The following is a 72,089-nucleotide window of genomic DNA, read 5'->3' as shown; positions in this document are numbered from 1 at the left end:
CTATTTCTTCCAATTGTATGAGAAGGCAATTTTTAGCATTAAATTGTTTTTACTCCCTCCCTCCTCTTTCCCTTTCCTAAAAAAGTGAGCAATTTGATATAGATTATTTACTTCCAGTCATATAAAGCCTATTTCCATTTTAGTCATATTTGTGAAAGAAAAAACAGATCAAATGGAAAAAACATGAAAAAGCATAAAGGAAGTGAAAATAGTATGCTTTTATTTGCCTTCAGAGTCCTTGAATTATTTTTCTGGATGTGGATAGCATTTTTCCTCATAAGTCCTTCATAATTGTTTTCGATCGTTATATTGCTGAAAAGGGCCAAGTCATTCATGGTTGATTATCATACAATTTTGCTATCACTATTCCCCTGATTCTGATCATTTCACTTTGCATCAGTTCACACAAGTCTTTCCAGGTTTTTCTGAAATCTACCTGCTCATTATTTCTTATTGCATAATCGTATTCTATTACATTCCCATACTGCAGCTCGTTCAGCATTCCCCAATTGATGGGTACTTCCCTCCATTTTTTGGACAGGCACATATTCTTTTTTTGTTTGTTTTTGCAAGGCAATTGGAGCTGTGACTTGCCCAAGATCACAGATCTAGTAAGTGTTAAGTATTTGAGGCTGCATTTGAACTCAGGTCCTCCTGACTCCAGGGCCAGTGCTGTATCCACTGCATCATCTAGCTGCCATCCCACTTAGGGGGGTTCTCAAGATCATCTCCTGAAGATCATTATATACCTCAACAACAATACTGTATGAGGATGTATTCTGATGGAAGTGGATCTCTTTGATAAAGAAAGCTAATTCAGTTTCAATTGATCAAGGATGGACAGAAGCAGCTACACCCAAAGAAAGAACACTGAGAAATGAATATAAACTGCTTGCATTTTTGTTTTTCTTCCCAGGTCATTTATGCCTTCTGAATCCAATTCTCCCTGTGCAACAAGAAAACTGTTCAGTTCTGCACACATATATTGTATCTACAATATACTGTAACCTATTCAACATGTAAAGGACTGCTTGTCATCTGGGGGATGGGAGGGAGGGGAAAAATCGGAACAGAAGTGAGTGCAAAGGATAATGCTGTAAAAAATTACCCTGGCATGGGCTCTGTCAATAAAAAGTTATTTAAAAAAAAAAAAAAAAAGATCACCTCCTGAAAGGAAGATACCGAACAATCCACTATCCAGGACATCCCTTCTCGGACCATAAGACCTATCTCCATCCTGTCCCAGGTCTTGCTGAGAGTAAATCCCAACCCCAGCCTGCTTTACTCTCTGGATGAATCTTTATTTCTATCCTGTGGTGTCTGAAATGTTGGTAGTATAGAACAGCTTCCCCCATCATTGACATTCCTCCCCCTGTCCACTTTTCCCAGCTAACAAGTTGTTTAGCACAGAAAGAAAGCTGATGAATTCTGAGAAGATCCCCAGTGAGCATACTTTAAGCACTTGCCTCTCATTTCTAGTTGTGCCTGAAGAAGAGAGAATGGGTTCAGTTATTCAGGAGCAATCCAATTGCTCCTGAAGAAATCAGATGGAATTGAGTTGGTTGTTGATTTCTTCAGGAGCAATTGAGTGGTGCCTGATGGAGTTAGAAACAACTCAATTGCATTTGAAAATTTCTGCTTGCTATTCAATTGAGCTTGAGAATTATTAATGGTCTGATCCTATTGCATGTAATAATTTTTCTATACTCGAAATCCAGGCCTGGAGGGAGAGACTTGATAAAAAATATCACCAATAATGTTAATCCAATTACTCCTCAGTATTTTCCAAAGCATCTGTATAGACTTTTTAAAACTCAAAAAAAGCATTTTTCTTTTCTTTATTGAAGTGTTAGAAAGGTGAGTCAATGGTAATGGAGGCCTAGAAGAAAAAAAAAGGAAAAAAGAGAAAGAAAAAAGAGAGAGACAGAGAAAGAAATTCAGAGAGAGACAGAGAAAGGGAGAATTTTTCAGATACAAATTAGTCCTAAATTCAGAAAAGGGCATCTGCATGACAAATTATGAAGGCTCTGGTTCTTATTTTTTTTTTAAATGTCTTGTTGATTATCCTTTTTTTCCACAAGGTGACACTTTCCAATAACCACTACCAAAAAAAAATAGAATGTTTATTTGTAACAAAAAGAAATAGTTCAGCAAAAATAACAACAACAACATATTAGCCACTCTGATAAGGTAAGTTTCATTATGCACCATGGTCTGACATTTTTCTTCTCAGGAGAAAGAGGTATGAAACATTATCAGTTCTGTGAAGTCAAAATTGTTTAGTGCTTGGATTAAAGTGCTCATGTCTTTCATCTTTCTTTTCCTTTATTCAGCTTCACTTGTTTTTTTTTTTTCCCTTTGTTCTCTGTGGAGATTCCACGTCCCTAAAATGAGAGAGACAGAAGGAGAAAGACAGAGCAGGACCAACAGAGACAGGAATTATTATTTCTCCTTTCTCATCAGAACCCTCTCTGACAAAAACCACACCAAAGGATAAAAGGATGTTATCTCTACTTAGTGCTCTCTTGCATATACTCTCTCTCTTTCTGAGCTTGCATTTAAGATGCTCAGAGCAATATGGCATTGGTAAAGTCTAAGACTAGGACAAGAGCAGAATTTGAGCAGAATGGAGGAATAGTCAGACTTAGTCAATCAGCCACCATCTGTGCTTCAAACAACATTACCTGGTATCATCATGGGTCTGGCAACCATAAGGACTCTCCTTCTTGCCCATAGGAGGATGGGCTTATGAATTGGATGCAAAAAAAACAGTTTGCTCATCGAGCAAACTGTTTTTTTGCATCCGATTCATAAGTTAAGGTGAGGGGTGAAGGGAAGTAGAGGAAATGTACCTACCTCTGTGGTCTTTATTTATTAGCCTTAAGTATGCACTTGGGGAGAGTTTCATCTTCTTCCCTGAAGATGTGGGAGGAAGGTATGTGCTATGGTTATGAACTATGTTCGTAGTTTATGTTTATAAACTAGGAAGTTTATACATTTCTTTTGCATAAATGTTATCAATGCATCAATGTTACATTTTTTTTAATGTGATCACATGTATCTGAATTTGTAGTTGCTGTGCAAAGTCTTACACCTGAGAGTGTAAGACATTTGTGGGGTGGGGGCTCTGAGTTAGTAAGATAATATGTTTCATTTTAAATGAATATTGAATTGGAAGTATGCTGTTAGGGAAAGCAGCCTAGGCTCAAGTACCCTCTAGTGGCCAGTGGGCACACTGCAGTCTATTAAAATTACTATTATTGTAACAAGAATTTATGTAATACTTTAAGATTTGCAAATCACTTCCCAAGTATTATCTCATTTTTTCCTCCCGACAATCCTTCAAGGTAAATGCTATTATTATCTCAATTTTACAGGTGAGTAAACCAAGGCAAACAGGAATTAAACAACTTGCCCAGAATCATATAGCTAGTAAATGTCTAGAATTAGATTTTAACTCAGTTCTTCCTGACTCAAAATCTAGCATTCAATGCACTTTACTACCTAGCATTCACCAAAGCCAATTTGGTAATCCAAGTATAGAACCACCTGGAGGCTCATTCAGATAATAAGATCATTATCTAAATAAAAACTCTTAAGGGTCTCCCTGCACAGCTAAGAAAAGCAATTCTGAGCCACCCAAAAAAGTTTCATTTACACTAATGTAAATAACTATGTAAACTGTTCTCTTGGTTTTGCTTGTATAGTGGAAGACTGTCCACTGATCCCAGAATGTTCCTGATATAATTTCCAGTGAAGAAGAAGCCGACTTTGGGGAGAGTCAGGATGACTTGTATTGGAAGTGCTGTGGAGAGACATTCTGTACTTAGTTCAGTCCAGTAAGCATGCAATGGGGAAGGATCTTTTAAATTGCCTAAGGATTCTTTCAAAAGGCACTGATACTTGGCCTCTTTCTCTCTCTCTGTTGGTTGCATGTTATCTTTTCCCATCACTTCTACTTAGCCAATAGCATCTGGTAAGAAGCAAAGTGGAGGGGAAAGGTCTCAGGTCCTCTTTCCTCTAAGACTAATATGTGACCATAATTAATATGGTACTGAATTCTTTAACTCAGCATTTGTTCTTTCATTTTAGGTGAAAGAAGTTAGAGGCTATAATCTTATAAGTTTGAAAGGTAGGGAGAATAAGACATTCAGAAGGCCAGCAGTCCAAGAACTCTGGGATGTAGGAATTGAGTTCCCAATAGCAACTGAGAAAAGAGCTCATAAAACATTTGGATATGAACTTGGTGGGACCAATGCCAGAGACTGGGTTAAGTTTTTGCCCATACTCCTTAGAGACCAAAGTTATATGGAGGAGAGTATTCCCCTGAGTTGGTTTATATTTCTGTTCTTGCTATGTCTTCAAAGTAAATATGCCTTTATAAGTACTTATTGATGTTGTTTGATTAAGTAGAACATGGACACTATTGAAGAGCAACAGTGTAGGGTGGGGGAAAACACATCCAATGGGAGCTCAAGTCAATGGAATTAAAGAAAAATATTTCAACCCTTCTGAGTACTTGTAGAACCCTGAGAAGATATAGCAGGCTTTGTTCTGGAATAGTGAGCTCCACATTTTTGCTCACTCTGAATTGCTTGATTTGTTCTCAAGTTTCTCTGAAGTCTTTTTATTCAGTATTTCTTATGGCATAATTATATTTCATTGCACATTGTGGCAAAGGGGAGCAACACACTGACTCTGGATTTAATCAATGAACATTTATAAAGTGCCTACTATGTGCCAAGCAATGTGATAAGTGGACTTATAAAAAGAGAAAAAAAACAGTTTTTGTCCTCAAAGAACTTACAATTTAATAGTAAAAACAACAAATAAATAAATATACTCAAAGTATGCTATCTATAAGATTTTTAACAAAGGGAGGATGCTAGAATTAAGAGAGATTGAGAACGGCTTCCTGTAATAGAAAAGAGTTTAGTTGGGAAGAAGAGAATATATTTTAGGTATAGAGGACAGTCAAGAGAAAATTTCCAGAGCTGAGAAATGGAAAATTCCAATGCTGGGGAATGACTAGTGGACAAAGGTATGTAGTAGAAAGGAAGGTGTAAAAAGACTGGAAATGTAGGAGGAGGCTAGATTATGAGAAGCTGGATTCAAATCCCATCTCTGATATTTACTACATGCATGACCTTGAGCCAGTGAACTTCACTGGGGTACTATTTTTTTGTCTATAAAACGAAGAGGTAGAATGAAATTTTTTTAAGCTTGAAATATATGATTTTGTAAGCCATAATTTGTTCGCCTTTTACAAATTTATGAATACAGTCACTTGGTTTCTAATTCTTGAGTATATAAAAAGTGTTGCTATAAATATTTCTGTATATAGAGGACTTTTCCCTATGCCCCCTGTCTTCTTTAGGATATATATTCAACAACAGAATTGTTAGGTTAAACACTACATTTCTAATAAATCAATAGATTGTAGGCAAAGATTCAATTATAACTGTTCATATGTGTATGTAGATGACCCTCATTAAATGATGACTCTAAATAGAGAATTGTGCTTTTCATGAAGCATAGAATGAAAGTTACATTAATGAAACTTTGATTCTGTAACTAGCTTATATTTCTACATTTCTATGCTTTTTACTGACTCTCTTTAGTTAGTAGGGGTGCTATCTATTCTTAGTAGTTCCAGGTAGGAAGTTCCACAGGGAACAACTGAGCATAGTAAGAAATGAAAGTTTCTAGGACTTTTGTTACCTAATATAATCTTAGTCTGAACTGGTTTTAGGATAACTCTCCAAAGGAAACTTGGAAAGGATCACTCCTAAGAATACAATAGAGCAGCATCATGAAAATGCACAGAGGAGAAAGTATTCAGAATGAGGAGTTGGGTAGTGTGAGAAGCCGAAGAGAGGTCAATCATGATGAGAACTGAGAAAGGGTTACTGGATTTAGCAACAAAGAGATCATTGGTGACCTAAGGGAGGGAATAGATTCAATATAGTGATTAGGATTAAAGCCAAAACATGGAATTGAAAAGAGGGAAGTGAGAAAATAGAAGCAATGAGAATAGGAGTCTTTAGATGTTTGGCTGAGAAAGGAAGAAAAGATATAGGATGATAGCTTAAAGGAACCATAGCATCAAGGGAAGACATTTTTTAAAGTATGGGGGATTGTGGACATATTTGCAAGCAGCAGAGAAGGAGCCAATAGATAAGAGGTTCAAAATTAAGGAGAGGAAGAGGAGATATTTGAAAAAGTTCCTAGAGAAGTCTGAAGGTTAGAGGTGTTAGGATCAAAGGCCCAAATAGAGGAGTTCTTCATCACCCATAGGTGACTTAGGGACTTTGTATGGACAAAAGTGACTTAATAACCAGGTAATAAATATGCATGGAAAACTGTGATGAAAAGTGTTTCAGAGAAGTTTTGTTTATTCTATGACAAACTCTATACCAGGAATTATGATGAGTGAAAAGGTGGACTCAAAAAGTGGATGTCTAAATAGCTCTTAATGCCTATCCATCTGGAAGTTTGTTATTGTTCAGTCATTTTTTTCATGTCTGACTCTTTGTGAGCTTGACATTTCCTTCTGTAACTCATTTTACATGAGGAATTTAGTCAAATAGAGTTAAGTGAATTGTCCAGGGTCACACAACTGAAAAGTATCTGAAACTGGATTTGAACTCATGAAGAAGAGTCTTCCTGATCTTAAACCCAGTGCTTTATCCATCAAGTCACCTAGCTGTTCCAGCTGGAAGAACACTTGTCATTATTCCTTTTTATGAATGTCAGAGTATCAGCCATCCCCTATACTTATCAACCAATATCCCAAGAATATTGCTAAGAAGCAACCTACTGTCTAAGGCAGTGAAGAAAGAATGATGAGATTTCTTCCTAGATTGGAAGGGTTACTTAAAAAAGGAAAAAGAACAATCGAGATGGGGGGTATAGGGGTGGGGGAGAGGTGGGAGGGGGGGTGGTAAATTAGTAACCAGTTTTAGGATCTGAATAGAGTGATACACCTAGACAGAGTGAATCTCAAAGTAAGAAAGGTTGTTGAGTGATGAAAGGGAAGGAGATCTAGTGCAGGGGAAATCTGGAAGTGACAGGGAAGAACAAGAACCATGACTATTTCTCCTTCTCTTGGCCCAGGGTATATGAGTGGGGAAGAGGGTGGAGCATGAAAGGTACATCCAGTACTGTAGATGGTAGCCAGGAATGAAATATCTTCCAAGGGGAGCCAAGTTTCCATGACAGCAAGAAAAGGAGGAACATGCTAAATGAAAGGACCAGAGGTACCTGGGAAAATTGTGTTTTTTTTTTTAATTAGGTAAAACATATCCCTCCATTATCTTTGCTGGAAAAATTTATCTTCTGATGAGTCTCATGAATTTCTTTACAGAGTGCAATGAATTAGAAGAACAGGAATTAACTTCTAAATGGGAAGTATTTTATTTGCTTGCAAGGGGCTCTGTGCCATTACAAATATAGAAACTAAATAGTTCTCAAACCACATGGGCAGATCTCTCCCTAATGACTGTGAGGAAATTTGGGATCACACCAGAACAATGATGATTATTCTAACTCTTGGCTGGCAAAAGAAAAAAAAGTTTAAGGAAGGTAGGTGATAGGGTGGAGGGAGAGGGGGAGGGCATCTTCTTACAAGTTAGATTGCGGCATACTCATTGCCAACTTTGTCCGGCATACTGGAAATGTAGACAGCCTGAGCCAAAAATGAGAATCCAAGGTGATGACCTCAGCTTTAATTTTTTGTTTGTAAAGTAAAAGGGCTAAAAGAGTGTTATTCATGGCCCAATGCGCCCCAAGTCTTGGGCTATCATGAACTAGATCTGGTGCAGTTGACTACTTTCCTTACACCACCATCCCCTAATCACCAACTCTTTGCTTCATATTTACTATACCCAGAGTTTACTGTGAGAAACTTCTGAACACTTAAATCACCAGAGATGAAAATAAATTCTCTCCCCAGATCCCATATAAGCACTCAAGATAATTTTTTATAGCACTCAAAATAACTTTTTATGGATAGGCAGACTAAGGATAAGGTAGACATTTAGGAAATGCTCTCTTTTAAGATAAAATGAATGGCAATAAGTAGGGTAGAAGTCAGTACCTTCTTTTAAAAAGAAAAAAGTAAAATCAATATAGAGGAAAGAGCATCGATATTGGGAGTAATAAGAAGATATGGGTGTCAGCATTAATTCTTTCATTTAATAGATCTGTAGCTGTGGGTAAGTCATTTAACCTAGGTTTGTCAAAATAGAAATCATAATTATTGTACAACTCACTTCATAGAGCTATTGTGAGGAAAAAAACTATAAAGTCCCACATAAATATGGACTAGTAGTAATTCTTATATGTATTATGTAATTTTGGTGTCTCCACATGAAACAGTGTGGCACAGTTTCACCATCACTCAGATTCTCAGCCTATCCCATTATAAGATGAGGCACAGGTTGAGAAAAGTATGGGTTTCTGGAGTTAGGAATGTATACTCTGTTCTAGCAGAAATAGTCAACTGTAATCTGCTTAGGGGAGGGAGAGGGATGAAAAGGGAAAAAAAGAATAAAGTAAAAAATACACAGCAGAGAACAAAAGAATAACCCTCATGGAAGCAAATAAAAGATGTACAGTCATGAATATGATTTTTTCTATTATTATATATGCTTTCTTGAAATGGAAATTTTGTTACATATTTTGAATTTTCCCATATGTTGTGCTGGACACATGGCAATGTTTTGTTTTGTTTTTGTTCTTTATTTTCCTTTTCCATTTTGTTTTTTTCTTATTTTGTATTTAGTTTTAAATAAATATTTTTAAAAGAATTTTTTAAAAAGAAATAGCCTCAGGAGTAAAAAAGGTGAAATTGGTAGAAAGGTAACAGGAAAGATGAAATATACAGCTCCTGAGAAGCTACAGGACAACATCCATCAATTGAGACAGGGACAAAATACATTCTGGATGCTGATAACATATTCACAGATCATAAGATGTTTTTCAAAAGGCTTGTAGACTTAATTTAATGCTTGGTTCTCTCCATGATAAGAACTAGGAACTGAAATAGTAGGGGCAGGGAGAGATAGCTACTAGACATAGTTACTTTTCCCTAGCAGTTGGTTTAAATTCCCTAAAGAAGGTAAACTCTGAGAGAAGCCTTGAAGGAAAAGAAGTGGCAAGACAAGTGAAAAGTAGGAAATAGAAGTGGGAGAAAAGAAAAAGAATGGGACCTAGAGAAATATTGAGTGACTAGGGGAGCTCATTAGGGAAGGGAAAGGAACGGCATTCCAACAGCAGGAGTGGCCAGAATGGGGGTGGGAATGTATGGACAAGGCTGATTCCCTTGGATTTGGAGGGAACCAGATCTTTGTAGGGTATGCATTCTTAATGCTTTGAGTGAGAAAGGAAGATTATCCATCCAGGCCAGTCAAAACTCTTCAGGTCTCTTAAGTCATTTGGATGTGTGCAGCCCATAGCTGCTCGTAAATGCTTTCTGAGAATTCAGCCTTGTCACAAGCGATATGAACCCATAACTTTGTAATGCATGAGGCAACGGAACAAATGAAAATCAAATGGGAAAAGGCAGGAGAACTTCATGCTGTGTGTCAAGAGACAGGGGAAGCAAAAACATAACCTTGTAATGAAGTGATTGAAAGATTGTTAAGACATCCCATGTACAAGATAAATCAGCAGCTCAACAACATGATTGCCTGGTTCCCTGGCAGACAGTTTCCACTAGGTGAACTCCTCCTCTGCAGAAGAAAGCAATCTTGCCCTGAGACAAGACCAATCTTCCTGTGAATTGCAGAGGAAGTGAGAAGTGCCACTCTGGATCAGGAATGGAAAGTACCTGTCAGGCATGTTCTCACAGCTTCCCATCTTTCCAACTGCCTGGATGCCAGCCCAGAGAACTGCTTCTTGCATTTATAGCTAATCTAGCTATTCAAGAAGAAAGTAGAATATGAGCAGGCAGACATCAGTCATTGGTGCTCTCTGCTCCAGAAAGACAATAACCCCACAAGCCATGTAAGCACTCAGTCACACTGTCACCAGCGGGAACAGGAGAGCTGTCACCAGAGGGTTCTTCCTAGGCACAAGCAAGCTGGACCACTGGCTAACTCTCAGAAAAATTCACTCTCTAAAATGCAAATGGTATTGTCTTGATACCTAAGTGGGGTTTGACTGATGATAAAATTGAGTATGAATTTCAAACAGACCATTTCCTTTGACTACTTCAGGGAATGGCTATAATGAGGAGTGTTTTTAGGACCAAAGAGAAGTAGAGACGATCATTAAGCCTAATGAGTTGCTGAATGTGGATAGTGTTTGGAGGTATTTGCAACAATTATATTATTATTTATACATTTTCATAATAAGGCCTTATATCCAAGGGAGCTCAAACTGCTTTACAAATATTATTTCCATGATCTTTAGAGCATCCCTGGGACAAAGATTGGGGGTTAATTTTATTTGTTCCTTTCAGAAACCTGCAGAAAACTATGGCAAAAGTTTCTTTCCATTATCACTCAGATAAATGAGATGGAGAAATAGGAATGGAACCTAAGTTCCTGACTGATGTTCCAGGTCTCTATACAATAGACCAAAGATGGTCTTCTTGAAGTAAAACAAAGATAATACAAAAGCTTGCTTATCAATCTGGCCATGGTAAAAATGTATCAGTATAAACCCACACTTTGACTTTTTCTAGTAGTGAATAATCAGAAACAAACTAGCTATCCATCAATCAGGGAATGGCTTCATAATTTGTGATACATGTGTGTCATATACTATGATTGTGTTATAAGAAACAATGTGCAGAAAAAAAGGAAAAACACCTGAACTAAAGCAAAATAAAATAATCAGAGCCAGGAAAATAATATTCACACACAAAAACATAAATGTAAAGCACTATAACAACAATTAAATCTAACCACTACAAAATTATAATGACCTAGCTTGGTCCCAAAGAAGAGAGATGAGGAGATATACCATTTCCTGCCCCTTTCCCAGAATCTTTAAGGAGATGGGGGGACCATCTTTCTCCAAAATGCATTTGAATCTCCTAAATCATGCTGAAGCATCACCATATTCCAGAAATTCATTCTGGGAGTTCACTCCAGCCCTGGAACTCATACACTGGAAGTACTTTTCTCTCGTGAAGCCTCTCCTTGGGTAGTTCTTCCCAGAACATCCATAAATGACATGTTCAGTCCAACCATATTTCTCATTTTTCTCCAAGCTGCAATCAGGACTTCCTCTACCATACTCTTTACCTGTCTCTCTACCTGCCTCACTCTCCCTTTCAGCTTCCTGTTCTGTGTCATCTTCACTCATTAGAATGTGAGCTCCTCCAGAGCAAGAACTGTCATTTATTCCACTTTTATTTGTATTTGCAGCATTTAGTTCAATGCTTGGCACATTGTAAGAGCATAATAAATGCTAGTTGATTGAAAATGACTAACTAACTGACCATAGGTGTAGAATATTACATAATCTCAAAATTGTTAATATGCAAATTTTGATGAACTTTTAAAACCTCTTTTAAAATAATATGTATTTTAATGGATTGTATTGTAAGGGATGGCTACATGGGAGAAAATGGGAGTGTGGGGTAAGCATGTAGAAGATAGAGATATAGATATTTTAAATCAACAGTTTGGGTCTAATTGATGGGGGTAGGGAAACACCACAGTTGGAGGGAGAGACCAGCACACTGACTACTTAACCACTTTGGGTTGGAGTTCTTTAAAATAATAAAATAAAATAATAATAAAGAACATTTATATAGTATTTTGGTATTTGCAGAGAACTTTGCTAATACTGGGTAAGGAAGACAGCACAACTTTTATTATCCTCTTTTACAGAGAAGAAAGCTGAAGTTCTAAAATATTAAATGCCTTACCCATGATTACTCAAGTCACTATCTGAAACAAAATTTGAACCTAGGTCTCTTGACTCCAAATCTAGGATTTTTGCTATATACTGGATGCCTCACAGATATCAGTTTTCTTTTTCTCAGCTCTGTAATATCTGTGGGTCAACATCTCTGCTCTCAGGAATGTAATGAAACAGGTGATTATCTTAAAAACTAGACTTGGAAAAATCAACACTACAAATCTCAACTATCAGGGTAAAGACTTACTCAACAAAAATGGGGAAAACTGGAAAGGAGTCTGGCAGAAAATAGGTTTAAACTAAGATCTCACCCAATATGCCACAATAGACTCCAAGTGGATCTTAATGAATGTGAAAAGTAAAAGAGCCAGGAAGAAAATACTTTTCATAAAAGAGACTAATAGATGATAAAACGGAAAGTGCTTGGATAAAATGGAAAATTTTGGTGACATAAAATTGAAAAGTTTTTGCATGACTGAAATCGATAGTCAAAATTAGAAGAGAAACAGTTAACTAGGAAAAATCAGTTTCTCTGATGGAGGAAGACATATAAAAAACTGATTCCAATATATGAGAATGGTAGCCATTATTTGTACATAAATAGTTGAATAATATGAACAAGTAGTTATCAAAAGAAAAAGTGTAAATGAAAAAATATTTTGTTTTCAACTCAGATCTATCATATTGACAAAGATGAAAAAAATGAAAATGACAATTGTTGGAAGGGCTACAGGAAGACGGTCACTATTGGCAGAGCTGTAAATTGATCCATCGATTCTGGAAAGCAATTTAGAATTATGTCCCCTGAGTCACTAAACTCATACCCTTTGTCCTTGTGATATCACTACTAAGCCAATGAAATTAAAGAAAAAAAAGGGAACCTAAATATATCAAAACATTTACAATAGCTTTTTTTGTCATAGCAAAATAAATGTAAACAAAGAGGATACTTATCAATTAGGGAATGGCTGGAAAAGAATTGGTATATGAGCAATGAATTATTATTGTATATTAAAAATTTACAGAAAGGAAAGTGTCAGAGAAACATAGAAAACCATGAATAAATTAATACAGGATTAGATGAGCAGAATCTGGGGGATGTTTTCTACAATAACAGCAACATTGCTAAGAAAAACATCTTTGAAAAAATTAACTCTCATCAATCCCCAACCACAACTAATGACAAAAGAATGGTGAATTCAAGATGCCAAATGAGAGGTACTTTTTTTTTAACATGACAAATATATGGATTTGTTTTGCTTGCCTGTGCTTATTTGAAAATGCTATACAATAAGTACTAGTCATTATTGTTATTATTACAACAATTTTCTTTTCCTTTTTTTTTCCATTTGGGGAGAGAGAACCTAGCAATAGCATTGCTCCTCCCTCCCAAAAAGTAAAGAAATAAAAGAAGGCTTTTGAAGTACTTTGTAAAATTTGCAGAAGAAAATGGAAGGAAGTTCAGAAGGAAATGAAAATGAGAAAGATAGCTTTGAAAGTTACATGTTGAATTTATTATATGCTTTTTAAAAAGCCAGGTATATGTAGTAGAGGTTTACATTTTCATTTGTAATCTCCTTTTTCAATTTTACCTTGTATAGAAATATTTGGAAGGAGTGCTGAAGTTCAATAAATTCATAATAAAAGCAGATAAAGATTTTTAAAAGTCCAGGCTATAGGCCATGGTGTCAAATAGAAAAATGGGCACTAAACCATACATAAGGATCTGTGTGAATTGCATGTTAACTTAAAAACACACACACAAAATTACCATTACTTATATTTAATGTGTTTTTATTTATTTTGTTAAGTATTTCCCAATTCTATTTTGACCTAGTTCAATTGGCACTGGGGAGTGTTGCCCACTTGTATGACCCCCATGTTAGAAATCTCTATTCTGGGCAATCATTCAGGAAAGACAGGCAAGGATGGGTGGAAGGGGCAATGATAAGGGAGGAAACTCCTCCAACTAGAAAGAACATTGAATTTGAAATCTGAAGACCTCAGTTCAAACCCCGACCTTGACTTACTCTCTGTGTGACCTCCAGCAAATAAGTCATTCACTTCTCTGAGCCCTGATTCCTCATATATATAATGAGAAATCTGAGCTCAGGCTCTAAATTGTACTGTCCTAAAAAACAGCAGAGGCTCATGTACAGACTGTCAGCCCATAAATCTCTATCACTATTACCAAGGTCCCTTAGAATTCTTTTTACCTCTTGGTCACTTCTTATCTCCTCCAAGGCTACTTTTGAAATTTATTTGAACATGATTTCACTCCTCAGTTCTGATGTTTGTAGTTCCAGCCTCTCATGTTAAACCAATGACAGAATTGAATAAATGAAAATTATTTGGGAGAGTATACACACTACCTTCACCAAGGTTTGGGTTTGAGGACCCCCTACCCTGGCTTTGAACTCCCCACAAGCCTTAAAATCATAGGTGCAAAGGACTTCTGATATCATTTGTTCTAAATTCTCCATTTTATAGAGGACAAATTAATATCATCACAGATTGGTATGGAATTTGTCCAATAGTACATAGATAATAAAGAGAAGAACTGGGTTTATTCTAATTTCCATGCCACTGAATGCTGAAGAAGCAGCCTGGGTTGACAGAATGATCCAAGATTCTCCCAAGAACTCCTGTCAGCTTATGCCCCATGCTTTACCTGCAGCCTCAGCCCACATACCCATATCTCTCTACGCTCCAGAATCCTGCCTTAGCTATTCAGGTGAGATGATGTCAATAGGACAATGTCTTCAGGACATCTACAATGCATTGGTATACTCAAGAAAGCATAGAATTTAAACTGGTTTGAAACAAGACAAGAACACAATGGGCAGAGACAGATTTTCTGCTGTTCTATTGACCTTTATTTGAAGTATTTTTATTATTTGGAGAGTTTTGCAGTAAAATACACACACACACACACACACACACACACACACACACACACACAGAGTCCAAAGCCAGAGTAGAGGTACTCATACCCATACCTTGGTGGGATGTGTGTGTGAGTGGTGTGTGTGTGGATATAGATGTAGATCTATATAGATATACAGTGTGAACTAGACTGAATTGGCCTCTATCCTGTGGATGGCCAAAGCTGAACAAAGCAGGCTAGAGACAGCAAAGTCAGGAATCGAATAGAAGTTTAATTTCAAAGTGAGGGAAATGGCTTTCAAGCAAGGACAGATGTGCTGGAGCCCCGTCCCCAGTGGGGACACCTGCTTTAGCATAGGCAGATCTCATACTTATACCTATACCTATACCCAGTGAACTGGGTTCCTGACGATAAAGGGTAACAGCAGCAATGAGACAGGTTTGATTCATAGCAGGACTTCATAACCAGAACATTGGTATCTGCCTGAGTTTGACTAGTACTTATCCAAGCTCAGAGAACACCTAGTGCTGGTCAAAGCAATACAATAATTGTATGATTTTGTCAGATTTTGCAAAGGTTTGTTATTATGCCAAAACCAAGGGCACAGCTTGCTTGCTGGGTCTTTCCTCTGGAAAATAGGGTGTCTTGTAATATCTTGACAATAGCTACCACCAGACCAAGTCTTGTTAGCCAGGTATAGGATAATATTCTTGGAAAAAAAAAACATTATTTCTACTCACTTACCAAGGAAAGAGCTAGAAGAATGTTTCTATTTTTAAGTTTGAGACTCTTAAGTAGTAGTACATGGTCGGGAATTTGATACCTAAGCAGGGTAAGAACAGTAGGTTTTCTAGATATCCCAGGGACCATTGGTATTCTGAAGCTTTAGATTCCAGCCAAAGCAAGTAAGGACAATTAAGATGTGAGATGAGAATGGAGACCAACATCTCATTGATCTTTTCCCAACATCTCTTCCCAAACAGAATCATACTTAAATCTGAATTCTCAATTAACCACAACCTGAAATTAGACCTCAATCAATGGGAGCCTACACATTTTATCCAAGGAATGACCACATCAAAGCATTGCCATCTTTTCTGGAAAGTAGAAAATTAGAGGTAAAATCTCCTAGTTTTATTTAAATGTTAAGTTCTCTTTCACTATGCTGACCAGGGGTATGCTGGCAAAATATTTAACAAGTGGCTCTGTGCTTGGATGTGGGGAGGACAGTAACCATTAAATACTTTTATATTTAATCTTCATTGTTGACATTTTATCCATTACTTTCTCAAGTCTAAACAATCAACAGAATAATAAATCAAGCCTGGATTTATAGCAGTAGCTGATTTCCCAGGTGTAAATGCTCACACTGAAAATTTAACAATCATCTTGCAAGATTCTGTTCCAGCAAACTCTTGACTCTAACCCTTTCTTTACTTTAGAGTCAAAGAAAAGAATAACAGACTTTCTAAGATGGAATAAGCAGTTAAGAAAATGTTAGAGCTGAAAAGGATCTTAATGGCCATTGACTTCAATCCACTTATTTTACAGGTGAAAAAAATGAGTCTAGGAGAAATTAAGAGACTTTCCCACAATAACAGCTATACATTTATGATATAGCTAACAGAAAGCTCTTGGCTCTCTCTCAGCAAGCTCCTTATTATAAGTTTAAGTAACTTTTAATATGTTTCTATAAGTTTGTTGTAAAACCACCTGAACATTTTCAAGAATAAAATCAATGACTAAGATGACAGGGAAAGATAATGATGAATGTTGCAGGGGATGTGGGAAAACTGGAACACTAATACATTGTTGGTGGAGTTGTGAACTGATTCAACCATTCTGGAGAGCAATTTGGAGCTATGCCTGAAGAACTATCAAACTGTGTTTTGAACCAGCAGTGGCTCTACTGGGCTTGTATCCCAAAGAGATCACAGAGGAGGGAAAGGGACCCACATGTGCAAAAATTTTTGTGGCAGCCCTTTTTTGTAGTGGCAAGAAACTGGAAACTGAGAATGCCCATCAGTTGAGCATGGCATTTTACATAGCAACAACAAGATTATACGATGATCAATTCTGATGGACATGGATCTTTTCAACAGTGAGTTGATTCAGGCCAGTTCCAATGGTCTTGTGATAAAGAGAACCATCTGTACCCAGAGAGAGGACTGTGAGAACTGAGTGTGGACCACAACATATTATAGTCACTCTTTTTGTTGTTGTTTGTTTACGTTTTGTTTTCTTCCTTATTTTTTTCCTTCTTGATATGATTTTTCTTGTGCAGCATGATAATTGTGGAAATCTGTTTAGATGAATTACTCATGTTTAACATATATTGTATTACTTGCCACCTAAGGGTGAGGATTGGGGGAAGAGAGGGAAAAAGTTTAGAATACAAGGTTTTGTAAGAGTGAATGTTGAAAATTATCTATGCATGTGTTTTGAAAATATAACACTTTTTAAAAAGCATAAAATCAAATGCCATATTCCAAAAATAAATAAATAACCAAGCTATAGTAAATGTCGGAGATGTTTGAACTCAAATTTTAAACCTATTGCTTTATCCACCAAATCACCTAGCAACCACAAATTGAAGAAATTAAGGTTTAGAGAATTATGTGACTTGCCCAAAGTCATACAAGTAGTAAGTATCTGAGACAAGTTTTGAATTCAAGTCTAGCAATATATCCACTGTATCACTTATCCAAACCCTCTTTTTAAAAAGAAGTAAATAGATTCAGAGATGAAAAGTAAATTTCTCAAGATCACACAGGTGGCTAGGGACAAAGCCAAGAAGAGAACCCCACAATCTCCTCCAAGGCTTTACCGAGTATAGCATACTACCCTTCATATCCAAAGAACAAAATACCTTATCCATTCTGGCTTCGATAGAGATAGAAATGCTGCCAACAACAGCAGGATGGGACCACATAATGTTACTAAGCAAAGTCCACTTATATTTTTGAATTCAGTCTTTCTTCATTCTTTTTTAGGCTTTTCTTGGAGTTAAACATCTCCTTAGCTTCCAAGTGCAGAAAATGCTTCTTGTCATTAGCAAACACATACCTCGTATTTCTTTTACATGTAAAAACAATTTTTAACGATTATTTTTTTAATTTTTGAATTCCAAAGTCTCTCCCATCTTCTTTCCTTTCCTTCCCTTTCCCCATTGGGAAGGCAAGCAATTTGATATAGGTTTGTACATACATTGTATTTCTAAAATGGGACTAGGGTATAGCAGGAAGAAATCAGCTTTCCCACTGGTCTATTGACATGTATTCAATTAGAGCGAGCTGGGTGCTTCTATCAAAGGAAAACAGCTGTCACAGACCCAGAGCCCACCATCAAGGAAAACAAACAAGGAGTCAGTATATTGGGAAGAATGATTTCCATGAAGATACTTGCTCAGTATGCCTCATGCAGGTACATGCATGAGGAGAGAAGTTGTTATTAAACATTTAATTTGTGAAGACCCAGTGATAACAGATATTAACCACGTGGGTATTGTTTGGCTAAGACTTTTTTAAGTGAGATTGAAGCCAGTAATCACTGCTCCGTTGACAGCACAGTAGCTAGAAATATGCACAAGCAGCTAATTCTGAGTCTCTGCGTGGTGCTTTTTTAAATTGAATTTATCTTGAGTGTGCTGGTACCTCCATTTCTATTTATGAAAAAACCTGAGTGCCAAAGGAAGCCAAACCTACTGAGCTTTACAATTCAACACCCTGTGGTGTGGAGGAGAGGGGTGAGAGGAGGAAAGAACCTTCCAACCAAACACTAAAGAGGCAACTTATAGAACAAGCTGGATCTTGAGAGTCTGGGAGGGGTTGGGCAAGGGGATGGGGCAGAGAGTGAAGTGAAGGGGAGAGGAAGCAGGGCCATCCTTAAGTCATCTCTGTTCCTAAATCCCCCAAGGAGTTGGATAGACAGACAGATGAATAGATGGATGGATAGATGGATGGACAATGGACAAATGGATAAATGAATAAAGGAATGAATGAAAAAGTATTAAGCATTTACTATGCTCTGCAAAGCACTGTGTTGAGAAGTTGGGATTCACATAGAAAAACAAGATTGTCCCTGTAGCTTATATGATAAAAGACATTCAAAAAATGAGGCAGCTGGGTGATGTGGTGGATAGATTATTGGACTTCCCTAAGTTTAAAACTTGCTTCAAACACGTATCTCAGTTGTATGATTCAGGTGAGCCAATTTCTCTTGGCCTCATTTTCTTATCTGCAAAATTGGGATAATAATAGCACATAGGAAGAAATGAGGTTATGTGAGTTCTAACACCTTCTATTCCCAAACTGAGGGTTGTACAATCAAAAAGCATTTATTAATCTCCTACAACATACAATACATCATACTCGGGACTGGGAATACAAAGACAAAAATGAAAGACTCTCTCCTTTTTTCTTCCAGGAGCAAATAGTAAATCCTCTGTTTGACTTTTAAAGCCCTTTACAACTTGACTCCTTCCTAAACAGCTGGTCTTCTTACATTTTACCACCTTCCACATACTAGAGTATGACATTAGATTTCTTGCTGCTCCTCTCAAATGATTCCACTGGCTGTCACACATGTTTGGAATGCTCTCTCCACATCTTAAAGTAGTCTCCTGGCTTCATATGCTTCCTTCAATTCAGCCCAGCTCTCATCTTCTGCAAAGGGTCCTTCCCCTCTCCCCATTAATCCTCTAGCCCAGTCCTGTGCCCCTGAGATAACCTGCCATTTATTTTGGGTATATTTTGTGTGTACAGAGCTGCTCATTATACTGTGACCTCTTTGAGGACAAGGAATTATTTTTTTTTGGTCTTTTTTTTTGTATCCCCATTGCTGAGCATGTTTGTGGTTCAGTCCTGTCTGATTCTTCGTGACTCCATGAACCATAGCATGTCAGTGCTGTTCGTAGGGTTTTTCTTAACAAAGGTACTGAAATGATTTGCAATTTCCTTCTTTAATTGATTTCACACATGAGGAAGTTGAGGCAGAAAGGTTAGTTAAGTGACTTATCCAGAGTCACACAGACAGTAAGTATCTGAGTGGGGATTTAAACTCAGGTCTTTACCTCAGGCCAGTTTTCTATCCACTGAGCCAAATAGCTATCTCCATTTGGCACATCCCAGGCATTTAATAAGAGTTTGTTGGCTGACTGCCCTCAAGGAGACTTTAAAAAAGGAGGAAGCAGAATTATGATGGCTGCTAAATATTCATATGATCTGTACCCACCATTATCTGAACAACCCCCACCCCCAAAAAATAAAAAGGTGAATATACAACTTATATTTATATAGAGCTAATTATGTTCCACGCATTGTGCTGAGTGCTAGCTACAATTATTACCTCATTTGATCTTCACAACTATTCTGAGAAGTAAGTGATACTATTATCCCCATTTTACAGATGAAGAAACTGAAGCAGACATAGATCAAGTGATTTGCTTAGAGTCACACAGCTAGGAAGTATCTGAGGATGGATTTGAATTCAAGTCTTCCTGACTCATGCCTGGAATTCTGTCTACTGCCCTCACATTTATCACTTCAGCCTTGGATAATTATGCACAAATCTGTATATACCCTCAGGCCTGTTGCTGACAGAAGGAAATAAAACAGGCAGGTCTATACTAGGTCAGAGCAGGACTTGAACCTAATAGCCAATCCCCAAGATTGTGTTTAGAATAAGACCGATCTTCTTCATCTCTAAATATGTCATTAAATTATTTTTGTCTGGAAAATGAGCTGGAAGAGGAAATGGCAACCCATTCCAGGATTTCTTTATGAAGAAAACCCCAAACGGGGTCACAAAGAGTTGGGTATGACATGACTGAACAACAATAATCAGGATTTCAGTGCAAAAGACTTTGTAGTACATAGGATGGTGTAAGGAAAATCAATCAATCAAGTAAGCATTTATTAGGCACTTTTTTATACCAGATACTTGGCAGTGGAGAAATAAAGACAAAAAGGAAATGATCTCTACCTCAAGCAATTTACATTCTATACTGAGAGACATGTGCACATCTGAGTTTATATAAGATACATACATGCAGTGTCCCAAAAGCTTTAGTGCAATTTTAAGCTTATTTAAGCAAATTTAAGCTTAAAACATTTTGAGTTAAGCTTTAACTTAAAATATATATATATATATATACTAAATATGAGAAAGAACCCAGGATAAGGAATTCAAAACATGAGATTAATAGAACAGTAGGAATCAAGCCAATTGAACTAGGTTTCCCTGACAACATGATGCTCAGAGATAGATTCTGTTCTAAGCCTTAGGGGTGTCTGGGTAATTTCACTGTTCTGTTTACACAGTTAGAAGCAGCTCTAGTTGCTAATTCTTAGCATCCAGAGTGGTGGGGGTGTTGGATGTCATCAAATTCATTAATTGTCAATTAGTGAAATTGTCTGTCATCTAATTGTCAATCTACTGATCCCATAAAAGACTTCAATCATATTCAACAAGCATTTGTTAAGCATTTTGCTGAATGTCAAAAAAAAAAAAAAAAAAAACTGAAACAGTCCCTGACCTCCAGAAGATTACTTTCTACAGGAATGTCCTCTACAATGTTCCTCACAAATAATCATCCAGTCTCTATTTGTATTCAAGTAGTCAGGATTAGGGGCTCACCTACTTTGCTGAAATTCTGATCTAAAATCTGCTTCCAGGGACTTCTACTTATAAAGCCTTGTATAACCTTCTACAGCAGCACTTATTTTTTTTTTTTTATCCCAGGACGACTTCACATTCTTAGAAATTATTGAAGATTTCTCCCTTCCTCCACCAAGGATCTTCTATTTACAGATATCCAGGAATGTGCTGGGGCCAGCTTCTACTGCTGGCTAAATTGTTAAATTTTCAATGTAGCAAATACTACAAGTGGCAAGTAGATGAAACAATGAGTGCCAAGCTGGAGTCAGGAAGACCCAAATGTAGTCTCAGACACTTACTGGCTACATAATCCTAAACAAGTCACCTAACCCTGTTTGCCTCAATGTTCTCATCTGGAAAATATGCTGAAGAAGGACATGGCAACCCACTCCAGTATCTTTGCCAAGAAAACTTCAAATGAAGTCATGAAGAGTCTGACATGACTGAAATGACTGAGCAACAATAATTCTCTAGACATTTTTCACCTAAACTCCTTTTAAATCAGGTCTCCCCTACTTGATTTCTTAAACTTAAATATAGGATAGTTTGTTTATCCCCCGTTAGATTCCATGCCATTGTTTTTGACCCTATCAAACGCAACTACTCGTTATCTTTTGCAGGGGGGGGGGGGGGGGGGGAAGACAGGGATATACTGTCATATGTGCATTAGGTAACTGTCATTTTATTTGTTTCAGCTCATTGTTCTGGACTGTCAAAATCTTTTTGAAACCCAACTGTCATTTAATATATTTCTTTTCCCTCTTCACAGCAGCTAGTTTTGGGCCACCCTTGAAGTTGTAAACATGCCTTCTTTGTTGTCACTCAAGTCAGGTTAAAAACTGTTGAACAGGGAAAGAAGCTGATAAAGCCCTGTGGCTCATCACTAGAGCCAACCCTGAAGACGGTCTATTCTATAGCTTAGAGAACTATTTGTGGCTTAGTACCCAGAGTACTTCTCTGCTGAGAATATGAAAGAGAAAAGAAGTTTATCATCCCAGGGAGTGCAATTCCATTAGGAACGGAAACAGAACAAGAGTTCATTTCCCTTCAAATTCAACATCTAACCAACATTTATGAAACTCCCACTATGTGTTGTAATCACTCTGAAAAAGCAGGGATCCATCCACCACGTGGCTGTCAGATCAGGGATCCACCATAAGTTTTCTGAGTCAAATATAATAAGGGGGTCACATAAAACAGCAGAGCTGGTAAAACTAAAATCTTTACTCTTTATTCTTACAATGAAGAGATAAGGCTGAGAATACCTCATTGTATGAGGTCTTAAATAACTGTTAGAACTTTAGGCAACAGGGAGCCATAGAGTATTTGTGAGGGGGTGTCATAACCAAATATATTTATGCTTATATGTTATTGCTGTTAAATCATTACAGTCATACCCAATTTTTTGCAACCTCATTTGGAAATTTCTTGATAAAGATACTGGATTGATTTGACCATTTCCTACTCCAATTCATTTTACAGATGAGGAAACTGAAGGGAACAGGGTTAAGTGACTTAAGCAGGTCACACAGCTAGTGCAGTGTACAAATCCAGATTTGAACTTGGTCTTTGAGCCTCCAGATCCAGGACTCTATTCACTGCACCACCTCACTACCCTTTATATGTTATAGAATACATATTTATTGGGGATGTCTTAAGTAGGATTCATGTTTTAGGTACAAGGTGGAATAGGTAACTTCTGAGCTCTCTTTCAAGTCAGAGATTCTAGGCATCCCCCTTGGATATTGATTCAAACCAATGCCACTAGGTATTTTGGACTCTTCAATCACAATGTTCCTGGTGATGCTCCTTTTTCTGACAAGGACACAGCCTGCATCCATAACATCAAAGTAAGCAGCTGAAAGGTAAAAAAAAAAAATGTAATCTACCACCTGGGTGTTTTGTCTATGGAAATACAGAGCAACAGGTTGGATTTCTGATTCTTTTTTATTCACTGCCTTGGCTTCATGTTTTGACATCCTGTAAACATGGACAGTATCTAGACATTATTAATATGTCAAACATAGGCATTTTAGGAAAAGCTAGAAGTAGGAAATGAAGGAATATTCTCTGAAATTTTCACCACCAACAACGAAGAGAGATGTCCCTTTTTCTCCGGGATAGTGGATAGAAAGTCTGCCTCTGGGTCAATAAAAAGGTTCAAGACCTGCTTTCACACTATATTGACTGTGTCATGTGACCTTTTCAGCATCTCAGGAAGCTCTCTTAAGACTGAATTTAAGAGAAGATACCTATCTGCCATGTAGTAGAGGATGATTTTAGGGAAGTTCTCTATGTGGATGAAACCCAAAGTCCAGTAGAAAATAAAATGACAGAAAAAACTAAGAAATTCTAATCAAATTAACATTACAATAGGCTTCAGTGTGGAGCTTTTTTTTTTTTTTTGAGTTAAAACAGTATGATATATTCAAGACTCACTTTTTATTGATTGGACAGAGATTTAAAGATTGCCCAGGGCAGACAATGTACCTTTCTCCATACCCCACCAACTCTCTCTCTATGGACAAATAGTACACATGTTTCCAATGCACAGTAATAATTACAGAGACAAAAGGAAAAAAGTCAACATCCCACTTACAGGGAGACTAAAGCTATCAATCTGGAATTATGAAAATAATATAAAATATAATATAAATTATAAAATATATAATATAAAATAGCTCTCCAGCAGCTAATCTATACCAGAAATCCAGTGTGCCTTCTTCTGACCAGTGGGGTTTGTCAGGAGCCACCTTTCAAAATGAACATTTTGCAGATGCTCAGATGTCAAGCCAATCATATTGTGAGGAGGTGTAGAGGCAGGCATGTGTTTTGGTTGGAAGAAGGGAATCATTCAAGCAATTAATACTGAAGTGTTTGCAGAAACAAATGATCAGCAAGAATAGGAACCCAACTTGAAGGGTGGTCGGGTAGGAGTTGCAAGTGGCTGTCAAAGGGGCTTTCTACCAGCCTGAGGGTCACAAAACAGAACTGTCATTCAGCAGGCCAAGCTGGCAAGGATGGGTGCCTGGATAATTATGAGTGAGCTGGACACATGGACAGTTTTCATTAAAATCAAGACAGAGTGGCAGATGAGAAGAGGCCTCTGGGGCCTGCTCCTGGGGGTAGGTGAATGGGAGAGGGTTGACTGCTGTGTATGTGTTTCCTGGGACTGGGCACCCAGAGCTCCCCCTTCAAAGGGGAGCCAGGACTGAAAGGGCCAAATGAAGCAAAGTCTGTGTGCCCTTCCTGAGCCACTTTCAAGCTGAAGAATACAGGAATGCAGTAATTAAGCCCCAGGAGGGGAGACCACAAGCTGGGCAGAGGGGAGTGCTTCCTCCTCACTCTACACCCACGATTCTCCTTCTGGGGGCTCCCTGCTTTGGGCCCATAGGGCACAGAACAGAACAGGCCGAGCTATTCTTTATTCTGAAAGCAACTCTCTCATTTTTAGGTGGGAAAAAGAGATAAATATTCACAAAATGCAATTAATGGCAGAGTACTAATCTATGCAAAATAAATTGGACTGGAGAGAGGCTTAGTTACTGTCACCGTGGTGATGTCGGTGTCATAAAATAACCATGCTCTTGATACCACACGTCTCAGTTAGAGGAAGATCATAGAGTGAGAATCTCCGAGTTCAGGATGTACTCAATTCCCCAAGGCATGACTTAATGATTTAATAAACCATAGAGTGAGTGGATGCATTTCTGGGTGTTGGAGAAGCCAGGATATGCTGTCAGATCCAAAGAGTAAATTGGAAATAGTTAGGAAATGAGGTCTGGAATTTCATTAATATTGGGGACTCCTGTGTGAGGAAATTCCATCTCCCAGTGAAGGTCTACAACTTCTCTAAAACTCTTGAAAACATTAGTCTGAGGAGCCTCACCAGATTGCCAAAGGGATCCTTGGGGGGGAAAAAAAGAATTCTAGAATTCTTAAAACCAAGAATTTTCAAGAATTGCCTAGAGGAAGAAAAGAATGGAGGGAAATTATTAAGAATTAACCTTGTGCCAGGCTCTGTGCTATGAGTTTTACAAATATTATCTCATTGTATCCTCACAACAACTGTGGAGGGTAGGTGCTATTATTATCCCCATTTTACAGCTGAGGAAATTAAATCAGACTTAATTGAGGTTATGTGACCTGTCTAGGGTCACACAACTAGTAAGTGTCTGAGAACAGAGATATGAAGTCAGAAAGATGACCCTTCCTGACTACAGGACTGATGCTCAATGGATACACCTAGCTGTCCTGGAAAAAAAAAGGGAAGGGGATTGCCTTCATGAAGGCAATGATATAAATCATCATTTGTTGTCATTTAGTCATCAGATTCTTTGTGACCCTTTTGGGTGTTTTCTTGGCATCTTATTGAATACTTCAGCTCCTTCCAGATCTGAATCCTTTCAGTATAGGGGACAGAGGAGGGGAAGGGAAATCCCTAACTAAATCATCAGAGGAGTTCACTGTATTGATTGATTTTTTTTGTACATGTAGGGCCTTTTCCTGTTTTGTTTTTTTTTAATCACTTTGGAATACAGCCTAGTAATGGTATTGCTGGGTCATCATCTGTGGGTTGAAAACTCCAAAAGTTGCTGTTACCATCACTGATTCAGTTACCCCTAAGGTCTGTCTGTTGCCAGTTTGCTAGGGCATAGCCCTCACTGACATAGCCTGTGACTGGAATGCATACTACTCTCACCTCAGTGTGACAAACTTTTACTGCTGAACTTTTAAGTTTTCTTACACTAGAAAATTGTTTCATTCTGTCCTTCTGTAGGTTTTACCTCTCCAGAATTCGTTTTGAGGCATTATTTTATTTTTTTTGCTGAGACAACTGGGGTTAAATGACTTGCCCAGGCTCACACAGCCAGGAAGTATCTGAGGTCAGTTTGAACTTAGGTTCTTCTGACTTCAAGGCTGGTACTCTATCCACTACACCAATTAGCAACCCCTTGTTGCATTATTTAAAATTATTTTGAGGGGACTTTGGGAGAGATTAACGGTTCTTAATCTTTTTGTTTTTTGCTATGGACCCCTTTGGCAATCTGGTGAGACTCTTCTTCAGACTAATGTTTTTAAAAGCATAAAACAAAGCAAAAAAATTACAGGATTATAAAGAAAATTAATTCTATTGAAATATCTTTATCAAATTTTTTGCCCATTCAAGTTCACTGAGTCTCCAAAATGTATCCACCAACTCTGCCTTTGACAGATTTCTTGGACTCAGATTTACTTTCTACATTCATGCTCCGGTATGTTGACTGAATCTCAGCATAATAGTTTCTTGATCACAATTTAGATTGCTGATCTCTACTGGATCCCATTGTTCTGAGTGATCAAGTCCTTCCTATCTGGGTCCATCCCATACCTATGTGGTCATAATTACTACTGCTGCTATCTTTCCTCAAGCCTCTCCTTCCTCCAAGTATTTTCCTGACTTGACAAAAAGTTGGTCTTAAACATAGACAGAATATGTAAATATTAACATGGATAAGCACAAGTGGCCTGAGACCTAAGCTCTTCCTTCCCAATCCTGTTCCTGACTTTCTGAACTATATCTACTGCTATCTTAGATCTTGGAAATTCAGTGCTTGAGGTCTCCTTGCTCTGAAACATGCTGTTATCTTCGCTCTCTACTCACCTACTTGTGGATATCCCTTCACAAGATCTACTCCACCCCTATCCCCTTCTTCCACAGTCAAGTGCCTTCTGGAGCCTCCATTTTGTGAATGGGCTTACTTAGGATGGCCTGATTTTATGGACTTCAAAATCATTCATCACTCCCCACAGCTGTGTACTCTCATTCCTCCATGCCCTTTCAATTCCCTTTTCAGTGTTGTCTTTCTCCATTAGAATATAAGCTCCTTGAGGGCAGGAAATAACATTTTGTATATATTTGTTTCTCTGGTGCTTAGTATAGTGTCTAGCACATAGTAAGCACTTAATAAATACTCATAGTGTGTGCGTGTGTGTGTGTGTGTGTGTGTGTGTGTGTGTGTGTTTTGATAATTGATAAGGGGGAAAAAATCACAAAGAGCCCTGAGCCTCTGAAGCAGAACTAGAAGACTGAAAATGCAAAAAATGAACTTCCCTTACTTCACGATTTTACTTAGGGCCTGACTGGAAGGTGTGGATTATGATGTCAGGGAAATTTGATAAATACTTGTAAGGCAAAATAGCACATATAAAATAATTTTGTAAAACATCATATATTACATAAATATCAGCTATTACTATCATAATTATTTTATTGTGTTTACTAAGAGAAATTATTTTGCTATTATTTTAATAACCTATTACTAAATTATAATCCAGGTTTTTCTTCTTTTATTTCTTCATTTAAGGCCCAATCTCTGTTTTTAAAAAATCTCTCTCTAAAGGACATGGCTGAGTGATAAGATTTCTTTCAGTTTGGGGAACATGATCTTCAATCTTGGGCACAACTTCATCCAATTAGGAGACCTTGCTTCTATTTAGAATATAAACATAATCTAATCTGGGCAAATTCTTGCCCCAAGGAAATAAGCCCCTATTCTTGCATTCCTCCACTGGAATTTAGGGTGATCCATTTAATGAAGAAAGCCAACTATAGTGATCTGGAGATGGATTTCTCTGTCTGAATTGCTGAAAATAGCTGAGTCTCACAATCAAGCCACATTTTTAACAGGAGCAGCTAAAGATGCCTGAACTTCTTCATTAAATGTCCACTAATAAAATTTGAATTTCACTTGTCAAGGACGTTCCCCCATTTCAAAAGTATATTAAAGCTTTCAGTCTCTCCATAATTTGGCTGTACTTTTCCGAGAGAAACCCTTGACAGTCAATTTATTGATGATTTACTAAATTTAATTAATAAATTGATCATCAATTACCCAAAACTCTTATCTCTCAAGCTTTTCCCTTGTCACATTATTATGTGCAAGATGGTTAGCAAAGAACTCTGAATTGGAGGATTTGGGTTCCAGTCATAGTTGTCAATAACTTTATATTTGACCTTGGTTAACACCCTTCGTGTGTCACTCAGATCTTTCTTTTGTAAAATGAGAATAATAATATTACCTATCCTCTGGTACCACTATGAGGCTGCTATATAGATCAAATAAGATAATGTGTAAAAAGTACTTAGAAAGGCATAAAGTTCTACACTAAGACAAGGTATTATTAAATCATTTTTCTCTTTGCCCATGGCCTGGCTTGTAGTTGTTGTTTTGGAAAGATTTGAAAGTAATTGAAAAAGATTCATTGGCAATTCTGGTTTGAATGGTACCTATGAGCTCTAAGGATTTGCCAAGTACCCTTGCAGAAGGATTTAATATAATGCTGGATTTCCATTCAAAGGAGCAAGGTTTGAATCTCAAACTATGTCTCTTAATATTTCTGGGAACTTGTTGAGTCATTTAATGCCTCAAAGCCTCAGTTTCCTCCTCTGTAAAATGAAGGTTAGACTAAATGGTCCAAGTTCCCTTCTACCTCTTAAGTCTAGGAACATGAAACTTTATTTCTAGGTAACTTTATTTCTCTTTGCACAGTTCATCATATACAGTTGTATCCTAGCTAGATACTTTTATCAGACTTCCAGTCAAGATGGTATAATGGTATTGGCCATAAGCCCAGTCCTTATGAGCATGTACAGAGTGCATCAGTTTACTTGGCTGTGGAAAGAGCTAGAGATTGTCATGATGATCTATAATGGAAGTACTTTAGAAGGGCTTAGAAGCATTCCCAGACATTCTGGTTTCAGTCTGCTGATCATGTGGCAAATGGCAGCTTCTTCAATTGCATTTGTAGAAGCAGAATACAAGGCACCCATATCCAACCTTCTCCCAGCAAACAGCCCCACAGAGATTTAGAAGGATACAGGATGAAACAATTACCTATAAGGCCAAAGGGAAATACCAGTAAGCTCTTCCACACTGTCCAGAAAGATTATACAAGAAGACAGAGAGAAGTGTATGGATACCGGGGATTCTGAAAATCAGCCTGATCTTGAGTAAATGGGAATCTAAAGCCATTACTCTTTCATCCTTGGCCTACTGAGTCAATAGAGGATGGACAGAAAAAGTAGGCCACCAAGTTTCTGACAAAGAATGACATAGACCTGGGGATAGAGTCTTATCTTTTACAAACATTCTAATTTAATTTTTCATCTATTACTTCATTTCTTTCATAATAACAACAAGAGTAGGCAACCAAACAAAAATACAGACTGGGTAGTGCTTGCATGCCTCAAGGGTACCCAAAAGGCCAAAGCAAGAGTCACAACAGGAGACAGAGGCAGCACTCTGCTGCTGACAATCCAGAGTTCATTTAACCCTCTCTAAATGACCCTCCTGAAATCTGAGACCATTGTAAATATATAACCAGATCCTATCAGGGCCTCAGAAAGAGATGAAGCAACTCTCAGTGAAGATTGTGAAAAAAAAAAGCAGGTAGTGTTGAACTACCTGAAGACAAGACTTGCATCAGGCAGAAATAAGGAGCAGGTGTCAATCATCCCTTCTAGAACTAGAGCCAGGAAGTGGCAGGAAAATGCAAATTAAAGAAGAGACAGAGTCAGGAAGGCTCTACCTTTCCACCCAACCCTAATCCCAACCCCATCCTATCCAAGAGTAAAAGGTAAGCAGTTCAAGATTTGCAAGTTCAAATTCAAGCTGTTCAATGAGTGAAAAACTGGGGGTTTAGCACAAAATCCAAATCCAAATATTTAAATAAGAGATATGAATAAACAGAAAACACCAAATGTAGTAAAGAAATTCTATGAGTAAAGAGAAACCCAAGAGATAAACCCAAAAGAAGAGAATAACCAAATAATAAGTAAAAGTTTAGCTTCCGAGGGAATCAGTGGCTTAGACATGAGGAGCTTATATCCCTTCCATTGCTACTGAAACTTCAACAATGGAATCTAATCGCTAGGTGAAAGAAACATAAAGAAAACTTCCTAGCATTAGTTTTCTGCTTAATTTTTGAGAAAAGAAAGGAATCCAACCCCCTAGATACATCAACTACCATCTAAAAGAAATAATAAAATATGAATGATTTCAAGTGATCTACATATAAAACAACTTCTTATACTCACTTTACTATTTCTATTTTGCTAAGATTGAAAAATATTTATTCCTTTTGAGGACATAAATAATTATTAGGATTACAAGAGTGGATAGAGGGGCAGTCAAGTGTCACAGTGGATAGATCTCTGGGCCTGAAGTCAAGAGGCCCTTGAGTTCAAATTTGCACTCAGACACTTACTAACTGTGTGACTCTGGGCTCTATCTGGAGCATCTATAAGATAGGTTATTGTGAGAATCAATTGATATAATAATTGTTAAGTGCTTAGCATAATTCCTGGTACATAATAAGTGCTATATAAGTGTCAGCTATTATTGTTATTATTATGGAAGAAATGAAACCTTAGATGAAAAATTAAATTAGAATACTTGCAAAAGATAAGACTCTATCCACAGACTCGTTCCATCAGGAAACTTGGTAAATTGGTTCCTTGAGGACTGACTATAAAGTATTTCACTGCAATAATAAGTCCTACAGAATTCTCAGTTGTGAATGTTTTCTGTACCAGCTCTAACAAGGAGTGACTGAGTCTAGGCCCTTATATACCTACTGAAAGTGGAAGCAATCATTATATTTCATGGAATCATAAAATCTTAGCTTAGTTGGAAGGGACATGAGAAACTCCACTTAACCCAACATCACTTTCCAAAGTAGTGGAAAAAGCAGTGCAGTGATCTCAGAGATTAAAAAAAAAATCCTAGATAAGTATCTTTCTCCAATGCTTACCAACTAGGGCACTTTAGAGGAGACATTTAATGTCTTTTAGCCCCACCTGTTAAATGGGGATAATAATACTACCAATATCTGTCTCATAGGGTTTTACCAAAAAGGCACTTTGTAAAACATTATATAAATATGAGTCAATGCCATTGTTGTTACAAAAATTAGACTGAAACTTCAGGCTTCAGGTTGACCTATCTCATAGTGTTCTAAGAAAGAGACTTGTGCATTTTTCTAAGTATTTTATTATGACTATTAAGAAATTAAATGTTTCTATTTTTATCTAAAATCAGTGAATCAATAATCATTTATTAAACTGCCATATGTAGAGCATTGTGCTAGGTACTGCAGTTACAAGTACAAAGAATGAAACAATATCTGATCTCAAGGAATTTGCATTCTATCAGGGAAACCACATGCCTACATATAAGCAGAATTGTGCTAGAGCCAGTTCAAATCTGCTCAAGAGAGCATATTGTTAAATTTCCAGCGTGAACATTTCAAACTTAGAAATCAGTAAATACTACAAGTCCAAGTCTGGTTTATTCTTTGTTGGTTGCCTAGACTTAAGAAAATGATAAGGAAAATGTTAGTGATGTAGATTAAATGTAGATTAAATCTAAAGTATGTCATATTTAAAAAACTGGAAGGCAGAGTAAGTTTCCCAGAACAACATACATACTACATAAAAGTATATATGAGATAACTACAAGGTAATTTTGCAGAGATGAACAAGTAGTTTGTGGCATCAGGAAAGACTTCATGTAGGAGGTGGCACTTAAGCTGAGCTTTGAAATAAATTAGAAATTCTAAGAGTTAGAGATGAGGAAGTAGGACTTTGCTGACAAAGAAAACCCTGTGCAACAAGTTGATAGAATGTTTTATGTGAATAGTAGCAAGAAGGTCAGCTTGGTTTGATTAAAGTATGTGGTAAAGGGAGGAATGTATAATAAGGCTAGAAATTTAGGTTGGAGGCAGGTTGTAAAGGGCTTTATCTGCAAAAATGAGAAATTTGCATTTGATCCTTGAGGCAATGGGACTAACAATTATTATGAAGGGGTCAGAGTTGTGCTTTTCTATCCACATACAAACCTTTGATCACATTGTTTCCTGTGTTTGAAATCCCTTCTCTGACTACCCTTTACACTCATAAAGACCCACACTTCTGGCTGCATATTAAATTCCAATCCATCCTTTAAAGCCCAGTTGGAATTTTACTCAACAACCAGGTAGAGCTGTGGATAGAAAGCTGGGTCTAGAGTCAGGAAGACTTAGTTTCCTAAGTTCAAATCTATTCTCCGACATTTAAGAGCTGTGACCCTGGGCAAGTCATTTAATTCTGTTTGCCTCAGTTTCCTAATTTGCAAAATGAGCTAGAGAAGGAAATGGCATATCACCCCAGCATTTTTGCCATGAAAATCCCATATGGGTCACAAAGAGTCAGTCATGACTGAAAAATATTAACTCGTCTAGGAAATCATCCTTTCCTCTTCCTTTCATTCCTTGAGTCTCACATAGCATTTCCTCATATCTCTGTAACAGTGAAGGGAGGGTGAGTCGGAGCTAGCCAATGAAAAACTAGTCCTTAGAAACATGCACTGCATGCTCTACATGATGTGATCCTCTAGGTGAAGGTTGGGATGCTTCTGAAAGTCTCCAATAATTTAGAATAGTAGGTCCTAGCTCCCCACTTCCAACATCTGCAGGTAGGTATTCTGTATCTGTTTATTGTCTACTGATTGCATACATAGTAAAGCCCTTCAGCTAATTTCTAAGCCAAAACTGTACATGCACAAAAAGGTATTAATAAGTCTAAGTGATCTCTATATAGATGTTTGGGTGAAGGGGATGAGTTGCTATAACCTCTAAATGGGGAGCAAGCCTTGTGCCTTCACTCACCAGGATGCCAGAAAGGCTTGAGAGAATAACAAAACTACTTTTTTCTATTTCTACTATCTCTATTCTTTCCTGATTTTAGGTGAAGGGAATGTTGGAGAAGGCTGCAATCATGTAAACTTCAATTATTCGAAAGGACACACTGCCAGAGGTCCAGGACCCAGAGTCCAGAGCAGCTGATCCCAATCCACCAATGTCATCTTACAGAGTCAACTGTTTGAAAAAACCAGGTAGTCTGTAGCAAGGAAGAGACTTACAGAATGCTCATGTTTCATTCAGAAATGAACTTGATGGGACAAATGCTTTGTAGCAATTAATTAAAACTTAAATCTACTCTCCTCAAGAACCAAGATGGCACAGGCAAGAATGTACTCCTTGATTTGGAAGAATGTGTTTGTCCTTCTTTTCTTGCTGTATTTTTTCTGCAAATATCCTTTTATAAAATCTAATTGATATTAACTGATTAGACAATATTAGAGTATTGAGTCAATGAATGGTAGAGAGGGAATATTCATTGTAATTGGTGGTTGACTCTGAAAGATACATACCAAAATGGGAGAAAGATTTGAGCCAGTAACACTAGAAATATCACTAAGGTCCTTCTGAAGCTCTGAAGACATATAACTACCCTCTCAGGATATAATAGTGAAAAGAGGAGTAGGGATAAGGATCCTCAGAGTTTTTATAGGTACAGAAGTCCACCAATGACAAACGTTTTCCCAAATATTTACTATCTGTATAATTCTGAGCAAATCATTTACCCTCTTTGTACCTCAGGTTTACCCATCTGAAAAATAAAAGATGTGGATCTGATGGTCTAAAGTTTCTTCCCGTTCTAAATACATTATTGTTTTATCTATGATTCTATGAAGAATTAAACCTCCAAACTGAAATCATCAATGTATTTCTTTTCAGTTTCCTGTCAAGGAATCATTCTTAAAGAAATAGTTCACAAATTGTGACTATCCCGGTTTGGGGTGCTGCCAAATACCACATACAAATCTGCGACCCCTATAAACAGGGACAACCACATAAGCAGTTCATTGCTCAAGGAGTGCCATTTTAATCTACTGGGAGATCAACAGCTACCCTTTTATCTACCTCAGCTCTAATTAGTTTCTCAGCATTGACAATACTGGCTTCACTCCAAGCCCCACCTTGGGTTTCATTGTCCTCTGAGTAAGTGAAGGGCACATCATTTTGTTTCTCTCGGAGATGCTTGGCAGTTTCAAGCACAAGTATTAATAACACTGTGACCCTGTCTGCTCTGTTTTCATCAAAAGCGGGGCATCAAATGAGACACGGCTGATAATAACCTGACTTGCCTGTCAAGGAAAAGAACCTTTCGTTACATAGGTCAACCCTAGGGTCTCTTTGTACAAATTTCTAAAAACTTCTTTGAGCCAGACAAATTCTCCCCTATCAGCAGGTCTTAAAATTCTGATGGTGGGTGGAAATAAAAGACAATTCAAGATCTGTCCTACTCTAGAAAAGAGACAAATAAAGGTTATAGGAACAGAGAGCATGGAGTGAAAATGTCAGCTGAACTATCTCTCTACACCTAAAGCATCCTAGATAGAGACTATATAGCTTTCCTATTTCTAGAAGACTTCAGATAAGAATCTGCTGTGTCACCATGGGCAAGTCATTTAGCCCTGTTTGTCTCAGTTTTCTCATCTGTAAAATGAACCAGAGAAGGAAATGGCAAACCACTTCAGTATCTTTGCCAAGAAAACCCCAAATGGGGTCATGAAGAATTGAACAGAACTGGAATGACTGAACAACAAAGGTAAGGGAATACAAAAACCTCTAGTAAATGATGACCATGACTGAAGTCACTGATATAATCTTATCATTCTCATTAACACTGGAACTGGAGGTCAGAAGACCTATATTTGGATCTTAGTTTAGATCATTATTACTCCTACTTACTGCTCCCGTTACTGCTGCTGCTGCTGCCTCTTTTACTATTACTGCTACCATTGCTACTGCTACTACTGCTGCTAGTACTACTACTTCAGTCTTCAAAAACTGACTAGAAGCATTCAGACATTAAGAAACTTGTTCACAATCACAAAGCCAGTATGAATCCAGGTCTTACCGAATCTGAGACTATCTACTGTACTGTGCCAACAATTATCATCATCGTCATCATTGTCATCAGGTCTAAATATCCATGATTCATTTTAATCTCATTCCTTTTTGTTGGCTCTTTACTATTAGTAGCTTATATAGGAATTTGACACTCTTGACAAACTATCAAGCCATAACTTCTGTTGTTTATTTGTATATGTTACTATGTATGTATATGCTACATGTATGTTTATTTGTATTTATATATGCATATACTGTATCTAAATATATATCAATAGGGCCATTGATGCTAATCTTACTTTAGTTTGGTTTGTTATTTTAAACATTTGCTTCTGTTCTGTGAACCTACAAATAATGCTGTGACATGCACATGTGATGTCTGTTCTGTGTATTATTTAAACCTGAAGTCACTGAAACAGTCTGTCCAAAGTCATGCTCTGTATTTTGTTATATCTGCTGCATGTATTGTTGACATGTATTGTTTGTTTGGTGTGAATGGCATTCTGAGATGATTACCCAGAAAGCTGGGTTAATCATCCTTATTATATTAAGGGCTGATGTTTGTTTTGATGCTCTGATGTGTAATTGCAGGTGTCAAGTATAATGTAGCTAATTTTTCAAAGGGACTAGAAAATTTCTTATCCTGGAGGAGGAAAGTAGCATCCTTTGGGGCTGCCTAGCAATAAAGATCCCTGGAAAGGAACACCTGATGGTTCCGGCAAAAATCCCAACTAGCATTTCTCCCCTCCTTGACTACCTGGGAGTTTGACGTGATTCTTGACCAATTGGGATCAGACTTTGACAGACAAAGGAGCCCCTCATTCTGAGGAAGGGAAAAGCAGAAGCTACAAAGAAGAGAGTACATCTCAGAATCAAGAGAAGAACATGAAGGAACCTACAGAGGAAGGGTTGATCATGCCTCAGAAAGCAGGAAATCTTGAAAGCAGGAGAGAGAAGCTATGGAGATCAATAATTGTGAGCTATTAATAAGGGTTGCCCCTGAATGAAATAGGATATAAATTTAAAGTATTCAAGCAGAGACAAAATCTTAAGGTATTATCGGTTGGATTCCTTCATTGATTGGGAGGTTAAACTAGATCCCCTGTAGGATTTCTTCCAAGATTCTAAGAATTCATAAGTGGATATGTGTATAATGAAACCTGTAATCTTATTATCTTAAATGTAGACCCCCAGAGGTCATCACCTCTTCATTACGCACTTACTCACTAAGTAGTAACAGCTACTGAAACTGTTCTCTCCAAGGCTCCAAGTGATCTCTTAATGACCTGTTCAAATGGACTTTTCTTAGTCTGCATCTTCCTGAACCTATTTTCTGCTCTCAACATTGTTAACTCATCCCCTCTTCCACTTACTTCTATGATACTAATTTTTTTTCCTCTCTGACTACCTCTCAGTTTTCTTTGCTGGGTTTTATATTTAATCAATCAAACATATATTTATGAAGCACCTGTTATGTTCCAGGTGCTGGGACAAAAATACCTCAATACAATGCTTCATTGAGACAGTCCCTACCTACAAAGAGCTTACCTTCTGTTGGGGAATACAACTTATTCACAGAGAAGTAGATAAAAGATTTATGTGAAACAAATTCAAAGTGATTTGAGAATTAAGAAAGGATACCAACAGTATTCAATCCCTTTCTTAGACAAACTATTGTTCTTGTTATTGTCATTTGTTCCCTTGGATTCAGTTATCACCTCTATGATGATGATTCCCTGCTCTAGGGATCTAACACTAATCTCACTTCTAGACTCTAGTAGCTGCCTCATGGACACTTTCACGTGGATTTCCTTCCAAACCTCATAATCAATATATCCAAAACCAAACTCATTAGTTTTCCTCCCTCCCCACAACCTGTCTCTCCTTTAGACATTCTCTATTTTTTGTTTAGTACCCCATCATACTCTCAGAATATAAGGTTCATAACATCAGAAGCATACTAGAATCCTTCTTCTAGTTTGGCAACCACATTGCAGTTCCAAGACCTGCCTTCTAATTATACCTCTATAATGACTTCCATTCATCTCCTCTTTATTTACCTAGCCACCATCTTAGTACAAGCACTGGTCTACACTCCACCTGTTTCTAAGAAAACTAAAATGTTGTCTTTCCCATGAGAGACTGGAGAAAGCAAAAATAGGAGCAATGGGTCAGAGAGAAGGTAAGCAGGCAGGAAGGGAGTCTCTGATGGCATCAGTAGTAGAGAACACTGATTCCAGAGTAAGAAGGTAAGTGAGCCTCTTGTTAAGACAGCCATTTTAAGGTAAGAAATGTTTGATTTGAGTATTTGTAATTCTATATGGAAAGATAGCTCATTTCAAAGTCTGAAAGGTCTATGTTCCAATTTTACTTTCTGACATATATTGAGTGTGCCATCTTGAAAAAGTCCCTTATCCTCTCAATGTACTAAATAACTTTCTAAGGCTATTATTGGTCAAGTGGTCATGAAGGTACCAATGGATATTGGTAGAAAAAAAATCTAATCATATGTAAAAGCAAAAACAAAAAACTAGATGTCAGAGCTTTTTATACTAAAATAGGTACAAAACAGAATCCTGACATTTATATGCATTATCTCACAACAACCCTGCTAGATAGACTTCAGAGGTCATTTTATTTATTTATTTATTTATTTATTTGAACAGTTGTTTGTATTTTGTCTTCCCCATAAACTGTAAATTGAGAATAGGTACCATCTTTTGCCTTTCTTTGTATCTCTATTGCTTAGCACAATGCCTTAATCTTGGCTAACTGAAGTAAGACCGGTTTTAAACAGCCTGTCTTGAGTTAGGACTATAAATAAGCATGTCTATATATGACACTTACTTTTTAAAAACTATTTCATTCTATTCACATATAAAATGGTGCAGAGCTGAGAGACCCTCACAAATTCACTGCATTGAATAACTAATCATATTGCTAGGCACATAAAAAATGATTTGAAAGATGGCAAGGATTAGATCTCTCAGAGGCACTTCTTAGCTCTTATAAGTAGCTAAAGCCTTTTTTTCCCCTCTCTCTCCTTGCAACTCATTACTGCCAGAGGTATACTGACTATAGCCCCTCTTTCTTCTAGAAGTTTTCCCCTCTGAACAAATATAAGAGGAAACTTTTTGAGAAGCCAGTATGAAGAATGTCTCTTTATGCATGCAATCTTTGCTCCTAGGAGCCCTAAATCATTTGCAGGATTTCCATGCTCAACATTCCCTTTCTGTAATGCTTTATACCTCCTCTTCTTAATGGATAAGTATAAACAGTGTCTCTAACTCCCAATAAAAATCCTTTTCTATTTCCCATCATGGCAAGACTATTCAAACTTTCTTTCTTTTTTTTTTCTTTTTTTTGCTAAGGCAATTGGGGTTATTGACTTGCACAGGGTCACACAGCTAGGAAGTATTAAGTGTTTGAGGTCAAATTTGAACTCAGGTCCTCCTGACTTCAGGGCTTGTGCTCTATCCACTGCACCACCTACTTGCCCCCAACTATTCAAACTTTCAATAGACTGGAACAACCTAAATTAGCAAAAGGAGCCCATGTGGTTTTTAGACTAACAATCAGGATATACAATTATTTATTTCTATATTTTATTCCCTTGCAAATTCTGTTTCTATAATTTTGAAAAAGAAATATGTACTCTATGTAATCTTTTCTTCCCGATAAAGGCTGTTGTTAAGATGGTTATATTTTCTGAAAACTTTTTTTAAAACATTGAGGAGTTATGAAAATGAAAAGTTAAGCATTTAACCATATTAATATCTTCTCTTAATTTCAGAGGCTCTATCAAGGGAAGATTCACTCTAATTATCTCTTCTCCCCATTTTATTGGTAAAAACATCTTTTAAAATGAGGGATTGTGCAGACAAGATCTGTGGCTCTCTTCATATTTTAGTCTACAATAATTTCTTGTTAGGTTGGCCTAGATGGTCACATAATAAATACTAAAACAATGATTTTATGTAATTAGTTCATTATATGCCTAAAAATGTTGAATGAAAAATATATAGAAATAACTAGTTTGAGGGCATGATCTTAGAGGAATAATAGATGGTGCCAGTGAAGGAAAGGATCCAGGTTATATCATCTTAGGAAGAGAGAGAGAAACTCCTCTTTTCTATAACCCCCTCCCAGAAACAAAAGGAAATCTCTTCACTGGACAGTCTAAATTATTGGCATCAAGTTCCCTCCCCCTTTTCAATACACCAACCACAATGAATCAAAAGAAAAATTGTTGGAATAAAAAATAAGTGAGAAAGATAAGGAAACCACAAATATTAAATTGTTCATTCAGTAATTAAGAATAATGGCAAATACCCAAACTCATAGAGTACTTGCATAGTGTCACAGTCCTGGAATGGAGAGTCTTTTCTTACTATTATCTTCCTCCAAGTATGACCAATTAGTGTCCCACTCACATAGCATGTCTGTCCTTTGCTATTTTCTATCCCTCTTGCATGCACTGAGATTTATGTGTATGTATATATATTGGGGGGGGTGTAAATGTGTATGTATATAAGTATATTGTATATATGTACATGTGTGGGTATATATTGCTACATTGCATGTGTGTTATATATATAATATATATATACATAGATATGTGTGCCTATGTGTGTGTTTATAGTGTTCTTTGAACAGAAACATCTAAAGGACAGACATTTTCATTTTTTACAATAGTCACCATTACAGTGACTTCTTTGACCAAAGCATCTCTCTTACTATGTCTTCCCATATTTGATAAGCTCCTTGAAGGTCAGGACTGCCTTGCTTTGTCTTACTTGCATACCATACAATTATTACAGAGTTGACATATAGTATTAAATAAATGATTTTTCATTCATTCATCGATGAATATCTCTCATATCTAACACAGAGCCCCATACATAATAAGCACTTTGTATTTAGGCAGCTTAGTCTAATGAATTGAGCACCTGGACTTAGGAGCCCTGAGTTTGAATGCCACATCAGGGACTTATGAATTTGTAATCCTGGGCAAACCATTGAATCTCTTTTAACCCAATTGGTCAGTCAAACATTTGTTAAATACTTACTCTGCCAATCACTGTGCTGAGCTTCCTCATTTATAAAGCAAGGATAAAATTAACACCTCTTTTAGCAAAATCAAATGAAGTAAAGCATATAAAGTGATTTGAAAATCTTAAAAAGCTGTACAAATGTTAGCTACTATTATTAGTAAATGTTTGATCATTGACTCATTGGTATCACTGATACAGAGTTCTTTTCTATTGAAGTTTCAAGGTGTGCAGCATACAGTTGGACCCCTGAGGTTCCAGACCAAGGATTTCCAATGCAGTACTGTGAAAAAAAAAAAAAAAGCACTAGTTCTATAGACAGAAAATCTGAATTCTACTGGCTGTATTATCTTGGGGATATATATTAACTTCCCTGGGCTTCAATTTCCTCAACTCTAAAAGGAAGCTTTGGACTAGATGACCTCAGAGGTTCCTTCCAACTCTATGTGTGTAGAATCCCTCATTGAAGCTTCATCACTTTGTTTAAAGCTCTTTGGGTTCTGAATATATACAGGGATTCAAAAGCAGGGTATTTGTGTTATCTATGATAGTAAAATATTTTTGTCCCACACTCCAATTCCGACTTTTGAAGTTTTAGTTCTGTGCTCAGTTACATGGGGCCCAGAAAGTCAGTAATCAAGAAGCATTTATTAAATATTTGCTATTTACCAGGCACTGTGCTAAATGCTGGGATTACATAGAGTTCCTGGACTCAAAAAATTTACAATCTAATGGAGAAAGAAACTCAAAAAAAATTACATAAAACTAAGTATATGCAAGATAAATTGAAGATAATCAACAGAGATTTCTGCCTATTGAACTCATTGGAGAGAGAGTGTATCTTGGAGTCTGGTAAACTACCAATCACGTACCAGAATTTTGATTGGGTGGTAGAACTAGATTAAGTGAAACTCAAAGGAGGAGACTTCACTGAGTCATTGGTAGAGTTAGGATCTGAAAATAACAATAAGGAGCAAGGAACATTTAAGCTTCCCCACTTTCACAAATGAGTGCAATCATGCTGGAAAGGGAGACTGACAAGGCTGAGTCATCAGAATGGAGCCACTTCTCAGTAAGTGCCAAAAGATGAAAAAAAGTAGGAAATGAAAAGATTTAAAACAAAAGTAAGTTTGTAGCCCATTCCAGGTTGCATAGGTAGATTTAAAATATGGCACGGTGTTCTTGAAAGGAATAGGAACAAAAAATCAAGTAGTAGGGATGGAGAACTGGGTTTGAATGTTAACAGCCAGGTGTTCAGAATCATTGGAGTGAGGAGAGTGAGAATTTGTTAATCATTGAGGAATAAACTCAGTAGATTATCAACATTCTTTATGAGTTAGCCTCAGGATGATGTCCTCTCAGGTCCTCAGTAGCTCAGGTAAGGGAATAAGTCAAGAGAGATGAGGGGAATTGTCTTATTCTCCTTCTTCCTAAAGACAGGAAAAGACTAGGAGATGGGATAAAGTGGTATTTCTCCTCTTTTTATAGAACACTGGGGAGCAGGAAGTAGACCTGGTGCAATGGTCACCTTATTTTCATATTTGAAAACTAAAAATTTTACATTCCAACTTGATGTCATTTTTACCTAGCATAATTAAGGATTTGAACTTTCCTTTCTTAAAATAAGTTGCAAAGGATAAGAAGGTAGAGAAACTCTCTAAAGAAATTAATGACTCTCCAAATTAAATCAACATACACTTTGATAATTCTGTGACTTCAATGAAATGGTGAGAGAATAGGAAGAATGATATGATGTCTTCAAAAGCACGGACCAGGAAAAAAAGAATAAGCGGGCCTACAACTACACACACACACACACACACACACACACACACAGAGGCTCCATAGAATGCTCATGCTTTTCCATAGTGAATAAATTAGTTGATGAAGAACAGTAAAGATTAAACATGTTGAATACCAAATGATAATATAAAAATGAAATTGATTATATTTTAATAAACAAGGACACTCATTATTTTGGGGGAGCCATCCCCAAATTAGTTTTGTGAATAACCAGACCTCCAATTTGTGTGAATAAAAATTAGAATTAGTAAAAAGTTTTTTAAAAAAGAGATTAATAATGAAAAAATTATGGTATGTAAGTAAAACAATTCACTTTGAACTATGTTTAATTATTTTATTTAATTTATAATGCAAAATGAGTAATAAGCAGTAGAAATTATATGGACTCATAAAACAATTATCATAACAAGTAGACCAAAAGGATCTAAAAAGGATCTTAGTAATCACCTAAAGGACAAACAAAGATATAAATGGCAGGTGACATCAATACCAGTTTTGAATATTTATGAAAACATTCATCATTTGATGGATGATTCTGAGCAGTATCACTTAATGAAGCAGAGAGAAACAGTGGAATATAATAATAGTTTAAAAGACATCTTGGCAAAAGAGCCAACAAAGTCATCCTAAAGGAATTTGAGGATGAAAATGGAAGAGCAAAGAGAATTAAAATGGACAACATTTATAAAGATTTTAAAAATTAAGTGGGCTTTTTTCCCATCAAGGAATCACATTTAGATATAAATATCATGGTTCCTTGTGTATTTATAATCAAGAATATCTAAAGGTGCTAGAGAAAATGAAAATAATAAAAACAGTCAGACTTGACTAAGTACATGTAGAGATCAGTGCTAAATTCCACAAAAATTGTGAAGATGTTAATGAATCAATTCACAAGATATCTGAAAGAGGGGAAGATATCAAAGAGGAAAAAATCTTAGTTCTTATTAATATCAAAAGAAGCCAATGGAGAAAACATCAATAACTATCTTTAAGCCCACTTTCCCAAATTTACAAAATTTTTATGAGACTCATCTATACACAAGTCAAAGACATACTAGAAGAGGTTATTAGTAAGGAAAAAAACAAGCTTTCACAAGCAATACTCAGTGATGTATCACATCTTTACCATTTCACAATTGATTCAAGATGTAAGGAATGAAAAAATTCCATGGTGTTAATTGTTGATTTTTTTAAGCATTTGATTTGATAGAACAAAATGTTTCCTTAAATTCTCTCTTCCAATAAAATGTTTCTCATCCCTACATCAAACTCATTCAAGATTCTCTAAGAGACATAACTCAAATAATTCTGTTTAACAGCCTTTTGATTATAAAGATAAATTGAAGCATAAAACTGAGGGATGTATGCTCACAAATGGTATTTAACTACTGGGATGGAGAAGCTCCATTTCAAAGTACAAGTTGAAGAGGGATTCCATATGGATAATGATATGCTCCAGATTTATGTTTGTGCATGTCATTATATGATCTAGATACAATAGTATCTAGACCAAAAACACTGAAGATCTCCTGGAAGCAACAATTAAAACAGTTTGTTCTGAACCATCCACATATGAAATATCAAGTAGATGAAGACTGTCTATGACACAGACTACAGCATGCTGTTGAATGTTCAACCTGCAGAAGTTATCCATCAGAAACTCAGTGAATAGAGCATTGGACCTAGAATCAGGAAAATGCCAAAATTCAAATCCAACCTCAGACACTTTTGAGCTGTGTGAACATGAGCAAGTCATTTATCCGTTATTTGCATTAATTTGCTGATGAAGGAAATGTCAAATGACTTTAATATCATTGCTGACAAAACCCATGGGCAGTATAATCCATGGGATCATGAAAAGTTGGACATGAATGACTGTACAACAATAAATGTACATCTGAGACAGTCATTACAAATGGGCAATGACTGGTCTCAGAAAGAGGAATGAATGTGGAGTCAAAGACCCTATTGTTGAATTGAGTTTGCCATTTACTTTCCATGTAACAGTGGGCAATTTTTCTGGGGTTCAGTTTTCTCATTTGAGGCTGGATGACCTCAAAGATTTCTTCAATTCTAAGTCTATGATTCTTTTCTTGGAACAGATACTTTCCTAAAGAGATAGGAAGAAAACAAGCATTTATTAAGTACCACTATGAGCCAACACTGTGCTGATGGCTTTTAAAATGTTATCTCATTGTATCCTGACAATAATCCTGTGATGCTGGTTCTACTTTGCATTTGAGGAAACTGAAATAGATTAAGGTTAAATGATTTATCTAATGTCACACAGCTATTAAGCATATGAGGCTGGATTTTAACTCAAATTTCCTAATGCCAAGCCCAGCATGCCATCCACTGAGCAAACTAACTGACAAAAAAGTTTTTCCTACAACAAAATTGAATACTCTTTTTCCATTGGCTTTTCTTATATAAGCAAAAATGTAATACATCCAACTTGATGATTTCTTAACCTCCACTAATATTTTTACTTTAATATGGTACCTACATCTAGAGAAAGAATTGATAAATAGAGGTTTGTATAGAATGATTTTACACATATATACATATTTTGTTTAATGATAGCCATCTCTGCTTACCAGGGGAAAGAAAGTTTAAAAAAAAAAAGAAATTTATATGATAATTTTATTATATATTTAAAAGGAATGTCAGATTGTATATAACACCTGTAGTTTCACATACAGTCTTATTTATCATACTATTTTATGGAAATGTTAGTTTTATTTTAAAAATTAAAAGTAAATTGAATTAAATTAAAAACATGGTACAGGTAAAAATTGTGAAGATCAGGCTCCCAATTTAAAGAAAAATCTCAACTTTCTTTAATTTAAGAGTCTCCCTCTATTTACTTTTGATCAGGTTTTAGTCAGAGGTATAATTTGTGACAAAGCTAATTGAAATTTTGTGCTTCCAACAATAGCTACACTATCTCCTTCCTTCAGCACTTCATGATGTTCTTTAAAAAATGCAAGATTGCTTTTAAAAAGGCTACATATGTATTTGTTTGCAAAGAGAGAAAGAAGATAGTTTGTGACATAGTCACTCACATTTATAATTTCCTTTCCTTTTAAGTTTCAGACTTTTTAAAAATACATTGCTGATTTTTCTATAAGAAGCAGGACATTCATTGAGGACCGAGAATTGTGCACTCTTGCTCAAGAGGACCAAGATAAAGAGCAAAGGAAAGCTGGACTAAGGCACCTAGAACTAACTCTCACCAGAACTCATCCAGTGTATAAATTGCTGGCTGTCCCTTTAAATTAACTCTTTGCTCTAACAAGACTAAACATAACTTACTTGCAGATATTTTTGACAGTGGTGGCTATATTTTCCCCTGCTTTCAAAAGAACATCCAGGAAAGTCAGGAAAGGGAGAGAATTAATTAGAGAAAAAAAGTCATTTTTTCTTGTTTTCTTTTCAAATTGTGTGTGGAGGTGGGAGTAGTGAGGGAAACTTCCTAGAGAAATTCACAAGGGGTACAATGCATTGATAATTATGAATCTACTCGTTTAGAGAAGATTTTTGTCCCCAAGACATAATGGCAGGTACGCTTAAGAATGCCTATAAGCCTTTTTAAAATGACATTGAAGAAATTTTCTGATAAAATGTTCATATTCAAAATGAATTTTAAAGTACAAAATAGATAAGGTGATTTTTATTTGGGGCACAATAGCTTAAAGGTCTTTCAGAAAAACATCAGCTTAACTGAATATAACAGACTGAACAGAATCTTCACTCAGCTCTCATTAAAGTCTGTCTCCCCTTCTTTTCCCCCAACCCCAATTGCCTAACTGTATGAAACTTTTCATTATCAGAGGTCTTATTTCCTAGCACTATCTAAAAGCTCTGGGCTAAAATGACTGGGCTGAAGGAATTTATCTTTTGGATTTGGAATTCTGAAGGACAAATAGCCCCAGGCCTTCCTTTACCAACCCAACAGGCAAGCACACAAGCTGAATTTCTTGGTGCTCACGTTTGCTTTCTCTCAGATCAGACCTGGGCCCAGGTGGACCATCGAAATTCCAGCCCCCTCCTTTTCAGATGAGAAAACTGAGGCTAGCAATAGCTTCAAACCCAAATCCTCTGATTCAAAATGTAAGGCTCTTTCTCGTGGTAGCTAGTATAAAATGTGCAGCAGAGGCAACCAAGAAAGCCAAGTCATCAGCCTGACCTTTCTCAAATTCACTGACATTTCTCATCTGGTTCAGTCCCAATTCAGTTTACAGTAGATATTATGTTCCATTTTTCTATGTCTAAATTCAAGGTCAGGGACAGTCACAGCAAATAAAACCCCCCTCCAGCCTAACACAAAGACAGCCCAAGTTTTGCATCTTTGAAAGCACTTGTGGGGTCTCCTTGGGCTTGGAGAGGAAGAAAGGGGACTCCTGTCTCCAAACCAACTGTATGTAACTTAAAAGCAAAGTGGCTAGAATCAGGCTAAATGACACTAGTGCCTCAGAGGTCTGGAAATGAAAATTAAAAGAAGAATAAAGCTGATTATGGCAAATAGTGGCAGAGCCCCAGAATCAACTGTAAGCTCTGGATTTTCTCCTGCTGAAAAACTTCTTGCCAGGGAATCGTAGCCACAGGTACAACTGCCATTTGTTCCATAATCCTTCAGTAAGCATGGACTGTGAGAAAATTCTGGAAGTCTGAGGTGTGAAGGAAGGCTGGGGTATGGCCAATTTTGGCTCTGTCCTTACTAGATCTGAGGTCTTGGGAAATCATTTCCTTTCCCTCATCTGCCTCTCTGCTTTCTCATTAATAAAATAAAGATGAACTAGATGGTCTCTAATATTCTATGATTTTATAGAAGACATAATTTAGCACAATATATATTATTATGTGCCAATGAAAATATATATTTTTTCATTGGCACAGACTCCACCAATTTGAAAATTGTTGTAACTGGGGCAGCTAGGTTACACAATGAACATCTACCCTGAAGTCAAGAAGATCTGAGTTTAAATTCAGCTCATACACTTACTGTATGATCCTGAACAAGTCATTTAACCCTGCTTGCCCCAGTTTTCTTATCTGTAAAATGAACTAGAGAAAGAAATGGCAAATCACTCCAGTATCTTTTCCAGGGAAACCCCAAATGAAGTCATGAAGAGTCAGACACGACTGAAAAATGACTAAACAAAAACAAAGCAACTTTTTTTTTTTTTTTTTTGGTTTACTGATGAAGAGAAAACAATGACCTTTCCCAAGATCATATCATGGTACAATGGAAAAAAATACTGGATGATACTGAGTTAGGGACCCTTAGTCTAAATTCAGTCCTGAGAGGTAGGTGTTATTTTGTCCCCAAAATGAGGAAAGTGATGTTTTACAGATGAATAAATTGAGTAAGAGGGAAACTGAATTGCCTAGGATCGCTTAGCTGTCTGGGGCAAGATTAGACTCAGGTCTTCAAGTCTAGCACAACAGATCTGTCTCCTGTTTCACTCAGCTGCCTTTCATATTCTGAACTGTTTGTGATTTTAATGGTGACCATTTATATCCCTTTGAATTTAAAAATAGCTATATCGAGTTCTTATTTATTCCTGTTTGGATGTTATATACTTAAAAGCAATAAAACTCCTTATTTCAAAATGTCAAGGAACTGTGATTTTTATCTTCTGAATATTCCTTCTACCTCAGCAGATCACTGCTTCTCCATGTTTTGGTAGGTGGTTTGATGAGTAGCTAAGTTTTTTTTCTAATTTAATTACTTGGCAACCATTCCCTCCAAACTCAGTCTGTTGGAGCTGCTGGATTTAGAGACTTCCAAAGAGGATACATATCAGTCAGCGATGCTAAAAGCAATAGCCTTTATTTAGTGTATCTACCCATAACTTAACTTAAGACAGTGGAGGTGACATGGAGGTGGAGAAGGGGGCTGGGAAGAGGAAAAGAGAGACAGAGAGAGAAGAGAGAAAGAGACAAAGACAGAGAAAAAGATAGAGAGACAGAAACACACAAAGAGACAGAGACAGAGACAGAGAGAGACAGAGACAGAGACAGAGACAGAGACAGAGAGAGACAGAGACAGAGACAGAGACAGAGACAGAGACAGAGAGACAGAGACAGAGAGAGAGACAGAGACAGAGACAGAGACAGAGAAGGGAGCAAGTGGAATAGAAAAGGAAACATGGATCAAAAGCCAATGGAGAAACAAGAATAAATCTGGATCTGTGGAGAAGCAAGATACATTCATAATTAAGCCAGACTTAGGAGTAACCCAGACTTTGTAGAAATGATCTTTAGATCTTGTCAAGGATCAATGACCAATTGAAAGGCTCCCTCACTTCATCCCCTAGTCTTTGAGTTTTTTAACCATTTTGTATCGTGGACATCTTGGTGATCTGACAAAGTCTATGAACTTCTTTCAGAATATTTATTTAAAGGTATAAAATAAAAAACAAAAAAACATTAAAGGAAACCAATTATATTGAAATAGATATGAATTGCCCCATCCAAAATCACGGACCCTTGAAATCTATCCAAGGATGGATCCAAGGTTAAGAATTCCATTGTGTCCCATATGATAAGTCTACTGGCAGATGCATTAGAGTAGTGATCTTCAAACTTTTTTACTACATACACCATCTGTAATTTTTCTTCCTGAGCAGGTGTGCTTTGTGGGAAAGGGGGAATAGAGGAAGGTGGATGTACATGAAAGAAAAGGGGAAATTATTTTCTCAATGGTGCTTATGTAACTGCTAGCTTAGAGTATAATTGCTGGTCCAAATCATTATTAATCAGAGAAATGCAAATTAAGACAACTCTGAGATACCACTACATACCTCTCAGATTGGCTAAAATGACAGGAAAAGATAATGATGAATGTTGGAGGAGATGTGGGAAAACTGGGACACTGATACATTGTTGGTGGAATTGTGAATGAATCTGACCATTCTGGAGAGTAATTTGGAACTATGCTCAAAAAGTTATCAAACTGTGCATACCCTTTGATCCAGCAGTGTTACTACTGGGCTTATATTCCAAAGAGATCATAAAGAAGGAAAAGGGATTTGTATGTGCATGAATGTTTGTGGCAGCCCTGTTTGTAATGGCTAGAAACTGGAAACTGAATGGATGCCCATCAACTGGAGAATGGTTGGGTAAATTGTGGTATATGAATGTTATGGAATATTATTGTTCTGTAAGAAATGACCAGCAGGATGATTCAGAAAGATCTAGAGAGACTTACATGAACTGATGCTGAGTGAAATGAGCAAGACCAGGAGGTCATTATATACTTCAACAACAATATTATATGATGATCAATCCTGATGGTCGTGGTGCTCTTCAACAATGATATGAACCAAATCAGTTCCGCTTGTTCAATAATGAATAGAACCAGCTACACTCAGTGAAAGAACTCTGGGAAATGAATGTGAACCACTACATAGCATTCCCAATCCCTCCAGTTTTGTTCACTTGCATTTTTTATTTCCTCCTCAGGTTAATTTTACCTTATTTCTAAGTCTGATTTTTCTTGTGTAGCAAAATAACAGTGTGGACATGTATACATATATTGTATTTAACATATACTTTAACATATTTAACATGTATCGGTCAACCTGCCATCTGGGGGAAGGGGTGGGGGGACGGAGGGGAAAAGTTAGAACAAAAGGTTTAGCAATTGTCAATGCTGAAAAATTACCCATGCATATAACCTGTAAATAAAAAGCTATTTAAAAAAAGAATATAATTGCTGGGCTCAGAAGAGGTAAAATAGAAGATTGTAAAGCTGTGGGAAGGAGGGGAATGGATAGATGAAAAGACTGAGCTATAAAAAAAGGGTAGGTGTGGTTGTGTTGAAAGTAAGCCTATCCTGGGGAAGGTGGGATGTGTCATGTCACAGCCTTTCAGAGTTCCTACTTCTGGAGGCTTCTATTAGAAGGCAGGATATTTGGGGAGGAAGGCAGAATTTTACATAGACACATATAATTGGATTCCTACTTTTCATGGCAATTAGGAAGCTAGAAGTTTACAGAGAGGAAGATTCCAACTAGTGAGTAGGATTTTTAGAGCAGGGGTAGGGTTAGGGTACCTGGCCAGAAAGAGATCTATTAAGAGCAGAGATATCCTATTGCAAGAAAGCTTAAGCTAAAGAAACCAGATGTTCTTAAACAACAGATATGCTGTCAAACGCATCATAGGGCTTCTCTATCCAAAGTTTTCCCAGGTTGCCAGGGCCTGCCACAATTTGACTACAATTGGCCTAACCTTTGAGAACCTTAGATCACCTCCACACCGCAATGAATCACTGCCCTAGGTTTTCAGTGAAGGCATCTATCTCCATTAAAAAAAAAAAACTGATCTGTTATGAGACTTTTGCCTATGAGGCTGACATCTACTTCATTCCAAATCTGTAGAGATTTTTTACATAGTGGAGGAGTGATGGAGAGAAAAGATGGGGAGTAGGGAGGGTAGAGCAGGGTCTGGTAGAAGGAAAAAACGTGGTCAAGTTTAAAACCATTCTTAAGTCAAAATATCTTTGCACAATTGTTAAAGGTATCTGACTGAAGGTGCTTTGCTCTTCCCGCCTCCTTCATTCCTACCAGAATGTTTTTTTTTCAAATTACTTGAAAGGAATTTTCAGATAAAAGCTTCCATCCAGCTTCACTGTCAATGAGTCACGGCCAGTCAGATTCCAAGAGCAAAGCCTGCTGATTGGTTATCAATGGATCAATTCTCATCTTGCTTTCTCCTTTCCTCTTTCACGCACCACTTAGTCCACAATATAAACAGAAGAAATCATCCGGGACCAGACAATAAAGCAGAGTTTGGGCACGCCTACCCTTCTGTTAACCAGGCCTAAGATTATATTTGCACATGCTCTTCCTTCATCTTTAATCTCTGAAATTCTGCACTCCATTGACTAAGAGGAATGACTCACCCAACCTTACTCAGCATTTGGGGGGCTCAATTGAAGCCCAGAGCTCCTCTGAGCTCTGCCTTCCTGCAGTAAGCCCTCTTGCTTCTGGCAAGCAGTTGAAACAACAAAAGAATGATCTCCGTAAGATGAATCTGTAAGAAGATGTCAGTGTGCATTTGTTAGCATATTTGCCACAGAGACACAGAAAAAAAAAGAAAAAGAGGAAGGAAAAGTGTATAGACAAGCACTGTTCTAATGTGTTATGCTGCTTAGCCCTGATACATGACTCAAGGGTGACTCTGAACTTGATTCCTCAGTTCCCCACCAGCTGGGTTCCTTGACACCTGCCAAGGCATTTCCTTTATGGCAATTGCCTCTGTCTTTGGCCTGTGCTCTTGCTTGACTCACTGATGCCTAAACTCACTTAGTAACCATGTGGCTCTGTATAAATCACCTGAAATCAATCAATTAGCAAGCATTTATTGTACACCTACTATATGTCAGGCACTGGAGATACAAAGGCAAAAAGGAAACAATTCCTGTCCTCAAGAATCTTATATTCTATTGGGGGAGAGAGAATAAAGATGGAAAGATAAATATAAAGATAGATAAAATATGGATGGATGGATGGATGGATGAATAGATGGATGAAAATAGATAACAGAAAGATGGATGAATGAATAGATGATAGATAATTAAATGGATGGATAGATGATAGATAGATGCTTGGATAAATAGATAATAGATGTTTGGATGAATGGATAGATGGTAGATAATTAAATGGATGGATAGATGATGGATAGATAGATGATAGAAAGATGAATGAAAGAATAGATGATAGATGATAGACAGAAAAAATAAACAAAAATATAAGAAAATTTGGAGGAGATCAGAAGCACTATCTTCTAGGAGGATCAGGCCTTATTACTTAGGCGCTGGCCTTTGAACTGTACTTTAATGGAACCTAGACATTCTAAAAGGCAGAGATTGAAGAGTCCATTCCAGGCATGGGGGACAGCAAAGACACTGAAGTGGGAAATGAAGCAGAAAGCAGGTAAGTTTGGAGTAAGGAAAATACATCTTCATGAGTTCAGATCTGGCCTTAGATACTTATAGAGAGGTAATCTATAAATAAGCCTAGAAAAGTACATTGGAGATTGTATAGGTCTTTAAGTTGTTATTTGATCTTAGAGCATGAGTTCTTTAGCTTTTTTGTATCATAGAAGTCTTTGGCCTTCTGTTGAAGTCTATATGCCCCTTCTCAAGATAATGTTTTAAAATAATTAAAGTAAATACTAAATTTCAGTTAGAAGTTAATAAAAATGAAACTAATTTTTCCCCATCATACACTCCCTAAAGAGTGCCATAAAGGAGCCACTGAAGTTTATTGAGCACATGATCAGACCTGTAGTTTAGGAAAATTACTTTAGACTCTATGCAGAGGATGAATTAGAGAGGGGAAAGACGTGAGGTAGGAAGATTAGTCAGGAGATTGTCCAAGAAAGTCCAAGACAAAGGGAAACAAGATCTGGACTATAGTGATGGCTATGTGCCTAGAAGTGAGACCAGCCTTTCTCCATTATTAGCTGTGTGACCTTGAGCAAGTCCATCTGAACCTCAGTTTCCTTATCTGCAAAATGGGGATAATTATAAGACCTTCTACAAAGGGTTCATGTGGAGACCAATTGAGAATGTATGTTTTTTACAAATCTTTAAGTACTATATAAATACTGTTATTGTTATTAATCATTCAATTTCTTTATCAATTCAATGGGGAAGTGATAAATCTACCTCAAAAGATTGTTTCAGGGAAAGTACTTAAAAAAACCACAAAGTCTTTCAGAAGTGAATTATTATTATTAACATAAAAGATCTTGGACTTTGATTTAAACTTGATTTATGGCACTTAAAAGTGCTTCTTCTTGTTCTCCATGTATGTCAATCTGCTTTCTGGATACTGATCCCTATGTGCCCTTTCCTAGGATAATGAGCTCCTTGTATTTGAGAAACTTGGCCTCCAGCCAACATTGCCCATCTGGCTATCTCTGGCCCTCTTTGTTTGGGGCAGATCCTTGAAGCCACCTGAAAACCAGTCATTATTATTATTTCTACTGCTACTTTTTATAGTCATTTACATAATACTTTTAAGGCTTGCAAAGTGCTTTGGATGCATTTGGTTATAGCTGATTGGTGGAGCCTTACAATAACCTTGCAAAGTAAATGCTTCAGTAATTTTCTTCACTGTGATTTACCTGGTATGGGGTGCTGCTGGTAAGAACATTTCCTCTAATAAGACAGAATGGCAACTTCTACAAGCTTTACTTTTTACAGTTACCTTGGTATTTAAGAGCAAAGTGATTTTCTCAGGACCAGAGCTACATGATTCAGTGGATAGAGCACTGGGCTCTTGGAATAAGGAAAACACATGTTCAGATCTGAGTTCAGATCTGGCCTCAGATACTTAGTAATTGTGTGATCCTAAGCAAGTCACTTAGCCCTGTTTTCCTCAGTTCCTCATCTGTAAAATGGGCTAGAGAAGGAAATGGCAAACTATTCCAGTATCTTGCCCAAAAAAGAAAGAAAAGAAAGAAAAAACAAATGAGGTAACAGAGTAAGAAGCAACTGAACAACAAATTATTAGAAAGCTATACATAGAAAGACCAGCAACAACTGAAACCAAATGCTGCAAAATTATAATCACCAAGTTATCCGCAGGAAAGTAAAAATACCATCCCCCTCCCTTTTTGCAAAGCATATAACATCAGATAACTTTGTTATGAGGTAACTATGTTGGTTATTATTTTTTGCTGGAGTTTTTTTTCTTTTTGAATAAAATCTTTTGTTAGAAGAGATAACTAGAGAGAGGGGTGGCTACAGAAGAAGATGTAAGAGATGCATAAACAAAAGACAGCAATAACCATCTTTTTTTTAAGTAACATCTCGAATAAAACCCTGAACACAAGCCACAACCTGCTGCTGCTGTCTCCAGTTTGCTTAAAACTAAGCTCAGCCCTGACCAAGAGTGATCAGAAGGGAGAGTGAAGAGAATTCCAAGTCATTTCTGCCTCCTCTCACTCCAGCCTGCAGCAAGCTCCTGGCTAGAACTTTAATCTAACTCTCCTGTCAAAGTCAAAAGCATATATCTCTTTCTGGGAAAGGGGTTGCGTAATGGAAGAATTTGGTTAGGGAGCAAAAGAGAAGGACTTCAATTCTTAGAACTAAGTTGTTATCTACCTTAGTCAGCCTTAGTTGGAGGGCAAGCCAAGTTCTCAAATCCCCCAGAAGATTTTCATCTGAGACCAGGATTGTCACTGTGATAGTGAAAGAAAAGGAGGGAGACAGAAAACTCTGGGATGCCCGAGTTCCGGAGTTATGGAAAGGACGTGAGAGCTCATCTTGCTCAGGCCTTAGACTTTGCTAATGAGGAAACACTCAGGGAGGGGCATAGTAGCTTTCTAACGGTCACAGCATGGTACAGTGGAAAGAGCATTGCCTCCTAAGCAGGGATCTGCTGGTAATGATTTAACAATAGACTTTTTGGGAAGGTGATTAGTGTATTCACAATGCAAAAGTTTAACTTTTAAGCTTAATCTTCACTATCAATATTTTCTCTAGTATTTTATTGAATCTAGGCAAGCAAAAAAATATTAAATCAAGCCCTGGTTTGTAGCTTTTGCCAATTTTGGTGAGCCAGTATTCTGATCTGACTCGGCATTCTGATCCTGAGTCAGGGGTTGGTTTTGTTGTTGTTGTTGCTACTGTTATTGCTTAGTTCAATTATGTCCAACTCTTCATAACCCCAAAGTCCATAGCACTCCAAGCCCCTCTATTCGCCACTGAGTCTGTTCAAGATCCTGTTCATTGCTTTTATAACACTATCTATCCATCTCATCCTACCATCCCTTTTCCTTTTGCCTTCAATCTTCCCAATATTAGATCTTTTCCAATGAGTTTTATTATGTGATCAAAGTATTTCAGCTTTAGTCTCAGTATTTGACTTTCCGGTGAATAATCTGAGTTAATGACTAAGTATTGACTAATTTATTCTTGTTGTCTTCTAAGAGACACTCAAAAGTCTTCTCCAGTACCATACTTCAAAAGCATCGATTCTGTGGCATTTCACTTTCCTTATAGTCCAACTCTCATAGTCACAAACTGCTACTGGAAAAACCATAGCTTTCTTTGAGTATATGGTCCTCTGTCAGCTTGTCCAGGGAACCTCAGTTACAATTCTAGTAATTCTATTTACCATTAGTTAACATTGGGCAAATTATTTCTCTTTCAAAGGCCTCAGTTCCCTCACTGGTAAGATGAGAGGATGAGACAATATACCCTTCAAAAGTTTTCTCCAGCTTGAATCTATATGCTTACTAAAAAAAGTTTTTGAAGTAATAGAGATGAGGTTTAAATCTAGGTCTCCTGACTCCAAATCTAGGGTTCTTGATCATCTTGAATGGAGGTAGAAAATTATGGGCTGTAAATCAGAACAAAAGAAAGAAAAGATGGAATGAACCACATTGATAGGAATGGAAACTATGATGAGCATTAACACTTTACAGCTATTCCCAGAATTCCACTCTTGCTGAAACAGTTGTTTTAGAAATGAGAGTTCACACATAACTAAAGGAGTTGTGGTGGTTCCAGTATTAACAGTAGTTAAAACAATGGCAAAGGATTTTAATTGCTGTTAGGAAAAAGAGTTTGCTAGGTAAGAAAACTAGAGGTTACAACAGATTTATGAACTTAGCCAAGTACAGAGGCAGGAGGGCTTAGTTATTCCTAGGAAAATACATGTTTTAGACAAGACTTTTTATGTATGAGGAAAAAAACTATCAGGACTATATTTATGACTAATTATTTAACAGATTGTTTTCATTTCTATTCTGTGGAAAGTATAAAACATCCCAACAAAGAGTTTTAATATAGATGTTTTGCACTATGGTTTTTTATTATTAAGTGCAATAATCTCATTATGATACTAAATTTCTTTTTTAAAAGCATGGAAAAAAGAAATGAGCAGTCAAAGGGTGAATACACACTCACTGCAGCAGAATTGGTTCAGCTGACAGGCTTGTACATTTGGATTCACTGACACACACCTAAACAGAACTGGAAATAAGAAAACCCAAAATATTAGTCTGATTAGTCTGACTGATATCCCCAATATCACCTCCACAGGTGACAAGCCAATCTAAATTAGTGCTGTGGCTTTAGATCATTATGCACAGTAATCCTTGTTGTAAAATAATAATTTGGGGATCTCACTCCTAAGAAAGTGATTCACTCTGTGACATTTGGCACTCTAGAATTGGAATCTCCACATCTCATGTTCTAGCCACATGCATGGATGTTTCAAATTTCAAGCTTTAAACAAATTCAATAGACATATGTTTTTACACCTGCTCTGCAGACAATTCAAGCAAGAGCCTATTTCTGAGAAGAACTAAGCCAAGGATATTATCATCCATCTCTGAGTAATTGCAGTTTTCCCTTTAAGGAGCAACTATTTCCCTTATGAAGGTTAAAATTTTCAAAAAAGAAAGTCAAGCTGAAAAAAATAGGGTGCCAAAAAGATTCTAACATCCTGGAGAACATTCAATTCTCTAGAGAATTTTCAGTTTGATTGTGAATCCAATGCATTTTTATTCATTTTTAAAACTCTTGCTCTTGCCTTTTAGTAAGACTAAAGACAGAGAGACTAGCTCTTAGAGATAGTTCGATTAATGTGTATAGATATTAGGCTCAGTGAAGAAATATTATTTATTTAAATTCTGTAAAGATGAAATCAAGCTCCAAATAACCAAGCTGCTTTTATCCTAAAAAAAAAAAAAAAAAAAGTGATCCACTGACCTATTTGTAACAAATTCTCTACAATAAATATTTCTGTATAACTGATGCTTTTTCTTGTCTCAATGCACATAATAGTCATCTATTACAAAAATGCCTTATTTCTACAATAGGCTAAAGGAAGCAAGGTAGCAGAATGAATGGAGTACTAGACCTAGAGTCAGGAAGACTCATCTTTGTAAGTCGAAATTTGGCCTCGGACACTTGCTAGTAGTGTGACTCTGGACAAGTCACTTAACCCTATTTGTCTCAGTTTCCTTATCTGAAAAATATGCCATAGAAGGAAATAGCAAACTGCTCCAGTGTCTTTGCCAAGAAAAGTTGGACATGACAGAAATGACTTAATTACAAACATCATGGTAAGCTAAAAGCCCCCTCTGCCATGAGATTCCTCCAAAAAAACTGTATTCCAGTTTCAAGGCATTCTGAAAGAGATCATTCACTCAACATCATAGCTCACTCCCTCATTGTGTCCTTAACTTCTACAAGTCAACCAGAAGTCACCTTCAAACAAAAAAAATCAATCAAATAGCATGGAAAATACAATGATAATACTATCACATGCCCCCACCTCCATGAGCACAAGGTCCATTCCCCCACAGATTACTACATCACTGGTAATGAGGACATATAAGCAATGAACACATAATACAGAAACATACTTTGAGAGCACACACATGAGTAACATGTAAATAGGACACAAAGGAAGAGTGTTCATGTGTAAGGAATAAGAAAATCTGGGATAATTTATTCTTCCAATGATTCAAGGCTACTGATGTCTTCTGATGATGTCATCACATCCTTCTCTCTGTTCACTAAATGTGCACATTTTTTTCTTCTAGGACAGAGCTCTACTGTTCTCTATTGGGAAGTTTGTCTTATTGAACTTCCCTTACTATCATTTCCAGGCCTTCACCTCTTGAGGATATGTTGCTGCCCATCTCATCTAATATTTGCAAGAATGATGGAAAGCAGAGGCTAACTCCTCTTCAGGCATATATATAAGATACCACCTCCAGGTTAAGGGCCAAGGGACAAAAGTAAGACAGAATGTGCCCAGGTTAAGATTAAATCCTGTTAATTTCTGTGTCTGGGTCTAAATCATAGCCTATCATCCCAGAAAACTATCTGACTTGAGATAAGAAATTCACAAGCTCCTCTCTGATTTAAAATGTCAGCACAAAAGTTAAAGCAAAGTAGACAAGTTCATCATATATTTAACAACAATAAACTCCATTGACTTTGGTGATTTATTCTGGCCAATTAAAAAGCGTTATTCTCCCTGCATTGTCAAAACATTCTGGGAGAAAGAGGGAAAACTGATCGGAAACTAGGTTTTTAATAGTTTCACTGTTTTGTCATCACTCAGTTGTTATTCACTCACTTTTACCTTTTGCTATCTTTAAGATTTCAATCACCTCCAGAAAAATCTATATGAACTCCCAAACTACCCAACAATTTTAAAAAACCAAAAGTCACAATGCATTAAAAGATCTGAAAGTTTAAAATCGCAACTTATCAAGTCAAGCATTTATTATCTACTATGTACCAAGCGGGACAGTTAGATGACACACTGGACAGAGTGCTAGGCTCAGGAAATCCTATTTTTGTAAGTTCAAATCTGGCTTCAGATGCTTAGTAGCTATGTGATCCTTAGCAAGTCACTTAAGTCATTTGCCTCAGTTTCCTCATTTGTAAAATGAACTAAAGAAGGATATGGCAAACCACTCCAGTACTGTCAAGAAAACTCCAAAATAAGGTCACAAACAGTTAGACATGATTGAAAAAACTGAATAACATGTGCCAAACACTAAGGAAACAAAGAAATTTAGAAAACAGTTTTGCTTTCCCAGAATTCACACTGTAATAAGCTATGTCCAAACTACTATGTACAAACAAGCTGTATACAAGATAAATTAGAGATTACCTCAAAGGGAATTGCCTTATTAGCATTAAGAAGCCTCAGAAGAGGTTTCTTGCAGAAAATGGACTTCAGCTAAGACTTCAAGGAAATGAGGGAGATGGAGATGAAGAGGGAGAGACTTTCCACCATGAGAGACTGGCAATATTGTGTCTGGTTCAAGGAATACCAAGGAAGTCACAGATTTCTGATTAGGTGAGGATCAGGTATAAGAAAACCAGGAAAGTATGACCAAGCCAATTTATATTGAACCTTAACAGTTAGAGTATTTTTACATTTGATCCTGGAAGTAATAGGAAGCCACAGGGATTTATTAACTAGTGAGATGATGTAGTTAAGCCTGTGCTTAAGGATAAATTAGAGAAAACAGAGATTTGAGGCAGGAGGAAGACCAAACAAAAAACTATAGGAGATTGCACCCAGGGTGGTGGAAGTATCCGCAGAAGGAAAGGATTGTACACAAGAGAAGCTAGAAGCTATGGGACTTGACAGATGGGAAAGGTATATGTAAATTTCTCTTGAAGACTGCTAGATTCAGAGTTCCTTTGATGTTTAATTTCTACAGAGACAAGAATTATCCCTGCTTCATCCCCAGCTCTAGAAGATTAAGAAGGTTATTTCTAGTTATTGTAACAAGATTTCATCACAACCAACATGAAGGTCCCATGAAGCTTATGATGGAACATTACCTCTGTTTCCAAAATGACCTCATGTCTGTTGACAGAGAGCCCTCAATGAGCAATTGTGCAAGAAATGTTGTCATTCTCTATACTCCTTCCCATATCAACTTATCATCCTTTTCTTGATTTTGTGCGATCCTTCCCATCCACTTCCTGGGTACTATTGTTTGTCTGACATGAAAAATGCACCGTAGTGAATGTAGTTACTAATTACATCAAGGGGCAAAAAGCCAGAGCTCACATGTGGAATGATTAACTAGAGAACAATTCTTTTTCAATAGAACATTTCTCTTTCCATTTATTTTTTGGTTTTTGCTTCCATGGCAGATTTTTTTTTTATCCCTCCAATGCCTTGACCCAATGCCAACTCACAGTTTAAAAAAAAATCTTTTGGCCCTTCCCAGAACAAAGATCACAGTATTAGGGCATTGCTCACGTGGATTGTTTAACCCCAGATTTTAGTCCAAATAAAATGTTTTTCTTTTTCAAAGATTCTTCATGCATTCCTAGCTTCTGATTTTTCTTCTCTATATTTGAATTAATCACTCAACAATCACTTATGGAAGCATGTACTAAGTGGCAAGTGACTAGAGGGCTGTACTCAAGTCAGGAAAACGACCCTGAATGGTGCCTCAGAAGCTAACTGTAGAAATAATTTATATCTCTGTGCCTTGGTTTCCTTATCTGAAAGAAACATAACTCAGTTCTTTCCGATTGATATCTTTCCCACCTTCTTTATTTGCCCAAATAGCATGGAAATCTTCAGTATTGAAGGTCTTGTTTCCTTGTACTTTTTGGAATCCATTGACTTTTAGAAATGAATATTTCATCTAGGCTACAGGGTAGAGAACACACAGAAACACAGCTGAGAAAATTATTTAACATTATTAAGCATAGAATGATTTTACTGGGACATATAGCTGAAGAGAACTAAAAATTCTGGGAAGTCATCTCATTTTGTGTTTTCCTGGAAAAGATACTGGAGTGGTTTGCCATTTCCTTCTTCAGTTCATTTTACAGATGAGGACACTGAGGCAAACAGGGTAAATTAATCTGCCCAGGGTCACATACATAGTAAGTACATGAAGCTGGATTTAAACTCATGAAGATGAGTCTTCCTGACCAGATCTGGTGCTATATTCACTGCACATCTTAACTGCCTCTTTTTTCAGGGGCAAAAAACTATGGACACATCATTTAACTTCTCTGTGACTCATTATCCTAATCCCTACTATAAGAGAGTTGGAACTGATGGTCCATAAATGTCTTTTGGAAGATCTAAATAGCTCTAAATTTATGATGTTTCAATTCTATTATATTCCAGGTACTGTACTGCACATTGGAGATATAAGATATATCAGGGTATCCACAATCTAGAAGATATGATTTCTTAATGTGGGATTCATGAATTTAATTTTTAACATTGTAATTATCTTTCAAAATAACTGATTTCTTTTGTAATTCTATGTATTTTATTTATTTATTTAAAAATAATATTCTGAGAGGGATCCTTAGGCTTTATAAGATTGCCAAAGGGGTCTGGTAAAAGTCTGACTACATCAAAAAGGTTGAGAACCCCTATTGTAGGAGACACAATATGTACAAAATTAAAACAAGATAATTTGGGGTGAAGGAGAGGAGGTATCAGCAACTGTGTGTATCAGAATAGACTTCAATGAAATGAGCAGAACCAGGAGAAGAACATTGTACAAAATAGCAAGATTGCGTGATGATCAACTATGACAGACTAAGCTCTTCTCAGCAATAGTGATCCAAGACACTTCCATGAAACTTGGAATGGAAAATGCCATCCACATCCAGAAGAAGAACTATGGAGACTGAATGTGAATCAAAGCTTACTATTTTCACCTCGTTTTTCCCCTTTGTTTTTATTTTTCTTTCATGATATTACTAATCTTGAAATATTTTTAAAATAACTGTACATTAAAAAAAAAGAATAAGCCTCAAATAGGAAATGGTTTGAGCTGAATTTTGAAGGAAACTATGGAGTCTAAGAGCTTTTATTCCCATTTTATAGATGAAAAAACTAAGGAACAGAGAGGTTAAATAAATTCTCCAAATGTCCATAGCTAATAAATGACAGTTAAAATTTGAACCCAGATCTTTCCTAACCCCAAGATCAATGTTCCTTTCACTATGTTATTTCTCATACATATGTGTATATGTATGTATGTTTGTGTCCAAATATATTTATAAGTACCTTACTGTGTGTATAGATACGATTGTGTGCATACATATTTATATATACCTTACTATATGTATAGATATGTATGTATATATGTGTGCACCTGCATATTTGTAGGTGTGTATAGATATATGTGTATATATGTATGTCTGTGCATACCTAATTATATGTATTTTATTATATGTATATGTGTGTGCATAGATATTTATATGTACCTTACTGTATGTATAGGTATATATACAGACAGAAATGAGCATCTCTTTCAGAAAGTTTCTGAAGATAGGAACAGGGTAGTCAAATTAAGGTTACCAAGACTTTATTTCCCTGCTTCCTATAGCAAATAATTTATCTGGGAGCAAGGAATAGCCTCTAGTACTAAATCATCTATGGACATGGAAGCATGGAAGCATCTTTAGAGATGGGATCCTAGGAAGAGGAATTAGGTTTGAATGCTAATGCCACATCTACCCATGGCCAATCTTGGTACAACCAGATTCATTTTCATGAATCTAACTAGACTAAAACTGGTTCTTCAATGATGGGAGTGACAATCACTCCAAACAAAGAAAAAAAAAGTTTAAAGTGATCACCATCCTCTGACTGGTGCTCACCTTCCAATTTATTTTTTCTGGAAAAGAAAAGGAGTTATTTGTCCTGAAAAGGTAAAAATTAGCTCAGTTGGAAGAGAAGTAGGGGCATAAACTGGGGGCAAGGATGTGGTGCTTTGGGAATCATTCATTTCCTTCCCTCCTAACTAAAATCTCTGCCACTCACTCTGTTTTTCCCTCTCTATAAATGTCAATAGTGAACTACTGCATATCCTTTTGTGCATTATTTCATAGGGCAGGTAATAGGTAGTTCAACTCCCATTTGGGGAATGGTATCCAGAGTTAAGAATCCAATCCTTCTGTTACTCTGGAGTGAAAACAGTAAAGCAGGAAAATAAAAGTAGTAGAACTGTACTATTTCAGTACAAATAGTACAAGCAATGTCTGGGAGTCATTTTTACCTGTCTCCCTGAGACTAGCCAAACTACATTCATCATGATCATGAAACATATGCATTGGAGGCACTCGGGGCAAGCATTATTTGTAGGAAAGGTCAGACTGATTTTACCCAGCCTCCTTAGATAATTAAGGTAGGGATGCACTGCCTTTCTTTAGGTTTAAAGAACAAGCAGGATCCAATATAGGTTACTTAGACTTCAGTATCACTATAATAGTGTTGTCAAATGTCATATGGTGGACATAAAGAAAAAGCTTCCTACCAGAGTTGTCTAAAAGTAGACTCCAATCTTGGCTGTGACAGGGAGCTCCCTATCACTGAAAGACTTTAAACAGAGGCCAGATCATCATCTGTATTGAAGACTTCTGTTCTAGTTTAAGCTAGAGCAAGGATTATTTTGTTGTTATTTTTAAATTAAATTTTATTCTTATTTCCAGTTCTAAATTTTCTTCTGCCCTATACCCCTTCCTAACCCAGTAAGAAAAGCAAGAAACATGACACTCAATATATATATATATATTTAAGCAGTGTAAAACATTTCTACATTAGTCATGTTAAAAAAATTAAAGCAAGAAAAATAAAGGAAAAAATATGCTTTTAAAAAGAGAAAAAATAAGTTTTATTCTGAGTCCATCACTCTTTATTTAGAGGTGGATAGTAGTTTTTATCATGAGTCCTTTGGGATTGTGGTCAATCATTGTATTGATCAGAATTACTAAGTCTTTCACAGCTGATTATCTTTGTTATTGTTCAGTCAATTCAGTTGTGTCCAGTTCTGCATGACCCATTTGGGGTTTTCTTGGCAAACATATTGGAGGGGTTTGCCATTTCTTTCTCCAGCTCATTTTACAGATGAGGAACTAAGAGAAATAGGTTAATTGAACTGCCTAGGGCCACACAACTAGGAAGTGTCTGAGGATTTGAACTGAAGGAAAATGAGTCATCCTGACTTTAGGCCGAGTATTCTATCCACTTTGTCACCCTTCATGATCTTTATGACAATGCTATTGTTGTTTACATTCTTTTTCTGGTTTTGTTCATTTTATTTTGCATTAGTACTTCCCACATTTTTCTTAAACCATTCCTTTATCACTTTTATAGCATAATAGTATTCTATCATATTCATACTCCATATGGATCCTGACTCACCATAACTTGTTCAGATATTCCTCAATAGATGGGCATCTCTTCAGATTTCAATTCTTCACCAGGGTTTTTAACCTACGGTCCATAGAACCCCTGAGTAGTCCATGGCTAGATTTGGACAATCCATGAAATTATATGAGGAAAAAAGTTGCATTTTTTCCTCACTAATCTTGGTTTCCTTTGTAATTGTTTACATTTTATTTAATACACTTAAAAACATCATTATAAGAAACAGTCCTTAGGCTTCTCTAGATTGCTAAAGGGTTACATCACACAAAAAAATGATGAAGAACTCCTACTCTAGATGAGCTCTGAGTGTCTTCTAACTCTGATATTCTATGTCTTTATATCATTCTGTCATAATCATCAAAACAACATTTACTGAGATCATTCTCTGTGTAAGGCACTCACTCTACTAGGCACTGAGACTACAAGGAAGTAGATCATATAGTTCTTACCTACAAGAAGCTTACAACTTAATTGGGAGAGAGGTGAAGAAATAATTAAGGAGATTATATTTGGGAATAAGATTAGTCATTATAGAATATTAAAAAGGATACAGGATTTCCTGAGCCAGTAATGGAATATACATAAGAATGACCAATAAAATATGTTTGCCTGATGACTTGTATAATTGATTTTTTAAAAAAGCTTTAAAATTAATATGGAAGAGTAGAAAGAAAACTTCCAACATATATCTATTAAGTCAGATACTAAAGAGAAAAATATATATTCTTTGAAGAAGAACAGTGGTGGAAAAGACCAGTATTTCATAGAAAACAATATCTAAGATGAGAGTCATGGAAATTATGACTTCAGAAATATAATAATCTCACAGATTTCCTTGAGAATTAGTGGGTTGCAACTCAGGAGCAAAATATTCTGGTAGAGAGCTATATATTCTTCACTCAAAAAGAATAGAATGGATAAATGTGTAATAGCATTGCATGTTATTAAAACACATGAAGAAATCTAAAAATTAGATGGAGGGAAGTATGGCAGAGAACATTTGGGCAAGGATTATGTGATGTTAGGATATTAGTCCTAGTTAGAAGGAAGAAATAAATTATAAATTTGAGAATTCAATCTTGGATCACAAAACTGTCTTAATATGGTAGTTATGGGGGAAGAAGTCGGGTTTTAATTAGCCAAACATCCATCAGAGCTCAATCTCTGACAAAAGCAAACCACCAAATTTGTGACTTATCTTAATAACTTCATTTCTTTAACAGGTAGAAGGAGCAATGAAAAGAGATACTTGTCTACTGCATCACTAATCCAAACTGAACTCATCATTGGCTTGGAAAGAACAATGAACATCCCCCTTCTTTAAAACTGATCCACCCTAAGCCACCAGTTAAGATGCTATAGGTGGCACACTGTTAAAAGAAGTAAAAGATTCCTTGTAAAGGGAATATTAGATACTTTCTAGAGCAATTGAAGCTGCATTTCTGTTTGCCTCTCATATGATATTTTAAGAAGGAAAATAAGGAAGGGGACCTTTTTTTAAAGATCTTCTATATTTTATTTGGGGTCCAGGATAAAGAAACTACCATATCAGGGATGAAGAGTTACATCTGGCACATTTAATCTCCTAAGTAGGCAACAATAAAATTGACTAAAACTCCAGTCATGGAGCTAATTTTCAAAATCTGAGGTCTTTGCTTTATTGCTTTGCTTTGTCATGAGAGGATTTGTCCTGAGGGTACATACAGGTGGGATATAACTAAAATAGACCAAAAGGTATCAGTAAAATGTATTTTAATAAAAACTCCAGTTATATAATACTTTGAAAAAGAGAAATAATTCCTTTCTCCTGGAACAGAGAATTTTAAACAAAGAACTATCTCAATACTGAATTAGGAAAGGATTCCAGTGTCTCTATGGAGATCAATATTTCTGATTTCATAAAAACAGCTGACAGCTACAAAAGAGAGAATTATTTGAAAACATGTACCTTTTCCCCTATTCATCCTAAAAGGAGGGGGGAAATTACAAAAACATTCAACTATACAAGTACCAACGACATAGGGAGTTTCTGAGCTATTCAAAGTTAAGCTGTGATTGAGATTATCAGCAAGATTTACTCATCAACTTTGGAAATAGATACAGTAAGTCCCCTTCCTGGATCTCTCTGTGCTTGCTACAAGTTTTGCTCACATTGCACAACATTTCCAGGTCATTAGCATTGTGCTTCTGCTAGAATTTACTGTAATTAAGAGAGAGTGGTTATGCAAGATACACATTAATAACCTGGAGTCTAGAACCACAACAGCATGATTCAATTGGGAAGAAATAGGGGAAGCAAGCTGAATCATCATCAGGCTCCCTCTTCCAGTTCCTAAAGAATAAAAGGCATTTCAGACCTGTTTATTGCTCCAGAGAGAAGAGTATATTGGTCACTGATTTTCATTATTGTTATTATTTAATAATTTCTGTTATATCTAACTCTTCATGACTCCATTTGGGGATTTTTTGACAAAGGGACTGGATTGGTTTGCTATTTCCTTCTTCAGATCATTTTACAGATGAAGAAACTGAGGCAAACAGGATTAAGTGACTTATCCAAGTGTTACTCAGCTAGTGTCTGAGGTCTGAGACCTATTAAAGACCTTAATTTTAAAAGGCCAATGTGTCCCACTGGATTCAGGGCCATCTCCAGTTGTCCTGATGTATATCTTGCCACTGGAACCAGATGGTTCTGGAGAAGAAAGTGAGGTGATTTTGCACAGTCCTCCCTGACTTAAATCCAATTCACTTGTATGTCATGGCATCATCTCTCTGACATTGTAGTCCTCTTCGAGAACAAAGTACAAACAACACAACAAGGTTGGATTTGAACTCATGAAGATGAGTCTGATTTCAAGCTCAGTACTCTATCCAACAATTGCACCATCTAGCTGTCTTAACCCAAAGAGATGTTCAAAAGTAGATCCCATTGTCTATAATGAAAATTAGTTTCCATCCCCAGAAGTCTTTAAACAGAGATTGAATGCTCATCCATCAGAGATGTTGTTGCTTAATTTGGACTAAATGAACACTAAAATCTCTTCCAATTCTTTAATTTTGTGACTGTCTTCATATGATTCTGTCATCACCTTTGTAATCATTAATAGCAATAACTTTTGTTGAGAACCCACTCCATGCAAGGCACTCTGTGTTCTAAAGATATAAGGAGGCATAAGATATAGTCCTGTCATCAGGAAGCTTACAATCTCCTTTTCCCCTTCTCTCAAAATGGCAGACAAAAAGCCCAAAAGGATCCAAAGTGAAAAAAAGAAAAGAAAAGAAGAACGAAAAGGAAGGTGTGACTGAAGATGCAGTAAAAAGAAGTGGAAAGCATAGCAACCAGAACCTGGTCTTGTCCTGAGGGATTGGTAGATACTGAAAGTCTGCCATATATTCCCAGAGAGAGGTATACAAGTGGATATATGTCGAATCAAAAACCCAGACTGAAAAGAAAAAGAAAGAGAAGGTTCCTGTTACTATCTCAAAGCCAGTTGGTGGTGTTCAGAATAGAGGACATTGAGTGGTAAAAATTTGAAAATCCCTTCTAGAAAACTGCTAAGTCATGGTAAAAAAAAAAAAAACCTATCAATCAGCATCTAAGAAGCCTTCAAACTAGCATCAAACTGGACACAGTTCTGACCATGCTCACTGGCCACCATAAGAGCAAGCAAGTTTTCCTGAAGCAACTGGTTAGTGGCTTGTTACTGGTGACTAGGACTTTAATCATCAACTGTTTTCCTCCTCAAAAGACCCATCAGAAAATTGTCGTTACCTCTATCAGGTTAATCAAAATTCAAAATCATCTTACTGAGGCTTATTTCAAGAAGAAAAGACTGCAGACACAAACAAGGAAAACTTTTGACAGAGAAAAAAGGAAATACAAGATTATAGAGCAGTGCAAGGTTGATCTTGCCCAAAATCAAGAAAATTCTTTAGCTCTGTGGCTTTCTGTGTTTTTTATTCTCTTTCTCCAGGACAGTTTATACTCACAAATTGCTGGGAGAGAGAGAAAAGAAGAAAAGAGAAAGAGAGAAAGAAAGACAGAAAAAGAGAAAGACAAAGAGAAGACTGGAATGAAGGAAGAAGAAAGGAAGGAAAGAAGGAAAATTTACTTGAGAAATGATACATATACATAAAATGAAAGAAAAAAGTTCAAGCATAACCTGAATACCAAACAAGAGAAGCATATAGCAAGTGTTATTGGCCAAATTGGAGTGGTTGAGGAAAACTTTAAAGAGACTTAAACTGGCTTTTGAAGGAAGAGTAGAACTTCAGAGGAAATCGGGAATGAGGGGAGAGCATTCAAGGCAAGCAAAGAGTATGAGCAAAGGTATTAAGTTGAAATTCAATATGACAAGGTCAGTGACCAGTTGGATGGGAGGAAAAATAAATACTGTATCCCATATATGTATGCTCTGGAGCATCCTTATTTCATGTCAAGCCTCCAAAAGTGAGTTTATCCCAAGATTATCTATCAAGAATCATTTTAATCAACCAGCTTTAGGCAACTTCTAGAGTAAAGTGATATAATAAGAGGAGGAACAAAACACCCTTACTTCTCCCCCCAAAAAAGAAACCCATTTCAAACCTATTTCACAAGTACATAGATTGTTCAAGGGAAAATGGGATCAAACTTGAGAGAATATATGTAGGAGAAAGGTAATTCACATATCTTGGCTTCCATAACTTCTTTTCTGACATTTATGGTATTTATAGCTCAAGAAGTTCTTAAATAGGGTGACTCTTTATCCAGGTGTCCTCGGCTTCCAATTAAGATGTTACCACCAGCTGGTGTCTCGGAAGACAATGCTAAGATTTCGATAGAAAGATGAGAAGTCCAACATCCTCTGGAGCCTTCAAAAATTCCACGGTTCCCCTCTAGCCAAAGGGTAAGGTAGGAGGAAAGTACTCTAATGTAAGGTCAGAGTAGTAGCCTTCTCCTCTCCAACCCAGTCAGTCTGTCATTGGGGATATCCTGTTCATCACTTTCTCTCCAGTTCCTAACTGATGCTTTTATACAAACCCCAGAAGGTGTGATGAAACTCCTTAACCAATCGGAATAGGCTTCCTGCCTGACATCATTTTACTTTATCAAAAGACTTTTCATACTTAGTCTAAGGTCTTGGATTGCCTGATTGATTGAGACTGGTTCTTCCACTAACTAGCAGTATGATTTGGGGGAAATCACTTAATCTTATGAGGCAGTGTGATGTAGCAGGTAGGTCTTGTAGTTAGGAAGATCTGCATTCAAGTTCTCCTTCTGACACACACTGAATGTGTGAGCATGGGCAAGACAGTACTCCTGGCAATCATCCAAGATTGGAAGTTACACAGAAGGTATAAATTAGTTTAGTTTAATTTTGTTTTTTTGGCTGAGGCAATTGGAGTTAAGTGACTTGCCCAAGGTCACACACCTAGGAAGTGTTAAGTGTCTGAGGTCACATTTGAACCCAGGAACTCCTGACTTCAGGGCTGGTGCTCTATCCACTGCACCACTTAGCTGCCCCTACATCAGCATTTTTAAAGGAAGTGTCCTAGCCCAGAAATTCCTTGTACTAATGAAATTCCAAATCTAGTCCTGCTCCCTTATCTACCTAACTTTTCTAAATCTGTTTCCTCATCTGTAAGATAAATAAGATAAACTAAAGGACACTAAAATTAATTGAATTTAACAAATATTCAATAAGCGGTTACTACAAGCAAGGCACCAGAGATATAAATACAAACATGAAAGAACCTTTGTCCTCAAGGAGCTTACATTCTAGTGCTGAAGGATAAAGCATGTACATAGCTAATTCAATTCAGTCAACCAACGAGCCTCTAATAAATGGTTATTTTCCAACCCTGTGCTGAGGGGAAGAGACAGAAATGAAACAGAAACTGTTAACGCTCTATGATCATATTATTTTAAACATGGTTTTTAGAAAATTAATTCCACAGTACTGTGTTGAAGAGATCAGAGAAGGGAAGATAGAGGTTGGGGATCCGGTTACGAGTAATCTAAATTTGGAAACAAGAATGATGGGTTCTGAAAGAGTAATACTAGATTGGTAATAAGTACTAATGTAACAATTGTGATGATATGGACTAAGAAATAAATGGGAAAAGCTTTGTGAAGGGAGAGTCAACAGGTCTGGTATCTGAATAGTTCGGGAGAGAGGGCTATGTGGGAGGGAGAGTCAGAGAATAATTGTGTCACATAGATACAAATTCTCAAATCCTAATCATTTTTGGTCATCAGAACTTCAAGTCTCTGCCACATATCTGAGGGGACAGGGGAAGGCTTGCTAGTTCCATCTTTCTGCCAAAATATATGGCCAACCAAGGTTCCTAGAATTTTAGATTAGTTCATGGCAACTGTTTAGAACCTTCAGAGGCATTAAAAAAGACCTCTCAGAAGTCAAAACCAAAGTTACCATGTCTAAACAGTAAAATTCAGATTTTATTTATGTGAGCATCAGACACTAGCTCAAAGTTTATTTTCTCTTATTTTACATACAATTCTAACTTACTTGGTTTTCTAGTTTCCCAGGCCACAGAAAATTAAAAATAACAAACAAGAAGTAGAGAAAAGCCACCAGAGATAAACACACTAAAAGATGAACTATCCTTCTTACTATGGTCACAATAGCTAATAGAGAAAAAAGAGATAGAAGGCAGGAAATTCTATAAAAAGTAGACACAAGAATTTAAAAGGGACAGAAGTCTAAGGGTACTTGGTACAAGTGACAAATGATCCCTCTCACCTAAATAAACTTTGATGCCAAAAGTTTGAGGACCCATGCTATATCATCCAACTCCCCCCTCTCCTCTCTCTTTCTCTGAGGCACTTGGCTCAATTGTGACTTGCCCAGGGTCTTATACTTCATATAAGAAGGTATTAAGTTGATGGCACACTTTAATTTTAATACTTTTATTTTTTCCTAATTGCATGCAAAAATAATTTTTATCATTTGTTTTCTGAAAATTTTGATTTCCTGATTTTATCCCTTTCTTCCATCTCTTTTCCTAAGATGGTAAGTTTTTTGATATGTTATGCATCTACAATCATGCAAAATAGATTTTCATATTAGTCATGTTGGGAAAGAAAACAGACAAAAAATTAAAAAACGAAAATAGTACATTTCAATCTGCATTCAAAGTCAATCAGTTCTTTCTCTGGAGGTAGACTGCATTTTTTCATCATGAATCCTTTGAAATTGTCTTGGATCACTATATCGATGAGAAGAGCCAAGTTATTCAGAATTGATCATCTTTCAATATACTGGTCAGGTGTACAATATTCTCCTGCTTTTGCTTGATTCACTTTGAAGTCATTGCTTATAGAAATGGCACACTTTAGAAAGAATTTTTTTTAAATATTCAAACAAGTATTTTAAAAGTTAGTTCTATACAAGTCACTTTAATCTCTCTGGGCTAGCTTCCTTGTCTATAAAAAGAGTAGGTTTGATTAACCAAAATCCACAGCTGTTTTTGGATGACAGTATCCTAGATTTACAGCTGGAAAAGAACTGATAGGCTATCCAAGGGTCCTCAAACTATGGCCGTGGGCCAGATGCAGCAGCTGAGGACGTTTATCCCCTTTCACCCAGGGCTATGAAGCTTCTTTATCTAAAGGCCCACAAAACAAAGTTTTTACTATAGTCCGGCCCTCCAACAGTCTGAGGGACAGTGAACTGGCCCCCTATTTAAAAAGTTTGAGGACCCATGCTATATCATCCAACTCCCCCCTCTCCTCTCTCTTTCTCTGAGGCAATTGGCTCAATTGTGACTTGCCCAGGGTCACACAGCTAGGAAGTGTTAAGTGTCTGAGGCCAGATTTTAACTCAGGTCCTCCTGACTTCAGGGCTGGTGCTCTATCTACTGTGCCTCCAAGATGGCTCCCCGCCTTTTTTATAAATGTTGAAATTGTGACCAAAAAAAGATAATTCAGTTGTCCAATAACATATAGCTCTCTGACTCCAAATCCAGTGCTCTATTCATCTCTACCATCATTTAATTCTGATTCTTTAAAGACATATTTCAAAGACCTGGAAAATTCATATAATTGGAGCATTTCATTTCCCCAATAAAATTAGGTACTAGGGTATAGTAGGGTCTCAAAAGATAGCTATTCATTAAAAGAGATTACTATGTCCATTTTACAGATGAGAATATGAAAGGCCCATAAAGTTAATTTGCCAAATAGCAAGATGATAGCAGAGCCCACCATATAATTCCACTTAGTAACACACTGATTATCCTGTCAAACAGGGATCAACATGTTAGACCAATTTGCTGCGGCTATTATAGTTATTCACTGGAGTATCAGCGCTTCCTTCCTAAAAA

At 36.8% G+C, this 72,089-nt stretch overlaps 1 pseudogene; it reads left to right on the top strand.

Annotated features, from left to right (window-relative positions):
* The first annotated feature begins 14,539 nt into the window (after positions 1 to 14,539).
* On the top strand, positions 14,540 to 68,593 carry LOC127544587 (60S ribosomal protein L6-like; annotated as a pseudogene).
* The last annotated feature ends 3,496 nt before the right edge of the window (positions 68,594 to 72,089 follow it).

This window comes from Antechinus flavipes, chromosome 1, assembly GCF_016432865.1.
Source record: "Antechinus flavipes isolate AdamAnt ecotype Samford, QLD, Australia chromosome 1, AdamAnt_v2, whole genome shotgun sequence".
Taxonomy (NCBI): domain Eukaryota; kingdom Metazoa; phylum Chordata; class Mammalia; order Dasyuromorphia; family Dasyuridae; genus Antechinus; species Antechinus flavipes.
Note: the sequence above shows the minus strand (reverse complement) of the source record. Positions and strands in the feature narration are given on the sequence as shown.